General features: G+C 31.5%; 3 protein-coding genes across 3 annotated transcripts; 1 reads left to right on the top strand and 2 right to left on the bottom strand.

Annotated features, from left to right (window-relative positions):
* Window positions 1-15,087: 15,087 nt before the first annotated feature.
* LOC103499677 (glutamine--tRNA ligase-like) lies at window positions 15,088-32,533 on the bottom strand. The gene is made up of 24 exons (XM_008462720.3): window positions 32,107-32,533; window positions 28,604-28,834; window positions 28,308-28,358; window positions 27,623-27,694; window positions 27,374-27,473; window positions 27,156-27,251; window positions 26,132-26,193; window positions 25,882-25,983; window positions 25,687-25,782; window positions 25,280-25,432; window positions 25,118-25,173; window positions 24,828-24,918; window positions 24,654-24,740; window positions 24,249-24,446; window positions 24,071-24,169; window positions 23,155-23,286; window positions 22,932-23,068; window positions 22,720-22,819; window positions 22,541-22,636; window positions 21,963-22,063; window positions 21,767-21,872; window positions 21,581-21,670; window positions 21,351-21,480; window positions 15,088-15,371 (listed from the first exon to the last, which is right to left on the bottom strand). Exons 2-24 carry the CDS (start codon window positions 28,739-28,741, stop codon window positions 15,280-15,282), a joined length of 2,385 nt encoding a protein of 794 aa, XP_008460942.2. The 5' UTR covers window positions 28,742-28,834; window positions 32,107-32,533; the 3' UTR covers window positions 15,088-15,279.
* A 7,134-nt stretch (window positions 32,534-39,667) lies between these two features.
* Window positions 39,668-43,225, top strand: LOC103499678 (putative pectinesterase 11). The gene is made up of 4 exons (XM_008462721.3): window positions 39,668-39,849; window positions 41,851-42,199; window positions 42,486-42,721; window positions 42,862-43,225. Exons 1-4 carry the CDS (start codon window positions 39,698-39,700, stop codon window positions 43,031-43,033), a joined length of 909 nt encoding a protein of 302 aa, XP_008460943.3. The 5' UTR covers window positions 39,668-39,697; the 3' UTR covers window positions 43,034-43,225.
* Window positions 43,226-58,681: 15,456 nt separating this feature from the next.
* LOC127143838 (uncharacterized) lies at window positions 58,682-59,349 on the bottom strand. The gene is made up of 2 exons (XM_051079051.1): window positions 58,942-59,349; window positions 58,682-58,702 (listed from the first exon to the last, which is right to left on the bottom strand). Exons 1-2 carry the CDS (start codon window positions 59,347-59,349, stop codon window positions 58,682-58,684), a joined length of 429 nt encoding a protein of 142 aa, XP_050935008.1.
* Between the last annotated feature and the right edge of the window lie 12,740 nt (window positions 59,350-72,089).

Genomic DNA, 72,089 nt, shown 5'->3' with positions numbered 1-72,089 from the left:
AATTTACGAATAAAAAAAATAGCAAACTGTTAAATCATTTTGATTTATGATAAAACTAATTGACATCATAGTTTTTAAATTTTTTTTTTTTGCTCGAATTTACCCCTCCACGAATGACAATTGTTCATATACAAATACAGTATATTTGTTGAGATATTCGTGTATTTGTAAACACACTCACTTATGATAATTCTTAACTAAATCAAAAAAATATTATATTGTTCCAACAATCCTTAAAGATATGTCATTAGTTTCAATTTGCTATTTCTGTCAAAATTAACCGTAAAAAAATAGCAAAATATTAGATTGCAAATAGAAAAATAGCAAATCTAAAAAATATTTTGATTTATGGCAAAACCGCCTACTGAATATTTTTTTTCAAATTTTTCTGCCTGGGTATACCTCTTACAAGGGTAATTCCTCGCATACAAATATAGTGTATTTGTATAGATCAAAAAATCAAACAAAATATCACAGACGATGTATTTGTAAACACATTCACTTTTGGTAAATCTTAACTAAATCAAAAAATATTCTCTTGCTGCAAAAGATTTCACCAACATCCCCTAAAGATATAACTTTAGTTTCAACATCCCCTAATGATTAGGATTTAAATCAATTAATTTACAATTTTTTATATTTCATATTATTTATCAAAAATTAATTAAATAATACATATTAAAAAATTTTAATAACAATTTGAATCTAAAATTTATATCATCCCCTAAAATCGTCAATTTGAATTCAAATTTTACCTCGTATCCCTAAAATAGCACAAAAATAAATTCAACTATTTCGTATTTTTTATTCTTCAAACTATTTATCAAAAAATAGACATAAATAATACATAATACATATTTGATATTTATTAACCTTTTGAGTTTAGAAATATATATCTCACCTTAAAATAGTTAGTTTTAATCTCAATTTTTAACTTTATTTTTAAATCCAATTTTTACACTTTAATTTTAAATAGTTAGTTTGAATGTCTAAAATTATGCTAAAGATACTAAACTTAAATTTGAGTTAGATTATCATTCCTAAAATAATGCTAAAATAACAAACTTCATTTACAACATTTTCATCCCCAAACTTTGCTGATTTAACAATAATTTCGTAAATACTACATAATACGCAATTGTTATTTTGAATTCAAATTTTATACATTATCCCTAAAATGATGCAAATATATCTACAAGATTATGGAGTTTGTTATATTTTAAAAAATTTATTAATAATATTGGTAATTATTACAATTTCTTAAATGACCTTAAATATGCTTCAACGGCGTTTTTGCAATTAATTGAATCTTCTTCCTTTAAGTCTTTTAAATTAAATTAGAGAAAAGAAAAGAAACATGAAAAATAGCCGCAAGTTGAAAAAACACAGTAGAGAGAGTTTTTTCTAGCAAAAAAGAAGAGTGTGGTGTGACGATTTTCAGCGTTCCAACAGGAAGAGAGACGCTGGTCAATGGAGAGGAAGACGTTAGATATTTAGTCGTGGGTTTCGAGGCAGATAGAAGATGACGGTTTTGCGTTGTTTACGGCAACTTCGATGTTCGTTTCAACAGCTTAGCAACATGTTTAACAGCTGGTTTAACCATGGTTTTGGAGCCATCAGAGGAAGACGTTGGTCGTGGGTTTGCGACAGGTTCTAACGTTTTGACATCTATTGAAGTCGGGATTAGTCGACTTTCACAGGTTTAGCCGCAAGCAAGACGAAAATCCCAAAGTCTCTGGTCAGAGGAGCCGACAAGAAGAAAATCCAAGTATGAAGACTTTGAAAAGTCTGAAGGAGACGAGCTGGAAGCTTCAATAGTTTCTGCAACTTATGGAAATTTGATTTTGATGTGTTAATCATGTGTTAGGAGTTTGATTTTAATTATAAGGTATTTGTAGTTTCTCGAATAATTGTATTTATGATTTACTTTTTTCAATTAGGTAAAGACATTTAAGACATTATTGAAGTAATTAGTTTTCCATATTTTCTAATTTTACTATTTTATCAATTTAAATAAAAATTTGTTATTTATCCAAAGTAAACCTTCTATTTTTCTATTTTCTTCCCACCTCTTAACAATACTACCACCAATCTTAATATTATGTGAATCATTCTTTGGGTGAAAATGATGTTAGTAGTTGATATTTAAAAAAGAAAAAAGAAAAAAGAAAAAGACAGAAAAACCAAATAAGAAACTACAAATATAATTTTACGAGATGGAAAAATCACTCAATTTATTAGTCAAATAAATACAATCTTAATGGTGTAAATTGCTCCAAACTAAAATTAGAATTTTAAGTTGATCCAAATCATAATTTTAATTGATGTAACCATAATTTCTATTGAAGTACCCAAGATTTATTTGATAGTAGCACGTTAACAATAGTTATTTATTTTATTCGATTACAATAAATTAATAAAAATTGATTGATTCTTTGAAATACATAAATAATCTCACTTATAAGAATAGTGATTTTGGTAAAATTATTAATTAATAATTTTGGTAAAATTAAAAATCTCACTTATAATCTCACATATATAAAAATTAATGTGATGTTTTCATTTTTTTTTTTTAAATTGAGGTGTTTAGTAACGTTCCTTGTATCTTATTTTAAAAAAAGTAGAAACGTTTTCCATTTTATAAGGAATTATTGAAAAAAAAAAGTAGTTTCTTTCGTTCTATTTTTGAGTTTTTTTTTTCTTTTCTTTTTTCTCAATTTATTTATATATTTTTTACTCGATTTTTTTATTGGTTTTCTTTTTCTTTTTCTTTTTCTCAATTATTTTTATTGGTTTCTTTTTCCATTTTTCTCAAATATTTTTATTTGTTACCTTTTTCTTTTTCTCAATTATTTTTATTTTTACCTTTTCCTTTTTTCTCTATTGTTTTTATTGGTTTCCTATTTCCTCTCATCTCCATCATCTTCCCCAAATAATCATCATCTTCCTCTTTCTCTCATCGTCTTCCTCTACACACTATCTTCCTCTTTATCGGATCCATAGTTTTCACCTGACTCTTCCTCTTCATCGAACCCATAGTTTTCGTCTTCCTCTTTGTACGGATCTGAGACTTCGTTGTGGGTTTTTCTCTAAAGCATCATAGGTACTAGAGTTAAAATGTTAAATTTTGTTTTATTTCTTTCAATTTGAGGACATAATAACTTACTTTAAAATTAATATTACATTTTAGATATCATAAAATATTGAGGCTATTGAAATTGATGGATTAAAAAATGAGTCGACATCATCTAACAGAAATGGCCTGAGTGAGAGATGATATTGCCAGTCAAATTTGGCAACATTTGAAGGATGGATACAATTTTATGTTTATGTTATTATTTTCATTTCCGGAACTTCTTTGTATTAAATGAATAAACTTTTGATAATTTTATTTTTTATGTTAAATGGATGACATTTTTTGTTTAATGTTTAATTGAATTAGATGTGAATAAAAATAAAAAAAAAAATAAATCTTGAAGAAAATCAGGAAACAAGAAATAATTATCAAACACATTTTTTGTTTCGGTTTTTTTTTTTTCGGTTTCTTTTTTCAAGAAACAAGAAACCTTTTTTCAAGAAACAAGAAACAGAAACAGTCATCGAACACATTCCTATTTTTTATTCTAAAAAAAAAGAAACGGAGAACCAAAAACAGGGAACAAAAAACATGAAACGAGAACGTCACCAAACGGGACCATAGGGTTCTCGTTTTCTGTTTTATGTTCCTTGTTCCCTGTTTTTTCTTTTTTTAGAACAAGAAACAGAAATGTGTTTGATAATTGTTTATGTTTCTTGTTTCTGAAAAAAAAAACAAAAACAGAAGATGTGTTTGATAATTGTTTCTTGCTTCCTGATTTTCTTCAAGATTTATTTTTTATTTTATTCATGTTATTTTATTCACATCTAATTCAATTAAACATTAAACTAAGGAAAATATTAATAAATATAACAAACCAGTAAATATTACGGCCTATGTAACAAAGCCCATGAAGTTAGCCATTTTTTAAATATTCAACCTATGTTTTTCCGTCTTTCTTCTCTTCCAGGTTTGCCCTTCTTTCTTCTTCTCTTCGCTACGATTTCTTTCCATCGTCTTTTTTTTTTCAAACTGTTATTTGGTTCAAGATCGTGTATCAAATATAAAAGATATATTTTTTCTCAAACTTTTATTTGGTTGTTCAAGATTGTTTAGACTTCAAAGCTAAACAATCGTGTATAAAAAAATAGCGATCGTGTAAAAAAAATCTTGAATTAGCCAAATCTAAACGATCTTGTACTAAAGAATTTTGAAAAAATAAACGATTCTGTAATTAAACAAATTTAAACGATCGTGTAGCAAAAGAATTTTGAAAAGATTCGTTTAGCTAAATCTAAATGATTTTTTAATTTGGTATAGATCGTTTAGATTTGGCTACACAAATCTAAATGATCATATACCCAAATCTAAACGATCGTGTAACCAAATTAAACGATAAAATTGAAAAAATAAACCGTTTAGATTTGGCTATGCAAATCTAAGCGATGTGTATCAAACAATAGTTAAATCTAAATGATAGTGTACCAAATATATTACGTACATTGTTGACAACGTGGTTAACAGGGCACTTTTTGTATTTTCCATTGTGGTCTGTGGGCTTTTTCCATTTTCGGATTTATTCTATGTAGTGTAAATATTTTGTAACTATGTTATATTTTTTTTAAAAAAAACCCCTTAAACTAAAATATATGTCATCCCTTAAACATAAAAAAATAAAATTGTCGAAAGTTTATTCATTTAATACAAAGAAGTACCGATGCACAAATAAAAATAATAACATAAATATAAAATTGTATCTATCCTTCAAATTTTGCCTAGATTTGATTGGCAATATCATCTCTCAGTCGGGCCATTTCTCTTAGATGATGTCAACTCACTTCCTAATCCATCAATTTCAACAAGCTCATCAATATTTTGTAACATCTAGAATGTAATATTAATTTTGAAGAATTTTTTTTATGTCCTCAATATTTAGAATGGAAAAAAATAAAACAAAATTTAACCTTTAACTCTACTACCTATGATACTTTCAAGAAAAACATAAAAATAATTGAAAAAGAGGAAAAGGAAACCAATAAAAATAATTGAGAAAAATAAAAAAGAAACCAATAAAAATAATTGAGAAAAAGGAAAATAAAATCAATAAAAATAATTAAAAAAAAAGAAAACCAATAAAAATAGTTGAGAAAAAAAAAAGAAAACCAATAAATAATTGAGAAAAGGAAAAGAAATAAATAGAAATAAATTGAGGAAAGAAAAAAAAAAGAAAACCGATAGAAATAATTAAGAAATAGAATAGAAGAAATTAGATTTTTTTTTCCAATAATTCCTTATAAAATGGCAATGTTTCTATTTTTTTTTTTTTTTTGAACGAAAAACAAAGAATGTTACTAAACACATCCAGTTCTTAAAAAAATGAAAACTGAAACAGGAAACAAAGAATGAGAACGTTAACAAACGGGTCTCTATAGTGTCTTAATTTGTTTAAAAAATCAATTCACTAATAATCTACGGAAAAATTACAAAAATCACCCCATTGCTACACCAACCATAACTTTTAATTTGGGGTGACAAGAACAATAGAAAAATATAAGGTTTACTTTGGATAAATGGCAAATTTATTTTTAAATTGTCAAAATAGCAAAACAGTTAATTTCCACATAATAAATGGGACAACTATGTCTTAAATGCCCATACCTAATTTACAATATAGATTCATAAATACAATAGTAAGAAAAACCACAAATACCATGTAGTTAATACATATTATGCACTCCCTTCAATTTTCTAATTTTCCCCCCCAAAAAAAACGCATCTTCTGTAAAACATCACATCTTCTGCATGCAACCACTCCACTTCTCCAGGAAAACCTTTTTCCTTCCCTTTCCTTCTTATAGGCTTTCCACCCGCATTTGTTCTTCCGTTTTTAAAGGCTTTCTCTTCCATCGCTTTTCCAAGGTCGCTTTCTCTTCCGTTTATCCATCGTCGCTTTCTCTTCCATCGCTTTTCCACCATCACATCGTCGCTTTGCATGCCCTTCCTTTTTTAATCGGTTTGCACCACCCATTGTGCAAAAAAGTATCGATGAGTTGTTTCGTTTTCACGCTTCTATTCCTTCTTCAACCTTTGGATTTTTTCTCTGTTTTATGCATGTATCAGTAAAAAATACCAGGTTCACAAAATTTTCTTCAAATTTTCTCCGGTTCTAACATTCTTCAAATTTTCAAATGGCTTTCCACTCGCATTTGTTTATTCTTTACTAGTGTTCTTCTATTAGTACAAATTTTCAAATCGCTTTCCACCAGCATAGAAAGTCATGTTAAATTTATAGAAAGTCATGTTTGTATTTTATTTCCTTAATTTATGTTTCCTAAAATAAAGGGCATAAAATGTGAACAGATATGCCCTTTACTTTAGGAATATTACTTGGGATTTGTTGTGTGGTTATATATAAATATATATTGCCTTATCAATTTTTTTAAATTGTATAGAATATAAAGATGAAAAAGGGTAAGGGAGATATCAAAACAAGAAAAAGTGATCGGTTAAGAGCTGCGGGGATCACTGGTTCTAGAAAATCATTGGCAACTGGAATACAAAATCTGTCCAGTTCTTCTGAGGAGGTACAAATGCTTGTTTTTTGAAATTATACACAAGTTCTAGATGTTTATAGGTTTTTCTATGCATATCAGAGAACAGAAAATACAATGGGAAAAGGCTCCGGGAGCAAGCGGGAGAGTCCAGGAACTTCAAAAAAGAGGGTGAGGACTGAAACGAAAAAAGATGAGGTCAATGTCCAGAAGAAACAAATGATTAAAAGTTTGGTAAAGTGTAGATTTATTCTTCAATGACTTGTGGTCTGTTAGGTTTAAAAAAACTTTTATTTATATTGTCCGTGTTTAGGTTTCGAGGAGGCAAGTATTTTTTAGAGGGCAGGGTGAAGGAAAAAAAAAACAAAAAGAGGTTAAAGGAAAGATACAACAGTCAAACCTTTGTTATGAATGAATTATGTAGTATATAAATTCATTATAACTTTGACAAACAGGAAGATACTGAAAGCAAAAGTGAAAAGGAGGAAAAAATACAAGAAGATGAAGAAGTAGTAGAAGAAGATGAACAAGATGAAGAAGTAGAAGATGAAGAAAAACAAGATGAAGAAGAGGAAGGGGAGACTACCGTAGGTGAAGATTCGAATTCATCAAGGAGTGAAATACCAACGGATATTAAGAAAAGAAAAAAGGCTGCAGAAAAGGGAAAGAAAGTAAACAAATAATTTCCATTTGGTGTATGTTATTTTACGTACATACCTTAAATTTTGGTTTTATAAACTAGGTAAAGGCTATTAAAAAAGAAAAAAAGCAAGAGAAGATAGAAGGAGGAAGGGAAAGGCCCCAATGAAGCTGGAAAAATCCGAGGTATGTATTTCTGGTGTATGTGAGTCATTTAGATACTCTGTATTTGTAGTGTTGCAAATGTATTGTATGGTACTTCTCTTATATGTGTTTTGAATTTGTGGCTTCTGTATTTTGTATGTTTAGGGTACTTGGTTGTATGCGATGTAGTTAATTACACTGTATGTATAAATTGAGAATGAAAATTGTGAATGTGTTGTATGTTATCTTATGTTGACAGTGTATTCAATTATATATATTGATTGTGTTTTATGCTGACAGTGTATTTATCGGTTCAGTGTATATGAATTTCATTATGAGATATGTGTATATAGTGCATCCAATTAAACAATATTTTTTTTATTACGAATGTAAACCATGTTCTGTTACATTGAATGTATTCACGGTCTGAGATTAATTTGTGCTAGTTACAATATATCTTTAGTGTTAATCAATTAAATGTGATAGATATATGTGTGGTTACTGATAATTTTTTCAAATCAATGTTAGGACACGGTCTACTTAATGTTTTCTGAAAGGAGAAACAAGCCTTTAAAAATCAATCTACACATTAAGAGCACAGTAGTAGACAAAATTAAGGAAAATCTTGGAGATAGGCTGATTAATAGGTTTATGGAGGGCATATTTGGGCACATTTTAAACTTCTCCATAACAAACCAATCCTCCCAATTTTTGTTGCATCTTATTCAGCGAATGTGCAAACCCAAATCGACTAGTCAACTTCAATTTATAATAGGAGGAAGGGTTCTGAGGTTTGGATTGAGAGAATTTGCGCTTATAACTGGCCTAAAATGCCATGAGATTCCTGATATTAACCATGAGGATATAAAGGGTGGCGGGCGGCTAAAAGGGGTATATTTTGAAAATCTTAAAACTGTGACGAGGCAGTACTTGAATGTTATGTTAAAATAAGTACTGCTAGAACCGATGATAATAGGATAAAAATGGTCAAACTGTACTTTCTCGAGAGTTTCTTGATCCCTAAGCAAGAATGTCTAAGTGTCGAGTGGGATCATATCATTATGGTAGATGATGATGAAGTATTTGATGGGTACCCGTGGGGTAGAGTTGCTTTTGAACTCTTAGTAGACTTCATGAATAGGGTCGTTTGTAGCAAGGGGCAAACGGAGATTTCGATGGGGGGGGGGGTTATTTTTCTCATTCTTGCTTAGGCTTACGAGGTAATCCCAACATTAAGTACTCCGCCCAACTTCTTTACAACAAGGATTTCCAATGAAGTCCTCAGGATTATAAATTGGGCAGCTGACACACAACCCAAATGGAAGGACTTAAAACAAAAAGTCTTCGATTCGCCAACAGTATGTAAATCTCATAAATTGTAGTAGTTTATATATTCATAATAGTTTTTTTATAAAGTATTTTGTTCCATTTTGAAACAGCTTGAAGTGTCCCACATGCTCGCAACCTCAACTGAAGTGGGAATGCCATACTTTGCACCATTCATCAAGACAGAAAAAGACATACTCAGAGAAGCAGAAGATGAGCTTCGAAAGACCAAGAATTCTGACCACATAGCCCATGTTTCGGTGAATAGAGGCATGCCCTCTACAAGTGGGATTAATGTCCTGACGAAAATGGTAGAGAAGATTGAGAATAGCCAACAGAGGATGGAGACAAGTGTGGAAGGTATTCTTGAGTTTCTTAAATGTGTAGAGTTGAAAATGAATAATCAGTTTGAAGAACTAGGGTAGAAAATGAATGGAATAATAGAAGCAATAAGGAGCCAACAATGTAGTTCTTTGGGTGGCCAATACACCTATGAATTTATGGTAAGCATGTTGTGTAAACTTTAATAATCTGTGTGCATGTAACAGAATCTTAACAAATACAATGTATCTAGTTTGTATTTATCGCGCAGGGAGTAAGGGCGTTTAAAGAGCACCTTGACAAGGTGGAGGAGGATCAAGAAGAAGATGATGTTGAAGATTTGAACTTGGATTCAAGCAATCCAACAGTGCTTGGAAAAAGGGATGATGATGAAGACAAAGATGGAAAAGGGCTTATGGATGAAAGTCGACCAGAAAGTTCGAGAGGAAAAGATGATGGTCAATCTAAAGTGGAAAAATCAGAGACACCACCAACAGCTGGAGATAAAGATTCTTCGTTGTATAAGGTAAAGAAAAAAATTAAACTGTTGAAGATGTGTATAATACATATTATAGACTAATATATGTACATACTTGTAATAGGCCACAGAGGAAATAGATGAGGAGATAAACAGGCTGATACGGTCAATCGATAAAAGTGTTATATATGACGAGATTAAGAAAAAAGAGCACAAGAGAAGAACGGTATAGTTGTGGATGTGTGTATGTTTATTATACTAAATGACTATAGTTTAATGACTATAATATAAACTACATTGAATTTGTACATTTAACTGTGGTAGTAGGCTGACCATATTAGGAAGTGTGTGGCAATCGATGATATGCAAATTTTTTTGGGTTATCTACAAATTGCCACTGTTTTTTATAATGAATGATGGTAATTACACAGTATATGTTGATTACAGTGTTATTCTGGGTAATTGTCATTATGGATATCATTGAATATCATTTATCATTATGAATATCATTGAATTGGTTGCTGTGAGACATTTATCATTATGAATGTTAGTTAATGAATGGACATGTATAATATTGAATGAATATATGGCTATTGTATTTAAACAATTCAGATAACAATTAGAGTGTATCTGAAATGTGGCCTATAAGGATGTGAATGGTTGTAAGTGTGGTTTGACTACCTATTTCTTAGAAATATGTGAATTGTTGTATATGAATGGTATCTTTAACTAATACCTGAGGAATATTAAAGAATGCACATGGTCAGTGTTCATTGAATTCAATCCCAAGAATGTTGAAGAATGTGCAACCAGCATTTGGCAAAATTAAAGATAGACCACAGATGGCCAAGGTGTAACATATCTAGTATGAATCTGGGTTCAACATTCCGAAAATGGTAATAACATACTTAATATAGAGTATTGTTTGCCAATAACTTGTAGATTATAGGGAAAATGTCGAGTAATGATATGCTTTCAAATATGAAGGAAAATAGACCAGCAGCTAGGGTTATTCTAAAACATGTAAGCATATGTCATAATTTATACGAAATTTATAACTTGTTGTCCTATTAATGGACTTTCTTTTTTTTTAGCTGAACACCACAAAGAAAGGATTGGGAATGAAAAGATCAAATGCTAAAGAGTATAGAGAGGTTACACCAGTTTCAACGGGAATATGGATAGATGCTTTAAGAGGAAAAGTAGTTCCACCAAGGAAGGATAAAGAGAATTCATCCTCCGAATGGCCATCGTTTGATCTACATCTAAGTCAAGGTTCATATATTCATTTTAAGCTTCTTTGTTGGGGGTCTAGAATATATTGGAATATTCATTGTTTTATTGAATTACTTACATTAAATCTATAAGTTTTTTATTGAACTAAAATATTTGTTTTTAGATATACAAAACTTATCAATTCATGCTTATTTGATCATAATTAAGTAAGTTGAAATACATTGTATTTTGAACATAACTATAGTTGAATTTAAAACAGGTCAATACAATGTAATGTATTTAGTCAACATACCTAAGTCGTCAACATTCTAAGAAATACTTTGTATTTAAAGGAACAAAGGACCAATCTTATTTGAACGAATCATTCAACCCACTTGATAACAAAATACAACTACGAATATAGACAATTAAAAAGGAATTATAAACTAATTAGAACTTTAAATTATTAAACATGGAAATTACTAAATAGGTTCTTTACAAGACCTGCAATTGTGACCTTTTTTACCACACCTACTGCAACGTACGATGGCTTTTTTCTCTAAAAATGAAGTAAACCTCTTATTCTTTGGTCTTCCAGCTGGACGTTTAACCTGCGGTGGAAGTATTCCATCATTGCCACCTTGGTGCGTATTCCTAATTTAGTTTACACTGCCAATAGGAGCGTTCCCTTCTTGTACAGGCTTATCAAATTTGAGACATAGTAGAACTTATCAGTGTACAAATGGAGATTAAGATTCCTTGTGGACAATGCTATACATGCATGTGAACAAGGGATCAAATCAAGGTCCCATTGACGACATGAATATGTCCGATTTAAAATGTTGACGATAAATTGTTCCTTACGATGGTGGACTTCAATTCATGTTGGTCTACAGGATATATCTGTCAAAACAGTACAACAAATATTATTTACAAGCAAGCAAATACACATTTATTGCATTTATTGCATTTATTGAATATTAAATAACTTACATTCATTGAGTGACTTTTCCTTAAAGATTCTCGAATCATATCTTCTGCATATATTGAAAGTTCTGTGCGTTGGAAACTCCATTTGGTACGACGTTCGTAGAACCATTTTTGAACCAAACTACGAATTGATTCTAGAAGTCCAATTACAGGCAATTCTCGTTGTTCTTTCAAGGTAGAATTCATACTTTCAGAGATGTTGGTTGTAATAACCTGGTATCTTTTTCTCCTAAAAAATGTCCTAGCCCACCTGTGTCTTCCCATTGCTTCCTACTCATGCCTCATTGATGGAGATAGTTGTTCGAGTTGCCTCATGTAGTACTCAAATTCCAGTGGTGTATAAGCTCTGGCACATTTATTGATGAGTCCTCCATGGAAAGTGATTTATGGTTCTTTTTCAAGTTCTTCAACAAATGGAATGCACATGATCCATGTTCAGTTATTTCATAAACGACATTAAACTCATTTTCTATACTTTTGTGAGCATCGGACACAATTACCATTTTATTATATTCTCCAAAACGGCCTTAAGGTTTCGAAAAAACCATGTCCATGACAAATCATTCTCTGAATCAATGACAGCAAAAGCTAGTGGCAAAATTTAAGACTTCTCATCAATAGTACAAGCAAAGATGAGGGTACCAAGATATTTTTTCTTCATGGTTGCACCATCAATGGAAATAACTGGTACACAGTAGTTCTATGCATCAATTGAAGCAGTTGGTGCCAACTGACCTTCATCATCTGCTTCTTCCATCGTATATGTACCTAAAAACAGTCAAATAAAGTAGTCTAGAATTACATTGTATTTCTAGATTGATCGTGTGGTACTTGTTAAAATACAGAGTATTTGTGATTTGTATACCTATGTTGTTTCGGATTAATGCATCCGAAAAAGCAGACAGCATGGCACACGAGTCCTCTGGAGTACCCCTAATGGAACTCAAAGCAATTTCACGTCCTCTCCAAGCTTTATTATAGCTTACATTCACTCTGTGGTGAATCTTCATATAATTTATAACATCCGAAGGACGACATGGAACCTTGTCATTCATTTTAAATATTAATTTCGTACACTCAGATACAATCCAGGATGTTGCTTGTTTGTGATCATTCTTCACGACGTCAACAAAACACTAATTGTATTGGTAAATTTACGAACTATCCAAATATCACTTTTTTTTAATACCGAAGCATGTAGATACCAAGGGCAAGATGGATCTTTACATCTAATATCGAATGATGTACGATTTGACCTAACAGTAACTAATTCAAAACTATTATTCAAAGCGAGCATATAAATAGCTTTCTTCAAAACTGATTTTTGCCTAAACATTGATCCAACTCTAATGGATATACCAGTATGAGATGATTCAAATGCATTAAGGTCAATAATTACATTTTTCACTACGCGAGTCTTCAATTCTAGATAATTCACTACTCAAATATGGGGTATTTCCAATATCAGTAGCAGGTACAGCGTCAACGACAACAAGTATATCATTGTCGGGAAATTTCGATATGAGTAACATAATCCAGGACACATCCTTATCATCAACAATCCGAATGAGGTTCGAATTGTTGCAATCTTTCTAGTAAACGGTCAACCTAGAGATAGCAACTTCTAAATTTGAAAAAAGTCTACGTTGGATGCAATTTACAAATTTTTGAAACGAGGATGAAACTGGAACATATACATCAAGGAGGCGATAGTCAATATATCGGAAGGACTCAATCCATCTACAATCGAATACGGTCTTCACTAGTTGTAAAACCATAGAAAAAATTCAAAGAAAATACTCATATCGAATACAGTCTTCACTAGTAGATTGTATACAAGAGGGATGAATATTAAATTAAATTATTGTTTCATATATTATACGGGTATCTGTTTCATGTGTAGCAATCACGTTTTAATTTGATGTACTGGTCGGGTATTACGAAAATATGGTAGACTAGGGCGAAGAAATAAAATGTATATGGCATAATCTTATGAATCTAATGTTAGGAAGGCAATATTAGTTATTTTTCTAAAGTAATTTAGACAATAAAGATGTTAAAAATTTAAAAAGAATATCCTTTGCTCTGTTCTTCGTTGAAGTTTACGTTTTTACGATCATGAACGTTCCGGTTGATTGTCTTCCAGTGAATCTTCTATTTTCATTTCCCTTAATTCCGGTTGATTGGCAAAATTAAAGATAGACCACGTTGTATTAGGCATGATTTTAGGGAGGGTCGAGATTTGAATCTAAACTTAACTATTTGCATTATATTTGCCATAATTTTAGGGAATGGTTGGTATTTGAAATTTGAATCCTTTAAATGATTTTCGGTTACTTTTTTAATGTTTTTGTTAATAGTTAATTATTACATTATCTTTGTCATTATTTTATGACGTATTCATTTTCGAATGATACATTCCAAAATTTCAACAATGAAGATTTGAATCATTTTTTCGTTAATTTCTTGTTTTTTATGATAATAAATAATTACTGCATTATATAGTTTTGGATCTATACTAGTTCGAATATATAATTATTGCATTAAAAAATTAAATATTTAGGGTTATGGTTCATTAATTTGAAGGTAAAATGGAAATAATTAGAATATATTGAAACCAATTGAATATATTTAGGGATCTCTGAAAGAATAGTTAATAATTATCATAAGTGGGTGTGTTTACAAATACACTGTAATCGGACATTTGATATTTTATTTAATTTTTCAATTGATATTTTATTTAATTTTTCAATCTCATTAAATATACTGTATTTAAATCTAAGTAGTTTTCCCTGTTGAGGGACAATTTGGAACCAAAAATGTAGAAAACTATTTCACGCAGTTAGTTTTGCCATGAATAAATAAAAAAAATAGCAGTTTGCTATTTTCCTATTTTTCATTCTTATATTTACCATTTCCATGAATTCCTCTTTTAATTTCGTCAAACAGACCCTAAAACTTTGTTAAATGTTGCAAATTGCAATCAAACTCTTAAGTCAGATTTGGGAAGACTCACACGTGGACAATCAAACCCATTCCTATTAAGGCTTAGAAGCAAACAAACGAGAAGCAATAACCAAATTTCGCCCAAGAGTTTGATTGAAACTATTTAACAAATTTTGAGGGGCAAATTGATCAAATTCAAAATTTAGAGGTGTTAATTGTAACAAACCTCTTCATACTGTTTGTCCAATTTTTCCGTAATCTATTGATTTCAAACAATTCACTCAATTTTTTAGATCGTGTGTATTTTTTATTTCAATAATCACAATTGACAAATTACTCATATGTTATCTATAATTAATTGAACTAATATTTGTAATACATTGATGAAATTATATATCACATTTACGTAAAACCTATGGATTAATCTCATTAAATAAATAAGAATAACATTTGTTTATACAAAATTTGATAACATTCTTGTTGTGTATGAATCAAACAGCCATGTTGTACAATTGTTAAAGTGAAAATTTTACCAGCTAAAACACCTTTCTTTTCTTTCCCATCTTTTTCACGCCATTTTTTTCTTTTTCAACTTACTTGCTGCTCTTATAGCTATCTCTCAGTGTGACGGTCCGGTTGAATACGAGTTTCTCCGGAGTCGAGTCTTTATCAACTGCAAAATACCCTGGAAAAAAATGCAGAAAATAGATGGGTAAGCAAGCCAAAACAGAGGCAAAATTTTGAAAAATTAATAGACATCTTTCATAAGTAGAAGAGTCTCTTATACACAGACTATCTAAATGTTTCGTGCAAGTTTGAGAGTGGGTTTTTATGAGGCCCTAATCGCGTCCTAAGCATTGTACGTGATAAAGAGTTGTCGACTGAAAGTACTTGTTGTGATTTGACAAATTGAGACATTTCAATCAAGCATTGAGAAAGTTCTATGTGTTACCTAAGATTCCTTAAAAAAGTACTTGACGTCATTCCTTACGTATTAAGGGCAATTCTCAGTTCTGACACAATCGCTCATTGATGATCAAAGTTTTTGGACCACAGGAGCTATGTGGCAAAATGCGATTTGTTGAACCTCACTGCCGGGTAGAAGTAATCATTCCGACATGAAAAATCTCATCATAAAAGTCTATAAATAGAAAGTTTCAGTCAAGCTTTAAAGCTTAATCAAAACTTTCAGCTAAGTGAGGATCGGAGAATTTACGAGGCGTAGAGAAGACTATTCAAAGCTATCAATCATTCAAGGTTGAGGAGGAGTTGGCTAAGTGCTTAGACTAGAAAAGAACTTGATAATGCCATTTGATTTATAAATGTATGTGTTTTGAAAAGGATTATGATTTATGACTTGCAAGATGTTTTGGTACCCTATGCAATGAACAACTCATCCTTGTTGTGTGATCTGGTATGAGGAGCCTTACACTTGCTGTGTGATTTGGTGTAAGAATATCCTATACTTGTTTTGTGATCTTGCATAGGACAACACTCTGTATGTGTATTGTAAGTGATCATTATACTTGCTAATGAGTTGAGATTATTCCGCACAACAAAAATTTGGCAATGGGAGTGTATGAATGACATCTCAGTCAATTTTAGTACTTACATATTACCTTAAACTCTTCTACACGTTAATGAAGTATTCTCTTTCTTAAGTTTTCCAGATTTTATGTTCGATGCATTATGAGTTGGTCATTTGAATACGTTGCATGACTTATATTGGAATTGATCCATGCAGTATAACCCTTAGACAATGTAGCCTTCAGATGGAGTAAGAGTTCTTTGACTGAAGTCTTCCACGGAGTTAGTTAGTCTATGACATGCGTCAAAAAGAAAGAGTTGTAGAATTCCGCTTACTAGACATCCAACGAATTATATCGCGAAGAGATAGACGTTAAGTGTCTAGGCGGTCACACCTCACTTGGTCGCATGAAGAGACCTTGGGAGGGGGATGTGAAAGTTTTATACCGTTAAAATCACTTTTTTTTTCAAGAAAACAATACTTCAAAACACACATCTAACAACTCTAGATTAATTTAATATTTAATTTTACTCTTTTATTTTCATTTCATCACAGTTTTAACTCTTTTATAATCACCTCCATGTCTTTATCTAGAGGTCTCCACCTTTATATGTATAGGGAAAATGAAAAAAAAGGTAAATAATCAAAATTCTTCACTACAATAATACTTCATCCACGTAATTATCCAGAGGTCTCCACCATGTACAACTGTAAAATTCTAGTATAAATAAACATCTACACCACATTGGGAGGATAAGAAAAAATTCAGAGAAAACAAATTTGATATTACATCAAATTGGTATCAAAGCATCATCGGACTTGGGACTGATAGCCATAGCATACGCTGAGTCAGTAGAAAAAAAATGATGGAAAGTCGATTGAAGTTGAGATTGTGGGAAAATTCCACATCCAAAAACACTTCAGCACCTCAAGGAACTAATAAAGCGATTGTGGCAGAAAAGAATAAAGAACCAAAAAAGAAGGAAGAATAGAACAAAAAAGAGACAGCTGAAGCTAATAGAAGGTCCAAAAATCCCTATAATAGACATTTCTCAGTAACCTGCTATAGATGTGGACAAGTCGACCATCCCTCAAATTCCTGTCCTCAGCGTAAGACAGTGGTAGTAATAAATGCTAACGAGTATGTAAATCAAGGAAGTCATGAAGAAGAGGAAGAAGAATCAAAATTAATCGAGGCTGATTAAGGGTTTAGGGTTTAGGCTTCAGAAGATACTGATCACTCGAAAAGAAGAGCAGCAACCACAGAGGCATAGTTTATTTAAGACAAGATGCACGATTCAAGGAAAAATTTGCAATGTTATAATAAACAGTGGCAGCAGTGAAAACTTTGTTTCAAGAAAGTTAGTGACAGCCTTGAATCTTAAAAATGAAGCTCACCCCAACCCTTGTAAAATTGGTTGGATAAAGAAAGGAGGAGAAACTCAAATATCAGAAATATGTTCTATTCCATTATCCATTGGCAATAGTTATAAAGATCGTCTTCGAAATAGATGTATGCCATATACTCTTAGGAAGACCATGGCAGTATGATACTCGAGCCTTGCATAAGGGGAGAGAAAATACATATACCGGATGAATAAAAAGGTAATCCTCCAATCCTTGAAAAAGAACAAAGAAGGAATGAACAAGAAAAGCTCCAGCCCCTTCATAACAATCAGTGGAAAGAAGTTGATTAAAGAACGAGAAGGTGATATTCTGGGGCTCGTATTGACTAATCAAATCAGGGAAGAACAGATTGATGAAATCCCTAAGAGAGTGAAGGAGCTATTTGATGAATTTCCGGATATCATCAAAGAACCATTAGAATTGCCTCCCTTGAGAAACATTCAGCACAATATCGAACTAATACCAGAAGCTACACTGCCTAATCTGCCACATTTTAGAATGAGCTCAAAAGAATACGCTGTTTTACAGCAGAAATTGAAGAATTGCTGAAAAAAGAACATATCCAACCAAGCTTAAGCCCATGTGCAGTCCCTGCCTTACTAACACCAAAGAAAGATGGAAGTTGGAGGATGTGCACTGACAGCAGGACAATCAACAAAATCACAGTAAAATACAGGTTCCTTATTCCAAAAATAAATGATCTACTTGACCAACTTGGAGGAGCAGAGATTTTTTCTAAAATTGACCTAAAGAGTGGCTATCACCAGATCAGAATCAGGTCTGAAGATGAATGGAAGACAGCATTCAAAACAAATGAAGGCCTCTTTGAATGGCTTGTGATGCCATTTGGGCTCTCCAACGCTCCTATCACTTTCATGAGACTCATGATCCAAGTACTTCATCCTTTTCTTAATAAATTTGTCATTGTTTATTTTGATGATATCTTGGTTTTTAGCAGATGCCTAGAAGAGCATAATACAAATCTATACCAAGTGTTCGAAGTGTTGGCCAAAAATGAACTATACATCAACCTCAAGAAATGTACTTTTTGTGTAAAAGAAATAGCATTCTTGGGATTTATTATCAAGAAGAATCACATCCTCATGGATGAAAAGAAAGTCGAGGCAATTAGAAACTGACCAATACCGAAATCAATAAAAGAAGTACAAGCATTCCTAGGCTAGGCATCATTCTAGAGGAAGTTCATTTATAACTTCAGTACCATTGCCGCCCCAATTACAGACTGCCTAAAGAAGGGAGGCTTCCTATGAGAAAAGAAACAACAAGACAGCTTTGAAGCATCGAAGAAAAAGCTGAGTAATAAACCAATTCTAAAACTCCCCGACTTTACACAACTATTTGAAGTAGTTGTTGATGCCTCCGTGAGTGGCATTGGAGCTAGTCTTATCTCAATCAGGTCATCCCATTGAGTACTTCAGTGAAAAACTCAGCCAATCAAGACAGATGTGGAGCACTTATGAGCAAGAAATGTATGCTCTCATCTGAGCACTAAAACAATGGGAGCACTACCTCCTATCTAAAGAGTTCCTCCTATTGATAGATCACTTCTCCCTAAAATATCTCCAAGCACAGAAATCTATCAACAAGATGCACGCTAGATGGATTTCCTTTCTACAAAGATTCGATTTTGTTATCAAGCACAAAAGTGGGAAAGAAAACAAAGTAGTTGATGCACTGAGTAGAAAGCACTCCTTACTTTCTACACTATCATCCGAGATGATAGCATTCAAACATTTACCAGACCTATATGAAGATGATGCTGACTTCAGTAGAATTTGGTACAAATGCGTCCATCACCTCAAAGCTGAAGAGTTTCATATCATTGATGGATTTCTTTTCAAAGGAAAAAAACTGTGCATACCCCATATGTCCCTAAGAGAAACCCTACTAAAGGAAGCACACTCAGGAGGACTCGTTGATCACTTCGGGCAAGACAAGACACTTGAAATACTCTCCTCCAGATATTATTGGCCACAATTGCGAAAAGACAAATAATTTTGTGAAGCGATGCGCCATATACCAAACAGCTAAAGGGACTAGTACCAATGTTGGCCTATACAACCCTTTGCCAATTCCTATGTCTATATGGGAGGACTTATCAATAGATTTCGTACTGGGGTTACCTAAAACACAAAGAAAGAATGATTCTGTAATGGTAGTGGTAGACGAATTCAGCAAAATAGCCCATTTTCTACCCTGCAAAAAGACTAATGATGTTGTCTATATTGCTAATCTCTTTTTGCAAGAGATAATACGACTACATGGCATACCTAAATCTATTGTGTCAGATAGGGACGTGAAATTCTTAAGCCACTTTTGACGAATACTGTGTAAGAAACTAAAAACCACACTTAAATTCATTACTATAGCACACCCACAAACAGACGGTCAAACTAAAGTCACTAACAGAACCTTGGGGAATTTAATTCGTTGTCTAAGTGGTTCTAAGCCAAAACAGTGGGATCTAGCACTAGCTCAAGCTGAATTTGCATTCAATAACATGAAAAACAAATCAACCGGGAGATGCCCCTTTATAATTGTTTACACTAAAAGTCCTAGACTTACGTTTGATCTTGCCAATCTGCCATCCGATGCAGATATCACCATAGAAGCAGAAAATATGATAGAAAAAATACAAAGTCTGCACAAAGAAGTTCATGAACACCTACAGAATACTACTTTATCTTATAAACAAGATAAAGACAAGAAAAGAAGGGAAGTAAAGTTCAAAGAGGGAGATCTACTGATGATTCATCTGAAGAAGAACAGATTTCCAGCAAGGACGTATAATAAACTAAAACAAAGACAGCTTGGACCTTGTAAAGTACTAGCAAAATATGGTGATAATGCCTATAAAATTGAACTGCCCGACGACCTACATATCAGCCCTGTTTTTAACGTAGCAGACTTGAAGACCTACCACGCCCCAGATGAGTTCCAGCTTGCTGACTAGTTCAACTCTGGGACGAGTTGATTTTGGGTGGGGTGGATTTGATGTAACTAAATAGACTAACTAAATAAGCCATTTAGATAACTAACTAAAAGCTGTTAAAGTTGTTACAACTAAACAGTTACACAACTGTAAAATTCTAGTATAAATAAACATCTTTACCACATTGGGAAGATAAGAAAAAATTTAAGAGAAAACAAATTTGATATTACATAAGGTTGTATCAATTAAAACTCCTACCTAATAGTTGTATCAATTTAAGTCTAAAACTTTTACGAGTACAATCAGTTTACACCCTCTCAGAATATGTTTTAAAAATTTTTTCTTAAATGTATGTTCATTTTAACAAATCAGACAATTTAAGTAGATGCATGGACAATTTTCGAAAGAAATCCTGAGCAAGAGCATCAATCTATTTATAAAAGCTTAGAGATTCAATGATGTTTTCCTTCTTGTTAGTTCAATAAACTTTTTGGCTTAAGAGGAGTAGTGAGCAGGAGGTTTTAGTAGGTCTCAGACTCTCAAAACAATTCCGTTACCTCTGTAAGTCCTTTGGGTTTTCTCCAACTAGAGTTTCTTTAGTTGCTTTTGGCCTATATATTTTGTTTGATCTTTCTTTTGTTCTTTAATCATTCTTAACAGAATGCTCGCAAAAATTTAAAAAAAAAAAAATAAAAGAAGAGTAATGATAATAAAGGAAAAATAATAATTATTAAACTAAGGCATAAACCATACTCTGAGCAGCCAAAAAAACTTACCAAGCCTTTCAAATTGGAATGTGTCCCCAACAACAGCATTCCTAAGTTCTGGTACAGCATATGCACTTGGGATAACTACTTTAGAATGTGGGTTCAAATCAGCAAGCCAATCATCAAGTTCGGCAGGATTCTGATATGGCAAAAACCACAAATTATAAAACAAACTACAAAAAATGCATTGCAAACAAACACACGAATGGAGAAAAGCTAGGGCAATTCCAAAATCCAACCTCAGAAAGGAATAGTTTGTCAAACAATCTAACTTCCACATTGAGTGGATTAACACCTGGAGAAGGTTGTGCAACCCAATGTAGGACCCCCTGCAATAAAGTAAGCGAAAAACTCGATTATTGTAATGCAAGCTTTAAGAAGATCTAAAACTAGAGAGTAAAAAACTTAGGCCTAACAAAAGAAACCTTTGGCTTTGATTTCTTGGAAGCATCATATTCTGCACGAATCTCAAGTACTGTTTCATTATCATCAGCGAGAATAACATCTGTACATTTTATAGGGTATGCATATCTGTAAAGAAAGAAGACAATTATTGTTTTATGGCTTGCATTTGTATGCGAATATAATTAATGGCAAAAAAGAATTGCAATCATTAAATACCTCAAAAGTACAGACTTTCCAGGTGCAAGACCATAGTAATCTTTGGAATCTTTCAACCGGAAATCTGATTGTTCTATGTACACAATATTGGAAAAGGGAACCTAATGCATAAACAGGACAATTAGAAAGAAAACTGCTATACTCAGTTTCAGTAGTTAAAGCAATTCCAGAAGAGAATAAGATGGTGTACACAATATTATGGTATATCGATAAAATAGATATCACAGAGAGAAAGCAGACATCCTTTGAAAATGAAAAATAAAATTACAAAAAATCAAAATATTAATAAGATAGTGTAAATCATGTAATAAGGATCGTGCAACATATGCTGAATAAGGTTGAGATATTATCCACTACAAAAGAAATGGAGAAGTATAAGACATTGAGCGTAATTATTGATATGGTTCACATTTTAAGTTCACCATAATATGATTGATAAATGCTTCTTAACAAGCTGAATAATTGCCAATTTTGAAAATTGTTTGACAGTTGAAAAAATTCTTGGAGATCGTTTATGTACTTAGTATAAATCACCAACGCCAGACGCCTAACAAGTACAAAAAGAAAACCAAGTTTACCTTATAAAAGGCCGATGCCTCATCTGCCTGAGCTTCAGGCCATTTCTTGGCATCAAGATCCAATATTGATCCATTTTCTAAGTTTGTAATAACGACCTGGGGGAATGAAAATTTCATCTAACAACACAAAACAAAAGATATATAAGAAATCTAATAACAATCAAAGATGTTTTCTGTACCTTAAGCGGCTGCAAGACAACCATTGCTCGTGCAGCTGTTCTATTTAGTTCTTCTCTAATGTGATATTCAAGACGATCAAAGCGAATCAAAGAACAGTCACTGTAGTGAAAACATCAGATAGTTATTAAAACAGATAAATAAATTTAACATCACATGCAACGGACTTTACTTTGCATGCCTATATACTAGGCATCACACTAAAAGTTCCAACCTTCTAGTAATTCCCATTCCTCGAACAAAAGCATTAATGGCTGTTGATGTCACACCTCTGCGCCTAAGACCAGCAAGTGTCAGTAGGCGAGGATCATCCCAACCATCAACCCATTTTTCGGTCACCAGTCGATTTAACTGAAAATGGCACGTCATCAGTAAGATAGCAAAAGATCACATATCTAAGTTGTTCAAAGATGAGTTTAGAAACATGTCACACCCACCTTACGCTTAGACAACACGTTATTAGAAACATTGAGGCGAGAATATTCCCATACATATGGTTGGTAGAGATCCAGTGCATGCAATAACCAGTAATATGAAGCACGACGTGTTTCAAATTCCAAAGTGCACAGCTGAGAGAAGACATAGGGAAAAAGAATGAATGGAAATCACATTTGTGAGAGCCATAGTTAGAGATGTATGGCACGACGTGTTTCACATAACACAAAGTTGCAAATGCAAGAGTACCACCAGTTCGAGATGGTAGAAATCTCCCCACTAATATCTTTCATAGAGTTACAACACAAAACATAACATAATCTCAAAAAGGCAAGCTAACATAAATACATTGACCATAAACCAACCGGTAAAACCCAAAAGATAAGCGAAAGATACATAAAGAGTGTTAAAAGCGATAAAGTAAAGAAACACCGAGTGACGTGAAAACCCGAGTATCAAGAGAAAAACCACGATTTACTTTTCTTATTATTTTCTCATAATAACAAATGATACAATGGGGAAAATAAATAGAATACAGTTTGGGATAAAAAAAGGAAAGAATATTAGGTCAAATCTTCCCTTGGACCAAGCCCACTAAATCTAACAAAGAGTTTGGATGTAAATTCCCTGATCTACCTCTCCTAACATAATTTTCTTGAATATTCTTGTGACCTTGTTTAGATCATAGTCTCTAATTGGAGTGGCCAACTTAAATTCTTTTGTAACTACCACTTTCTTCATCAACTTAGTGGAAGGTTTTCATGTCATTTGTCTCTTGTTAGAAAGGGGACACCTTGTACCTGTGCCCGCTAGGTCAAGTTTTGGTTAAGTTCATAGTCGCTGGGTTAAGTTGAATGAGATGCTTGTCGTTTCTAATTTAAGAAAAAAATTGAAAGCATATCAAGGAAGTAAACATACCGAATGTGTTATATTTTCAAGAGAATCCACCGTGCAGTGTGCATAATCATAACTTGGATAAATACACCACTTGTCTCCAGCATGAGGATGAGGAGTAAACTGGATGTGAAAGTTGCAACAAAGAGCATCAGTGTCTAGCGTTCAGATGTGCGTGTAAGCAAGCTAAGAACAGTCTCACCTTAATACGATATGCAATGAGGTCATACATATTAAAATTATCACTCTGCATGTCTTGCTTCATCCTAAGAGTTGCCTTGCCTTCGTCAATCAGACCTTGCTTCATTTCTTCAAACAATTTCAATGACTCGGCTACAGGCCTATCCCTCCAGGGACTATTCATCTTTTTCTCTCTATATTCTTTTATTTCGTCAGGAGTCTAAAACCAATAATTGAAAATGTACTTATGTCAAACAGATTGATGTTATCGTGGATCACAAAAACACTGACACAAACATAAAAGTTAACTGATCAACACTGATAATTATCATCATTGAGGCCTCACAAATGATATCTAAAAAGGAAACGAACACTCCTATAGCAATTCAAGTGCAACAAAAAAACAATACACAGTTGGCAAAATGACCTGGTGATCAACGTAAGCGTGACCTCTACGTATGAGCTCCACAGCTAATTCATACAGATCTTGGAAGTAATCACTAGCATAAGTAATCTGGAATGGAAACAAACAAAAACAAAAATGATATCAATATAAAAACAGATAAAATACATAATTGACCAAAGTGGACTAAAGTTACACCTTGAAAGGTTCCCATCCCATCCACCTGACAATTTCTTCTATATGATCAATATATTCCTTCTTCTCAGCTTCCGGATTTGTGTCATCATACCTACAAGCACACATTTTGGAACAGCAGCAAAAATAAAGTTGTCAAATATGTTGTTTGAACTACAATGTTGATAAGCAATGGTCAGAAATTGTTGAACACAAAAAAGATTTAAGGTAGAAGAATGAATCAATGATAAGCATAGTTACAAAGAAAAATGATAAACGAAGATTGTTACACAATGCAAGAAAATAAATTTAACCTCAAATAACAGCCTCCACCTCGCTCTTTTGCAAGGCCAAAATCCACAAACATTGCCTGATTGATCATAATGATAATAACAAACGGAGGAAAATTTCTGGTGAAAGACTGAAGACAACAATCGATAAAAGGTTAAAACATAAAAAAGAATAGCCAATACTACCTTGGCATGACCAATGTGGAGATAACCATTTGGTTCAGGAGGAAAGCGAGTCAAAACTTTTCCCCCTGTTGCTTTTAGGTGCTTTTCAAGCAGCTCCTTGGTGTTGGAACATCTTAGTATAGTTCCATTACTGAAAAACACTTCAGTATGAACCTGTCAATGTACAAAAGAAAACTCGTGTTAAAAACGGAAGCAGTTGACAGGAAATCCTTCATGATTATATTTACTAATTCAGTTCATGCAAACTCTTCGGAATGGAGAGATTAGAACAGCTGACGACTTTTTCTAAATTCAAAGAGAAGCGTATGTAGAATTATTTATAAAAGAAGATCTGTGATACATTATAGGAAACTAAGCATCTTTTAGCAAATACGTTATAGGAAACGGACACAGTTGACAGCAAATACCTTATAATTATCCTCTGGCTGAGGGAATATTAAATATGGGTTAAGATCTTCCTCTGATGGAAGTTGTTCTGGTGAAACAATAGCAGCAGTTTTATCCTGCACGAGAGACAAGGTTAAAAACAGAAAATAAGGTACAAAAGAACTAGTCATCACAAAAAGAGATCAGGAACTACACAGTATAGAAGAGGTGCTCACCTCTACTTTAGCAGGCTTCTCCTTTTTCTTTTTTGCTATTTTTTCATTATCTGCTGCAGTCCTTTCACCGAGTAATTCAAACAATTTGGAGTCAATAAATTGCTGTCAGCATAAGGTAAACGGTTAGAGGAAAACAACGTTAGAGAAAACTAAAAAATAACTTTTAAAAAAAAAAGATAAACTGAATGACCCAATCATATGAAATTCCAGAATGAACTACTAAAACAATGTTTTCATAATGTAGAAGCACCTTGACAATCTTTGGATCAGCCCAAGGATGCTTCTTCCGTACCTGCCCAAACAAGTCACCCACTACAACCAAAAGAAATAGGTAAAAATAATTGACCTAACTTGAAGAAATTTGTAAGTAAGAAGTATCTATATGCAAGCAACGAAATGGAACTTCCTATCCTCAATAAAACAAACAGCATATGAATCCCAACTGGCATGCAATCTGCATTTACACACCGCTGCGGAGTGCAGAGACGAACCATAGAATCTACGTTCAATTTTTCTCCTATAATGGATTTGTCATCCCTGAACCTTACTTTTTCAATTTCCACCCCATACATAAGTGTGCTTACTACTTACTAAGATAAATATTAAATAATTTCATGGAACACCTAGCCTACAAATTTGACATTAAAAACTCAGGTGGGGTATTCAATATCCTAAGTAGCTACCAGAGCATAAATCTACAACAGACTCATATCTTTGAACATTGGGCTAACTTATGGTGGTTCAATTGTCATTTATGCCATTGTCACAGGTCCACCTCTAAGGGAACTAGATCTATGCCAGTATATGCCTTTTGATAAAAGCATCAGACAAGAAATAATAATAGAGTAATAGAATAATTACATAAATGATAAGAAAAGTGAAGGAAACCCTTAGTTACAAGTTACGACTAAGCAATGCCCACACCCAACCTTGTCCCTGGCACCATCATCTTCTTCCCAGAATAGAAACTCATTTCTTCAAAATATGCCTTGGTGGATTGTATTTAATGTATTTGTGTTAAATTTATACGTATCGAAAAAACCTTTAAGAAAAATGACGTATTTGTATCTTAGTTTTTCATAAATTGACGTATTGTCGTATCCTATTGTATCCATTCTGAATTTGTATAGAATGCACCCACCCAAAGAAAGATAAAGGTGTAACGGCTTAACTAAATACATATCTTCTAATAGAAGATTAAAATACCAAACAATAATGAAAATTAATCTCAGAGGTCACAGACTTCAAATCTCAACTACAAGAAAAGTACTAACCATTTGTTCGATAACGTTGCTCCAGAATTTCATTTTTATGTTCTTCAAAAACCTCAGTCACAGTCTGCTTAATTTCTTCAACGGAAACTTCTACACCTGCATAAGCATATAATATAATCAAGGTATTAACGTATAGAATAAAACTACAGAGAGAAACCAATAATAAGTGTGCACTCCGACTAAAGGATCAAACCAAATGACAAGTATTATTATCATACCAACACCACATGCATCTTCAAATTCATTTAATTTAATATCTTCTTGGCCAGCAGCAGAAAAAAATGAAAATGCCGCTTCTAATTGAGCTGGCATCTTTACCTGCAAAGTAACACAAGATTTTAAAAGATCATGGATTGTTGAATGATTACAATTATCTAGCAACCTAAACAAGAAGTTCAAGTAATGACACAAAAAAATGTATTTCAAGGATGTTGGAAATGGTTGTTTCTTTAAGAACATCTGAAAACCTTATTTGAGGTAATATATTTCAGCAATATTGGTCGATGAACAAGAGCATTTGTTGGATACTTCGTCGCAACCTGAATAGAAATGCAACACCAAGCTATTAAATAGTTCAGAGAAGATTGTCTCCTTTAGAAGAGAATAAGAAAATGAAACGGTGGATGCTTGTACAAAAGTATGTAGATAAGTAATGTAACAATTGAACAAATTAAGTATTTGTTAGGATTCTTCACTTGAAAAACAGAAAATTCCCAACAAGACAAGGCAGAGGCAGCACTCTGCTATACTATATTGATAATAGAAATCAAAATGTATCACAAACTTGTACCAACAGTCCAGAAAACAGTAAACAACAAGAATAATAATAACCAGCTCCTTTGAGAAGGCTGGAAACTTCTCCTACAAAGGCTATGGAAGCTTTCACCTAAAAAGAAAACATAAAACCTAAAAACAGCAATCCCCAAAAAACTTTCTATAAATATCCAATACCCACAATGGGCCCTCAGTGTTGTTTTCTTTCTCTCTGCTCCCTGAATTACCATCAGCACTGTCAATTCCCTTTTCTGCCCCTTCTCTTATATGCATGCAATATTGGGGGTCTAACAGTATTATCCAAGAAAATCCATCCAGCTGATAATCCCCTCAATTGAACGAGTAAAGGAAAACTTAAAAGTAGTAAGATAATCTTACAGTATATAAGAGATTTCCAACAGCCCTGTTGCATCCATCGAGCACACCAGCCTGAAAATAAAGAACAAAGGGCGATGAAAGACAATCTTTCATTAATTTTTGCATCCTCAAAGCTTCATTAAGTCAAATCAGGATAACAAATAGCAGAATTGTTAAGTTAAAGAAAAACAATAAATCTCTCTCATTTAATGACCACCAGACATTACATATCGGCTTCTTTTCTTTCTTTCCTTTCCTTTCCTTATTATTTCATTTTTTAATTAAGAGTGATAAAGACGTGAGAAAAGTGAGAATACCTCGTGAATAACAGCATTGAGATTGGCGGTAACCTTGTTGTTGGCAACGGTGTTTCGTGCAGTGCGCTCATCCAATCCGATTCTCAGAAACTGCTCCAGTAACTTATCCTTGTCAATAGTCTCATTCTTCGCCGTCATTTTCACTTGAGAGAGAGGGAATGTAACGGGAGGTCAAGGGATTCAGAATGGAGTCTGGAAAAGGGAGGAGAATGGAGATACTGGAGAAAACCCCTAACAAAACCAAGTAGAATCAAAAGGAATCAGTGAGCAATGGGTGGAAGATTTTGCCGTTGGATTCCAACTTTAGTACAAGGTTTTACTTTGACCTAGTGGATAGAAAATGGCAGTCCATGCAAGTTGCAAGACAAAATCATACGCCTTTAAGCAATCCTTTTTTAAGAAAAAAAACATTTATATTAAATTAAAATTAAAATTAAAAATAAATAAATAAGTTTCCTCATGCTAACTCCTTCGAGTTTGAGCAATGTCAACCCCGGACCAGTTTTACTCAAGGTCAGAACACTATCTACAGTGCTCAACATTCACCCCTAGATCATTTTTACCCAAGATGTAACATCCCCAAATTTTCACACTAAACTAAGGAAGATCACCAAAATTACCATAATCATTAACCAACTATGATGCTCCAAAAAGATTTGGCAGTTTCACGGCATAACGATGAAAATGATCCATTTGTGCTATCGCCTGATAGCTAATACCCAGTACCCAGAAGACCAAAAATTCCACCAATGACTATCAATACAATCTAAATCTACCTAAAATTCAACAGAAAAAACATTTCCAGAATCTAAAGGGAACTTCTAACAAAAACATTGTCAGAAAACCAACAATACCTAAAAATGAAGGAAGATTCAACTTTCATCCTCTAAAACCACTCCAAACCTCCAAAAAAGTTTATAAACTCTCAATACGAAAAATTTAAGATTAAATGCCAGTCCTACACTCTAGCTCTAAATCAAGGGGAAAACAATAAGGAATTAAACAATAACAAGAAGTTCACAATACGAGGCTCAACTACCAAATAAAAGGCAACTGGATTAAACACATCCAGAACAACTACAAAAGAACTAGATTTTAGTTATGGTTTTCCTCTTCTCGTACCTCCACTCCAGCATCACTAGGACCATCAAACTAAACATCACCTACAAAATCTGTTGGTGGATCAATACAAACCATGCCTACTAAGTTACTCACACCTGAAGAGCCATCGACCAACATACAAGGTGCCTAACGTGCTATCACAACATTTAACAATTAACATGTTTACTAAACATGGAAAATACAAAAAAACCATAACATGTTAGCACATTAATCAACACATTGTAAGTATGCAAATTGCACGCTCAATTTTCTTTTTTAAACGGAAACAAGCCTCTTTATCATTCACTCTACCTCCAAATCCAACTCTCATTGAAACTTTATGAGACTAATACCTTCGAGACATGTTGATCCCTAACCGTACTCAAGATCTCATTGTTCTTTACAGTGCTCAGTGTTCAACTCTTAGCCGTGCCTAAGCCCTTGAACTGTGACTATACTCAAGGTTTTAATGACTTGCAACATATTGCAGACCTCCTAAGACTAATTCCTTCCTGAAACATCGACCCCCTACCATACTTAGGATTAGGGGTGTTTAAAGTACCCACAAAAATCAATCCAATCAAAATAAACCAATCGAACAAATGTCAGTTGGTCGACTTAAGGGGAGAGTTGATCAGTGTCAATTTCATAAAGTTCAAAATCATTGGCCAACCAAAGTAACAATACTAACAAATTCGACGGATCGATTGTCCGTCACTTAAAGAAGAAAAAAGCTAGCTTTTCACATCCTCGTTAATGAGGATAATTTTTAGAGAACCATGGGCACACCCATGGTTTTGACCATAACTTTCTCAAAACCACATACCATTTTCAAAAAAAAAATAAATGATGCCTTTCTTTCTCCATCCACGATTCCCAATTTCCCATTCTCAGCTATTCCCTTCTCTCTCTTCTTTCCTCTTCTTAATTGTCTTCCCTTCTCCCACTTCCTCCGACTATCCCCAGCACCATGAATGAGTCTCTCTCCTAAATTTTAGTCTCCATTTTTCTTTTTTCTTCTCCCTAGGTTTTTTCTTCTTTTCTGACTTTTTGGTAGATCTTCATTTCTTCTTGATTTTAAGTAGTTCAATCCTTTCTTTTTTCTTTTTTCTTTCTTTTTTTTCTTCTAAGTTATATCATTTCGATTTTTTATTTTTATCTTCATTTCTTCTCGCATTCTATTTTTTTCGTTTTGTTCATTAGAAGCACAAAACCAAACAAAATTGTCTACTCTCTCCACCTAAAGTCTTAAAAAAAACAAAAGGATATTTAAAAAAATTGAGAAAATTGACCCGACTCCAAAAACCAACCCGTCAATGTTCTCTATAGCACTCAGCACTTCAACACTCAGTCATACCTAAGGCCTCAAATTAAGCATCCAACCGTACTCAAGGTCTTGATGCTCTTTATTTCCAATGGTGACTTCGATATTCACCCAACTTTCCTTTAATTATAACACATAACCCTTAGACCTTTGCTCACACAATCTAACCAAAATGCATGAATGCCATAGAATTACCTCCGAGTCCTACTTTATGTCAGACCCATAAACATAATCAAATGCTCACATCATAAACACATGTCTAACCAAGTATTCTCAACACATTACATGTCGTATACCAAGATACAAGAAACAACACACACCCAACATAAGCATTGGCTTAACTTTGATCACAATTTCTCAACATGCTAATCAATCCAGAGCTACAATAGTGCAAAAATAACAATTTCTTAAATCGTAAGTACCAAATGTAGTATACAGCAAGCACATAACATGCAAAAAATATAACAAATAAGCACATCAAGTAAGACCCCACTTACTTGTCGTGCTTCTAAAATAATTCCAAGACTTCCTATACAACGACAATGAGATTCTAGATGCCAAACCTAGTCTGAGAATCCTAATCATCAAACTACAGTGACGCTCAAGGGAGAATTTCCTACCTTCAAAACGAACTTAAGACTTAATTCACTCAGAATTAGCTCCAAACTACAAAAGAGGCCCCAAGAGTTATACAATAATTTACAGAATTTATAATGTGTTCGAAAAAGTTCAAATAGGGGTTTGACGCCTAAATCGTTCATAAAACAAATTGGTTCTTGAAAGAGACAAATAAGTTTTCAAATGGGTTCGAACGAGTTTAAATGTCGCTGGAAAATGGTTCGAATCAGGTTCGATATCAGTCCAATGCTACAACAGATAAGTTTTAAAGGTTGGAAAGCTAAGCTAAGCACTCACCTAAAGGAGTTTAGAGTGCAATTACCTACAGAATTTTGCCAAAAGAAAATTCAAATGTTTGCTGGTTGAAATTCGAGCAAGCCTAAACTGACAACTTTGACGTCACTAGGAAGTAGTAACGCTAAGCAGAGGTAAAATGGATCGGGTTGAAGCCAAAACTTACCAAAATCGCGTGGCTTTCTCGGAAGTGAGTCTTTGGTGCTGGTTTAGACTTTCTGCCGTCGCTTCTATGTTGCTCGTCGTCGGAAGAGTCGCCGGAGATTGAAATAGTCGCTTGCACGTCGTAGTGGCAAAGAGAGAACGCAGAAGACCGTGGGTTTTCCGCCGTTGTCGCGTTGTCACCCCCGGAGGTGCTCACGTCGTGGGCGCTGGCGCTGCTGTCCGTGTGGTTTCGCCGGAGAATATAGGATGTAGGTGGCGCGCTGTTTAACGAGAAAGAAATGGAGAGGGAAAAAAATGTGAGTTAGGGTTTTATTTTTACTCAACTTTAGTGGAAAATTTTCACAAATTAACCCTATGAGGTCATTTTTCCCCTCTCTCTTCCACGAAACCTTCTACCATTATCTTCGATGCATCAATCATCAACATTCCATCAAAACTTGTAATTTCAACTAACCTTCTATCAACAACATTGAATGATCTTGAATTGTATCAATTATAGGACAAGGAAAGTCGTTCTCAAACATTGAATTTTATTTTCATTCTTTACTCTTAACGTTCTTCTTCAATTGTTCTCTCTCAAAGTTTTAGATGAATTCTTTTTATCCATCACTTTTATAATTGCTCGGATCGATCTTCAAACCCAAACGAGATGGGATTTGTAAGTTTTTGTATTTGAAGGTTTTCTTATAACATCACTCATTGTGTAATACAATTTGCCCAATCACTTAGATTTTCGTGCATCTCGTTTACTTTAATCTAAAACTCTTATCAATTGCTTAATGTAAGATTGGAAGACCGCATAATATCAATGGTCATGCGTCAAATGTTTATACGATTTGGTAGTGAATGGGACTTGTCCTTCAAAAACTATGTGGGCGTAGGACAAAAGAATTGAAGGTCAATAATGATATTACTTGTGATGAACTTGTGACTACTCTGCACAAAAAACTAAACATCAATTCTGATATGTTTGATATATATATATCACGTCTTGTCATAATCTAACTGTGTCAGCTCCTCTAGTTAATATAATTGATGATGAATACCTCAACTTTTTCTAAAATGTACTGAAGCATCCAAAATGTTATTGGTTGTATTAGTGATATTGAAAGAAAATGATAGGATTGATACAAATTATATGTACTAGCAATGCAATCAACTGATTCCAAATATTCCATCACATGATATTTCCTTTATATCTTTATTGTATGATAACATTGCGTCGTGTAACTTGGATGACGGTAGGAATGAATCTTGGGGTGGTTATAATGTTAAAGAGCTTTTCGATCCACAGTTTGATGGAAATGAATATAGTTGACCACAAACATCTCCATCTAATATTATTCATGTCCCGACCCCACCTATTCATATCCCAGCAATGGAGATGCCTTTCGTAGAAATTAAATCCACTATGCCAATAATGTCAAAGATCATGCCAACATATAGCAATGGACCAAAGTTGGTTTAATTAAACATTTTCATCTGCTCAATGGTTAGTTTTTTCTTACTCACGATGCCTTTTCATAGAAATTTGATCCACTATGCAAAGACCATGTCAATGTTTAACAATGGACCAAAGCTAGTTTTGTTAAACATTTTTCATCTGCTCACCGGTTAGTTTTTTCTTAATCATGATATGAATTTTTTGGACTAGGCACGAAACGATAGCAAGGAAATATTTTCCTCAGATATAGTCATCTGAGCAAGCTAGAAGCAGAAAAATAGATTGTTCAGTTAGTTAATGAATCCTAGATGTTAAACAATCAATCAACTATATACATAAACAATCGGTGAATTGAAAGCTAAACGATAAGTTAATATAGCTTAATGATCTTTTAACCTAAACTAAACGGTCGGCAAAATAAAGGTAAATGATCGTTCAATACATGTTTCTTAGTCGTTTAGCATGAATTGGGTGATCGTTTATTCTAAGTTAAGAAATCGTTAGAAAAAAAAAAGATAAGCCAACCATAAGCCATTTCATTAAGATGAACACAGTGAAACAACATGAATTCAAGGGAAGATGAAAATACCTTTGAAGATTCATCTTAAGAATGGAGGTGAAAAAGTATAGTTCAGATGGCAGACGAGTAGTGAAGAAAAAGATGATGAGCGTTAAGAGAAAATTAAGCAAAGAGAGAAAAAAAATTTAGAAAAAAAGTAAGCGAATGAGATAAAATATTTGGGATTTAGCTGTATTTTAAATCACAAGGGCAAAAAAGATATTTCACAAATTCTTTAGACGTTTAGCGTGTCTTAATAAACGAAAGTCCTACGTGATATGACAATTGTCAATAAATAATCCCTCACAATATTTAACTAAACGATCGTCGACGTTTAGGGTTGCTAAGTAAGTATTAGTCAAACACCCAATGAATTTTATGCGATCACATAGCATTTAATGATTGATCATGTAGTTTTATGTGATCAAAAATACATTTTTAAATAATATAAACTTTTAAATTATTTATTAATCACCCAATTACTAAAATTTTAAATGTCTATGAATTTTCAAATGTTAACAAATCTAAATGAGTATGACTTTTCCTTTTGTTGTTATTGAAGGAACAATAATTCATAAAGATAAAGAATATTGAATACTAAGGTATAAGAATAGCATTTAACTCGTAAAAGATCACTCATTGACAAGTTTATAGGAATGGGTCGGTCATGAAAAAGTTTTTGCTTTCTAGGTTAGTTTGTAAAAATTTTCACTTTGGCCCCATAATGAAATATGTTTAAGCTAAGTTATATATATACATATATATATGCTAACCTTGACAAGAATTGTTGAAACAACTTTATTGTGCACGTATGTTGTTTCTCAGCTCTCGACTCCCCTAGTCCTTGCTTCCTCGATTTCAATCTAGTTATTTATGTCTCTTATATAGTACAAAAGGGGAGAATAAAAAGAAAGAACCTAAGAACAAAGAGCAAGAACTAGTTGAAAGAGAAAATAATAGACGAGAGAAATGAGAAAACCTAAACCTTAAGAAGCACAATTAACGAGATTAAGATTTCAACTTGTTGTACGATATTCAATTTTAATAATTTAACGTTGCTATAACGTAAACATAAGATCAAAAGAACATACTTAACAATTAGGTCAAATCTTGTTTCAATTTTTTAAAATGGGTTATCTACACACCCCATTAAAAATTAATATTCATTATAAAAGGAAGATGAGCAAATTAAAGATTAAAATGAAATAAAAAGTTAAAATATCTCTTTGATTCTTAAATTTTGAGGTTTGTTCAATTTCAATGCAGTACTTTCAACTATATATCCAATTTTAATCCATATATGACGTTTAATAAATCTTAATTTTAATCCATTTAAGTTAAATTATTATATTGTAATTGACCAAATAATAATAATAATAATAATTGTTATTCAAAAAGTTAAATTTCAAAATTTATAGAAAAAATGTTAATGAGTAACAAGATTTTAAAAAATAATAACTATTTACTATTAGTAGAAACTATATTTAGATTTATTGAAAATACAATAATTAAAGTTGAACAAATTGAAGTTATCTGGATAGGAGATCGTACTTGTATGATCTAATGTAGATCATATTTGGCTAAATTTGAAATCAAATCGACTTTGTTTCCGAACCCCAAACTTCTTCATCACTAATGAATACATATTATATGCAAGTTAAGCCTACGATCACTTCGACCAAATTATTTGCTCACTATAGGTTAAAATTTATAATATTTGTTAATAACGCTTAGCCATGTAATTTAATCTCCTACTTATTTTGCAAAAGACTTGTCAATGTCTCTTCCCCTCCCTTCAATCAAGATTTGACCTTCCATGTTGTTAGACTATAAATCTTCAATTCTTTCTTACTATTTTTATTGTCCTTTGATTACATGTGTTTTGTTAACATTCTACTATGAATTCATACTACAAAAACAACATTGTTTGACGTTTTTTTTTTCCAGTCAAGTATTTGTTTATATGACGTATTTGAATATATTAAGTAATCCAATGTCAAAAATAAAAGAATTATTTTTTACCGAGTATAAACGTCAAGGTGAAATTTACTTGGCACGTTATAGATGTCAAGTATATGAGATCAATTGACTTGTTTTATATGTCAAGTAAGTTACAGTCTTGATATTAGTTGTTGCTCAAGAACATTTATTTAACCTTGAGTATAGTTATTACCTATCAAATTGAAGTTCTTTACACTAATTATCTAACAACTTGGGTAATACTTGACATGTTTTGCGTGCAAAACCTTTTTTTTAAAAAAAAAAAAAAGAAAATTTATACAATTTGAAATACCTATATAATTATATTGCATCTATTTTGAAGTTAAACAATGACACACAACATGACCAACACATAAGTAAAGCTAGCCTTTAAGGTTTCCATCAATCTTGCTAAACAACACATATTAGTTGAACTACTTAAGTTCCTTGAACCAACCCAAATTTATACTAAAAAATAGAGAGGATATCTTAAATCACACCTATTGACCAAAAAACTTAACAATGTGGGTAAAGATAAATTTAATATAATATCTAACAACATAATATATATCTTAATTAGTTCGATTTGTTTTACCCATGGTTAATAATGTTAATTACTACCAAAACTATGTCGACAATTTAGGGAAAGGTATTTATATATATGTGTGTGTAGAGATCCTAATGGCTGGAATATAAACGAAGGTGTAGGTTAGAATTTGATTCATAATATTTACATCTCTTGAAAATGAAAAGTTTAAGTATAACAATAATAAAATATTTAAATTTTCAATGTGAATATACGTAATGTTTTAATAATATAATAACAATGAAGAATATATAATATAGTATTATATTATATAGTTGATGAATAGAAGTAGATTTGAAATAACGTAATGAATTTAGAATTTAGAATTTAGAATTTGAGAGGTCAACTAATTAATAATGTAAAGCCAAAAAATTATGGTGTACGCAGCTGTGTTTTATTCAAAGGTTTGAAGTTCTGGGAATATATATATATATATATATATATATATATATATATATATATATATATAATGTATTTCTGTTGCTTCAAGAAATCACTGCCTCTTTATCTATTTCTTTTGCTTCATTCCATCCTATTCAATACCATCTTTATTTATTTATTTATTTATTATTTTACGTTTTATGATTTGCTTCATTCTTTCGTACATTTTGTTAGGTTAAGTTCAATCCGTCGTTTTTCTAAAAGGTTGAAGTTTCAAATTGTTGTACCGACAAAAAAAAGTCTTAATAGATTCTATGTTTAAAAGAATAAAAAAATAATTAATTAAAACTCGTTTGACCAAAATCGTAATTATTTAGGTTTTGAAAATGATGTCTACTTCTTTTTTTCAAATTTATTACCATGACTTTCATTTTTTTTTTATGTTAAGAAAAGTTTGAGTTCTAGTCAAATTCCGAAAACATAAAACGAGTTTTTAAAAAGTTATGTTTTCCTTTTTATGAGTTCAAAACTTTACTTAGTTTTTGGAAGGTTTTTTTTTAATAATGTTATTTTAGAAATTATTGTTAAAAATGGAGTAGGAGTGAAACAATTGACAAAAATAGAGTAGAGAAATGGACGGGGAAAAAGTATAATTTCTATTCTTTTCTCTTTCTATTTTTAATATTTAAAATTTTCCTTATTAAATTATAGAAATATTCTAATTTTGAATTTAAGAGATTTTGTTAATAATTAAACTTTTAAACAAATTTTTAAATTCATAATTAAGATTTTTAGAAAGAAAATAATCAAATATTTTAATTTAATAATTAAGGAATGATATTTTTAGGAATGAAATATTTTTAGAAGGTTGAAATTTATTAATAGTATATTTTTAAGAGGTTGAGATTTATTAATGGTGATTATGTATAAAGAAAAAAAAATAAGTGTGAATGGAGAACAACTCTGGAAGTTGTGGACAAGGTCCACGACTTCAATGGACACGTCAGCGAAGTCGTGGACCCCGTCTACGACTTTGCCTAGTCGTGGATTTTCGTAGTCTATTTTTATCAATTGTTTCACTCCTACCCCATTTTTGACAATAATTTTTAAAATAACATTATTAAAAAAAAACATTCTAGTTTTTGAAAACATTGATAGAAAGGAAATAACAAAACAAAAATTTTAGAAATGGAAGATGTGTTTATAGGCTTAATTTTAAAAAAAAAGTTACCAAACGAGCCTTTAGTTTTTGGTTTTTAATTACAAAAGAAAGAAAAATTTATAAATACCAATCCTACCTTTAAACTTTTGTTTGTTTGTTTTGCTATTTACATTTGTTGATATTTGACTAAGTATTCAAACTTGAGAAAACCAGATATATAGTAAAAAAATCAAGAGAGAAAGAAACCAAAATTTCAAAATTAACGTAAAACTAACCAACAAGTTAAATGTTATGAATAATAATATAGGAGCTTAAATGTTATCAACCAAGACCATAACCATTATATGCAATCCCAAGGTTTTTACCAAACCAAAATTTTAATGTTACAAATCAAGACCATATTTAACTAATAATCAAAGGAGGAAACTTGTTTTCTTTGCAATCCTACCATATATATTTATAAGGTCTTCAAAACCTAGCTTAAAAATATTTTGTTATCCAACACAAGTCATAATTTGTTAGCACGTATTTCGAAGCTAAACTATAGCAAATATCTTTCTTGAACTTTACCATTTGTTCTAAAAAAAACATATCCTTACACTTTCCAAACTTGCAATGCAATATTACCACTCAACTTTTATAGTACATATAACAAAATTACCTCATTTCTTTTCATTTTTTTTTCTAAATATACATACTGATATCACAAAACTACGATGGAGTATGTCGAAAGTTAAAACTCATGAGAATTTTTGAAACATTTGTTTTAGTTAAGGGAGTGATTGTTGGAAAAAACAAACAATAAAAACGGAAAACATAAAATCTAAAACATCAAACTTAAAATGTATCTAATTATGACAATACTTTGAAACGAGAAATATAAGTTCCCTTTGTAAATGTTTGAAGTTCATTCTTATTAGACAAAGCATTGCACTTTTAAAATTTTGTCAAAAACCAAATGCATGCACTAATATTATTCAATATCTTTTGAAAGGCCAATTAAATACCTATATTTTTTTTTTAACCAAATAAGCAAAGTTGAACTGTATTTCTTATAATTTAGGCTACATAATATATATATATATATATATATATATATATATGTATGTATGTATGTATGTATGTATGTATGTATGTATGTATGTATGTATGTATGTATGTATGTATGTATGTATGTATGTATGTATGTATGTATGTATGTATGTATGTATGTATGTATGTATGTATGTATGTATGTATGTATGTATGTATGTATGTATGTATGTATGTATGTATGTATGTATGTATGTATGTATGTATGAGGAAGCTTTTATTCCTTGCAACCCAATGGAGGTCAGGAGTAAGGAAAATCTCCTCACATGGGTACACATGGGGATTTAGCCTCTAAACCAAGCTACCACAAAGTTGTTATATGTTATATATATAGATGTGTGTGTTAAATGTTATATGTTATGAAATTAAATATACTGGAATAATAATAATGAATGGTCCTAGAGATAAGAGAACAGCAAGGCTGATAAGAGTGGATGGATCAGGAAATGGAGACTTCAAGAAAATTCAACAAGCAATTGATTCTGTTCCTTCTCAAAACAATGAACTCGTTTTCATTTGGGTTAAGCCTGGAACTTACAGGTAATTATTATTATTAATTCCCTTCATTTTTATTGCTTTCTTTTCTCATTTTCATTTTGGTTATTTATAATGTCACTCTTCTTCTTCTTCTTTCTTTTTGCTTTTTCTCTCAATTTCTTCGATCTACTTGTAATACGATTATATTATTTGCACTATTTAAGATCATATCGAACTCGAGAATTAGTCGAAATAAAGCACAGTTCAACCAACGTATTAAAACTTGTTATATGATTGTATGGTTAAGAAAATTTAGTTTTAGTTTTAAAACTGGATTGTCGTTATTTTAACTTTTGAAGTTTTGAATTTGTTAGTATTTTTGGTTCTTTATGTTTTAGGGTTTTTTTTGTTACACTTAATTTTTTGTTATATTTGTTGTTGTCGTCATTGTCAACGTTTGCGTAGCCTCTTTTTCTTCATTTCTTTAGGTTTATATATATATTTTTAAAAACAAACCTCTCTTGCTTCAATGATTGAAACAATGGAGGCGACTAATTTTTTTTCCAATTAAACATGAAGAAAAAAATTAGAGAGAAAAGGAGAAGATGATAAAATAAAAATAATAAAAAAAGATGAGAGAAGGAAGAAGGATCAGAGAGTTAAAAAGAACAATTGTTTTCTAATAAAATTTATTATAATTTTAAATATATTTTTTTAAAAAAATATGATGAATGAATAGATTTTTTATTAGTTCTAAAAAATTAATTATATTTTATAAATATCTTATTTCATTTTACTATATTCAAAAACCGTTTTATAATTAAAAAGATTACAAGGTGAAGTAATGTTATAATTAAAAACGGTAAATGGAAAGAAAAGGAGAAGATGATAAAAAGAAAAGAAATAGATGAGAGGAGGAAGAAGGATCATAGAGTGAAAAAAATAAATTTTCTTTAATTTTTTGAAAAATAAAATTTATTATAGAATTTTAAATAGTTCTTTTTCCGAATGAATAAGTTTTTTTATTAGTGTCTAATAATTGGTAGACTCTAAAATTTGGTTAAATTTTGGAAATATTTTAACTTATTTTGGTATATTAAAAAACATTTTTTTTAAAACAAAAAGATTACAAGCGAATAATGATCGAAATATGTAAAAAGAACAAATCTCGGTCTAACTTGTAAGAAATAATGTTATAATTGATCAAATATTGAAACCGTAAGATATTGTAATGATCACACTTAAACTATCCACATAAACTTTTTGGTCAAGACTCAACAAAAACTTTGTTAATCTCATTATTGTATTATGGTTTTGATTTTATTTGAGTTAGAAAGGTAATTCCAAATCCCAATTGTTCAATTATCTTTTATTTCAACAATCTTGTAGTTCATAGGTTGCTTGTGTGTATTTCACAATAATTATAGAATTTGACTCTACAATGTTCTATCATAACTTTCTCTCATTATTAATTATTCTCCAAACCCTAATACCACAAATTGATTTTTTTAAAATTAAGCCTATAAAATACGAACACGTCCTACTTACTCTCTAAATTTCTTCATTTGATTATCTACTTTCACCAATATTTAAAAAAAAAAATAAAAAATTTGAAAACAAAAAAAAGTACTTTTTAAAAATTTACTTTTATTTTTGGATTTGGTTAAGAACTAAACTCTTACTTAGTAAATATGTAAACCATAACAAGAAGATGTGAAAAAAATAGATTTAATTTTCAAAAAATTCAAAATGAGATGGTTACCGAATTAAATTACATGACCTAAATTAACCGCACTTGAATAATTTTGCTATTAACATGAACTAAAATATTTATAAATAATAAAAAAAAATTAAAATCTATTGATAGACACTAATAGTATATGTGTCTATCTGTTTCTAATATCGATATATTCTGAAATTTTTGTTATATTAATAAATATTTACAGCAAATTCTATCGTTCCAAAGAATTTTATTTTTAAAAAATATATGTGATAGTTTTAGTTAGAAAGCAATGGCAACATAATTTTCTTTTTTGGGGCGTGTTGATAATAAATATTGAGTAGAGAGAAAATAGTGGTTCCGGAGGACAAGCCATACATAACAATAAGCGGCAGCAAGGCCTCCGATACAATCATCACATGGAACCAAGGAAGAGATTTACTTCAATCTCCGGTCGTATCTATCTTTGCTTCGGACTTTGTCGGTCGTTTTCTGACCATCAAAAACACCTTTGGCACCTCCGGCATTGCGGTGGCTCTAAGGGTTTCCGCCGATAGAGCCGCCTTTTACGGCTGCCGGATCATCTCCTTTCAAGATACCCTTTTGGACGACTCTGGAAGACATTACTTCAATAATTGTTACATCGAAGGAGCCACCGATTTCATTTGCGGAAACGCCGCTTCTCTCTATGAGGTCTTTTTTCCATCACTAAGTCTATTAGTAAATATTTTGATTAAAAAGCAATTTAATTTTTAATTTAAGTTATACGTCCTTTAAATACATTTTTCATACATATTTAAAATTAATTTAGATAAAAGTGAGTTTGATTAACTATTTTAAAATCACTTTCAAACCTTTCTTTAGAAAACTGCATTTTAAAGATAAAAGTTTCAATTGGATGATTTCATAAAAAGTATAGAGACATATTAGTTAAGTTAAGGAATATGTATGGAAGTTTTATTAGTTGTGGATTGTGTAGAGATGCCATTTGCATTCGACGTCGGATAGAGGTGGGGCGATGACAGCACAACATCGGAATACGGCGGAGGAAAACACAGGGTTCGTGTTCTTGGGAGGAAAAATAACAGGGAGTGGTTCCATGTTTCTTGGACGGCCATGGGGGGATTTCTCTAAAGTTGTGTTTGGCTACACTTACATGTCCAATGTTGTTGAACCTGAGGGTTGGAATGATTGGGGAGATCCAACCAAGCAAAGGTAATATAATATAATATATTACAATCCACCATAAAGAAACTCTACTGTAGTATGTGAAAAATTATTAAATTAAGAATCTCTAGTATACATACGAAGTGAAAAAATTATTAATTTTTGTGAAACCATGCACACGTACGCAGAACGGTGTCGTACGGGGAATACAAATGTTATGGGCCCGGAGCAAACAGAGCCAAAAGAGTGGTATGGTCACGTAGTTTGTCGACAGATGAGGCTACAAAACTCTTCACCAAAGACATCATTGGAGGTCGAGCTTGGCTTCGACCTGCACCATCTCATTTCAAAACGCACTAAACTCCATCCTCATGATTCTGCCACAACCAATATTCTCTACTTATTTTACTCCTGATTATACTCTCAATATACATTTTCTATCCATAAGATTGCGTTTTTGTGATCCTTGTTCAAAGTGATAGTCTACCCATATTTTGCTTTTATGGTTGTAATTTCACGCTATCAGCTATCTAAAATTTTTTCTTTCTTTCTAGTTTTATATCTTTTATGTTCATGGTATGTTACATTTTCACTGTTAAGTCAACATTTCTATTATATTGTAAAAATTTCATGGATTAGAACAATTTTATGTTACTAAATGTAAAATTGTAACGCGGCGTGGAGTGCGACGGGGCAAACACTCGAACGGAGAACGACGGCTCGAAAACGTAGGTACGAGGCGTTGTGGTGCTTGGCTTCGCGACGACGTGTTCCTCGTATGGCTGGGCTTCAGACGAGACAGAGAGACAACGATGACCGGCAGAGGTCAAGGTGTGTGGAAGCTAGGGTTACAACATGAGGAAGAAGAAAGGTCGAAGATAATGAATAGTGCACAGGAATCGAGGAGACTATTTAAATAATAATAATAATAATAATATTATTATTATTATTATTATTATTATATATTTTTCCTTTTCGGGAATAACAAATCAACTTCTTCTCTATCCTTATTAACACCAAACATTCACCTTTTACTATAATCTCCCATCACATCACTTTTCTCTTTCCAAAAATTACTATATATTATCTTTAATAATTATATTATCCATAACATAATTATTTCTCTTCCAAAAGTTAATTATATATATTTAATTATAATTAACCATAATCCTTACCTCTCCATCCAAAATCAAGTCCTAAATCAACACCAAAAATCTCAATTTCATAATTAGTTAAAAATTCATCTAAAAATATTTAATAAATTCTAACATCAATTATTCTCAACAAATATCTCAATCAACACCTAATAATTCCAACATAATTAAATTAAACCAAATCAAGATAATTAAATTTAAATTATCTTTTTTTTTTTCCGCGTTACATACTATTTTAAGAAACCCCACCCCAAATTATATTAAAAAGAAATCTTACCTCTATATTTAAAAAAAATATCTCTTTGCTTTTTCTTTCTTTTTTTTGGATGAGATACATCATTGTGTCTTTTAGGCTATTTATTATTATTGGATGGGACATGATTGTTCCAATGAAAGTGTCAATTGATAAGTTACATTATTTAATTTCATCCATCCATTATATATAAGAAAAAGAATTAGAGAGAGGTAACTATTTAATTAGTAATAAATTGTGAAAGTATTTCAAAACATGCATAAATGAAGTTAGAGAGAGATAAAAAAAAAAAAAAAGAGTTAAGAAGGTCAGACGAATTTGAAAGAAATGCTAAAATTGTGGTGACAACAAAAAGTCTCGAAAATAAGAAAATTGAAGCAAAATTTAGAAACATGAGACACATAAATTTTAAGATAAACAATTCTAAGCCATGTTTATTGAAAATTGTCTTTAAAGTAGGTCAAGTTATTCTATACACAAAAAAGTGCCTCAACTTTTTTTTTTCTTTTCGAATAATGGTTTGAAAAGTTTTAAAGAAAGAAAATTAAAGTCAATATTGTCCAACAAAAAAGGAGAATATATGAAAATACCAAAAATGAAAAGATTAAAGTTACTAGAGAGTGTGTCAAGCCACTTTTTGTTTAAAGTTTTATAGATGCCTAAGATATAATATATACGAGAGTAAGATCGTTGAAAAGTGATTATGATCTATATCTATGGTATATATAAAAGGATGAAAGTGAGAAACTTTTTGTTTTTAATCTTATCCTTCCTTTTAGTCCATTTTTTTGTTTTTTACTTTGATTTTATTGTAATTTGACTTTTAATTTTATTTTTTAATTCTAAATTAATTATTAATTACCGTCTCATTTCTCTCGACTATTCACATTCTCTTCTCATATTACTTATATATATATATATATATATATATATTCAACCTTTCAAATTCTTTTCTTTTTCTTATAACTTTATTTTTCAATTTGAAATTAATTATTGTCATTATTGTCTCATTTCTCTCAACTATTCATATTCTCTTTTATATTAAATCTTTTATATTTTTTTCGACCTTTCAAATTCTTTCTTTTCAAATCTTTGGGTATAAATATCTCTTTTTTTTTCTCATTCATGTTCACAAGTCACAACAAAATGTTATGGATGAAGAATAAATCAAATCATGTTTTTCTATTCTTTTTTTTTCTATATTTTTATATAGAAGTATGCAAGATTGTGTATATTCATTCATTTATAAGTTTCTTTTTAGTACACAATATAAGTTGGGAAAACTTGAACTACCGACTTCGTAGTTGATATTTACATATGTCTATGCTCTTTATGTTTAAATCATGTAATATTGAGAAAATTTTGTAGTGTAACAATGAGAATCTTGCTCATGTTTTTTTCTTCATTTAATTTTTTTATTAAAGCCATTTTATTAATGAAATGGTTGAGTGACTTATACTTTGATTTTGTTAAAACAATGTAACTATTGTTGGAATTTATTAAGTATACATAAAGGAAAATAAAATGTGTAAAACAAGGAATGTTAAAGTTTTTCTTTTTAATTCTTTTACCTACAAAATCATTAAAAAAAAAGTTATGATTTCATATTTACAATTTCATAATTTCAAAATAAATATGATTTTGGCGGATGTTTTATCCTTTCATTATAACTTTTTTTCTTAGTCTTTAATGGCAACTTGTGGTCATTTTCACATTCAACAATATAGAAGTTACTCACTTCAATAGCTTTTCATCTCTTTATTAAAAAAAATGTTTTGATTCCATAACCGATATTAGTTAATGCTATATGTTATTAGGACCATAATGTAACTTTTCCATCTTCCATGGCTGATATATATTACATAATGTTATATGTTATTACACTACTTAACAACCTTTCAATCTTCCACTTTATTTGGATATATATAAATTAAATGGTTAAGTTTGTAACATATAAGCTTAAGATGTTAAGATATGGAATTTGAATTGTGCAAACAAATCAAATTCAAAATACATTTGAAATATGACACAATTGTCTCTTTACTGAATAAATTTATTTTCCACTCATTACAATGTGAATATAAAAAGAATATAGATATAAAAATATTGGAATGATTATTCCAAGTTTATAAAATTAAGTTAAAACTATAATTTTTTCGGGTGTGATTTTCACGTGCATCTTACGCGTTATTTACTAGTTACATATAAAAGTTTCTATATGGAGAAATTTTTTTAGTCTATTTTATCCTTTCGATTATAAGTATTTTTGACAAGTTTATCGTTCAACTTCAATGCATGGATAATGAGTAAAATTTAACTATTTCTCTCCATTTCTTTAATCATTTCAATATTTGATTGAAAAATATTTATTATCCTAATAATTCCAACATAATTAAATTAAACCAAATTAAGATAATTAAATTTAAAATTATCTTTTTTTTATTATTATTTTTTTAGCGTTACATACTATTTTAAGAAACCCCACCCCAATTTATATTAAAAAGAAATCTTACCTCTATATTTAAAAAAAATATCTCTTTGCTTTTTCTTTCTTTTTTTTTGGATGAGATACATCATTGTGTCTTTTAGGCTATTTATTATTATTGGATGGGACATGATTGTTCCAATGAAAGTGTCAATTGATAAGTTACATTATTTAATTTCATCCATCCATTATATATAAGAAAAAGAATTAGAGAGAGGTAACTATTTAATTAGTAATAAATTGTGAAAGTATTTCAAGACATGCATAAATGAAGTTAGAGAAAGATAAAAAAAATTAAGAGAAAATGAGTTAAGAAGGTCAGACAAATTTGAAAGAAATGCTAAAATTATGGTGACAACAAAAAGTCTCAAAAATAAGAAAATTGAAACAAAATTTAGAAACATGAAACATAAAAATTTTAAATTCTAAACCATGTCTATTGAAAATTGTGTTTAAAGTAGGTCAAGTTATTCTATACACAATAAAGTGCCTCAACTTTTTTTTTCTTTTCAAATAATGGTTTGAAAAGTTTTAAAGAAAGAAAATTAAAGTAAATATTGTCCAACAAAAAAGGAGAATATATGAAAATACCAAAAATGAAAAGATTAAAGTTATGAGAGAGAGTGTCAAGCCACCTTTTTGTTTAAAGTTTTATAGATGCCTAAGATATAATATATAATATATACGAGAGATCGTTGAAGAGTGATTATGATCTATATCTATGGTATATATAAAAGGATGAAAGTGAATTTTTGTTTTTGTTTTCAATCTTATCTTTTCTTTTAGTCCATTTCTTTCTTTTTTTACTTTGATTTTATTGTAATTTGACTTTTAATTTTATTTTTTAATTCTAAATTAATTATTGTAATTATTTTCTCATTTCTCCCAACTATTCATATTCCCTTCTCATATTATTTTTTATATATATATATTTTTCTACATTTCAAATTCTTTCCTTTTTTCTTATAACTTTATTTTTCAATTTAAAATTAATTATTGTAATTATTGTCTCATTTCTCTCAACTATTCATATTCCCTTCTCATATTAACTCTTTTATATTTCTTTCGACCTTTCAAATTTTTTTTTTCAAATCTTTAGGTATAAATATCTCATTTTTTTTCTCATTCATGTTCAGAAGTCACAACAAAATGCTATGGGCGAAGAATAAATCAAATCTTGTTTTTTTTTTTTTTTTTTGCTGTCTATATTTTTATATAGAAGTATGCAAGCTTGTGTATATTCATTTATTTATAAGTTTCTTTTTAGTACACAATATAAGTTGGGAAAATTTGAACTACCAACTTCGTAGTTGATATTTACATATGTCTATGCTCTTTATGTTTAAATCATGTAATATTGAGAAAAAATTTTAGTGTAACAATGAGAATCTTGCTCATGTTTTTTTCTTCATTTAATTTTTTTTATTAAAGCCATTTTATTAATGAAATGGTTGAGTGACTTATACTTTGATTTTGTTAAAACAATGTAACTATTGTTGGAATTTATTAAGTATACATAAAGGAAAATAAAATGTGTAAAACAAGAAATATTAAAGTTTTTCTTTTTTATTTTTTTACCTACAAAATCATTAAAAAAAAGTTATGATTTCATATTTACAATTTCATAATTTCAAAAGAAATATGATTTGTGTGGATGTTTTATCCTTTCATTATAACTTTTTTTTTTCAGTCTTTAATGGCAACTTGTGGTCATTTTCACATCTAACAATATAGAAGTTACTCACTTCAATAGCTTTTCATCTCTTTATTAAAAAAAAAAAGTTTTGATTCCATAACTGATATTAGTTAATGCTATATGTTATTAGGACTATAATGTAACTTTTCCATCTTCCATGGCTGATATATATTACATAATGTTATATGCTATTACACTACTTAACAACCTTTCAATCTTCCACTTTATTTGGATATATATAGATTAAATGGTTAAGTTTGTAACATATAGGCTTAAGATGTTAAGAAATGGAATTTGAATTGTGCAAACAAATCAAATTCAAAGATACATTTGAAAGATGACACAATTGTCTCTTTACTGAATAAATTTATTTTCCACTCATTACAATGTGAATATAAAAAGAATATAGATATAAAAATATTGGAATGATTGTTCCAAGTTTATAAAGTTAAGTTAAAACTATAATTTTTTCGGGTGTGATTTTCACGTGCATCTTACGCGTTATTTACTAGTTACATATAAAAGCTTCTATATGGAGAAATTTTTTTAGTCTATTTTATCCTTTTGATTATAAGTACTTTTATTATCTATTTGATGACAATTTTATCGTTCAACTTCAATGCAATTCCTCTCCATTTCTTTAACTATTTCAATATTTGATTGAAAAATATTTATTATCCTAATTAACTTCATGGGTAGTGGAGGAATTTTTATAAGCATGATATAATTTTAAGGAAGCCTTTAAAATTCTCTAACCCACACATTCTACCAATTTATAGTATAAATGTATGGTATCCCCTTGCTTCGCAACAAATCATTGTCCAGTAGGAAGGGAAGCTGTGCAAGGAGACAAGAAAGATGAGAAGAGAAGATAACAATGAATCTAGAAAATCGCATCATCAATTAGGACGAAAGGAAAATACAAAATGACAAGATTTATTTCTTCAATGTTGGAGATCTATACAAATATCTTCTTTTATTTCTTTGTAAATATTATCTTATTTTCTATTTGTTTGAAACTATTTTTCTTTTTATTAATTTTTTTCTTCCATATTCTTTTCTATTATATTTTTCTTTTATTTTTCTAGCTAAAATGAGAAAGTAAAATGACACAAGAATGTATTTTTCATTGTCTTTTATCTTAATTTAGTATAACACTTTGTTATGCTTTTCTAGATAACACTCTAAAATTTCTAACATTTTTTCTTTTAAGAATGTGTTTTTAAATTTAAAAATTAGTATTATTGCAGATAATAAAAATTTAATATTAAGACATAAACACAAAACCAAATGAGTTGGAAATTGAAATGTGGTGAAGCTAAATTCAAACCAATGATTCTATATACACATTTTCAAATTTTTAGTTTAAATATATTATATGGTCTTTATATTCCGTTGTTAATATAGACGACTTATGAATATTTGTAACAAATATTCAAATTATAAAATAATAAAAGACAATTAACTATTTAATCTCATAAAAACCTAATTCTACATCAATTCTCCAACCGTCGTTGTTACCATGTTTCTATATATTACTTAAATCTCTTTTTCTTCTTTTTTTTTTTTTAACTTCTACTTCTTTCAGTAATCTTCAATAATATAATATAAATCATTCTATAATTTAGAGATATAATATTAATTTTTTTAAAAGGTAAATTAAATATTATCACATTTTGATTCAAAACTAAACTAAAAATAAAGAGACTAACAAAAAGAAAAAAATGTTTGTATCCAGTATTTTATAAAAATTAATTTTGAGACATCTCTATCATTAAATATAATTAACAATGAAATATTAGTTCTAAATAAAAGTAAAAAATGATGAGATGTAACTCTACATTAGGTAAAAATTTTATAAAAATATAATTATTAGTCAAACAATACTATAACTTATATTATTAATTTTATAAATATGTGAAAAAAACTAGGTCTAGTAGGTTTTTGTAAGACACATGTTAATTAAATTTTTAAATATATGGGAGAAATTAAACTTGATTCTTTTTGGATTTTCTAATTTCTTTATTTTATTCTATTCATATATTATATTTAGAATTTGTTTTAGATTTCCTAATTTCTTAATGTTATTTACTTTATTTTATTAATATTTGAAAAAACTCCTAAACTCAAATTCTGTTTTCCTCTTTTTTACAAAAAGGAAAAGAATATTCAAACGTTGGAATGTAAAAAGTTACTTTTCTTCCGCTAAAGGAGTTTAACTTTTACTTTAATCATAATTAATGTTGAAACTGAGTTTGGGAGTTTTTTTTCAAAAACAACCAAATTTACAAACTATTTATACGATATAAAATAAAACAACTGAAAAAATAAAATTTATTACCGTTAATTTTTCTATAAACTATAAATATTTTGTCAAATATTATATTTTTAACCATTTTCCTTTGGAATTTGTTTATGATTCAAAAGGTTGAGGTAACTTTCACCTTCAACCATTATAAAAGAGAGATTTTTTCAATATAATTTTCATCGATACATTTGGAAATAAGATCGTTGAAAATCAAAAATAATTTTGTTTAATCGTGTGCATGAGAATGTTATCAGAATTTTATATAACAAATTTGAAATTTTAGCGTGTATTTATTTGTTTTATGAAATTAATTTCATACCTATAATTTTAATATGTAGGAAAATTGTGTGGGTGAAAAATTAATAATAATAGAATATTTAAAGTGTTACACCATTTTTAATTTCCAAATCCGTTTTAATTAATTTCCTACATATAACTTTAATATGTAGAAAAAGGGGTTATTTGATTTTTTTTATCTCTCAAGTATTTTTTTACTTGACGCTTTTCAATTCATTAAATAATCCAGTATCGAGAATAAGAAAGGTTTACTTGACATGTTTTAAGCGTTAAGTAAAATTATACTTGATAGGTATAAACTGTCAAGTATATGCTACTACTTGACAGTTTTCATGCGTCAAGTAATCCAGTGTCAAAAATAAAGGAGATTTTTTTTTTGCAATTTTTACGGGGCAAGTAAAATTATACTTGACAGTTGTTCACACGAGATTTCCAAAGAAATTTGATTCGTGGAGTTGAACTTGTATTGATGCTGTATTTATATTGATTTGATGCGATGTGGTTCGATCTCTAGAATTTGATCCTCTGATTCTCTCTCGTCTGGATGCTTACGCTTGATTTGAGGAAGCGAAGCACGTGATGTTCTTGAAGTTGGAGTCTTGGAACAAAACTTGTATCTTCGAAAAAGCTTCAATTTTCGAGGGTGTTCTTGAAGTTGAAGATTTGGAAGAAAGCTTAGATCTTCAAAGGTGTTCTTGAAGTTGAAGATTTGGAAGAAAGCTTAGATCTTCAAAGGTGTTCTTGAAGTTGAAGACTTGGAAGAAAACTTGTATCTTCAAAGGAGCTTTAATCTTTGAGGGTGTTCTTGAAGTTGGAGTCTTGGAAAAAAGTTTGTATCTTCAAAGAACTTTGATCTTCGAGGTTGGTTGACTTCAGGAGTTGAGGAGACTTCTATCTCTTGAGAGAATCCCCTCTAGACCTTATGTAGTCAAAAATTTCCAACCCCACAAATGAAAGAACTCCTCTATTTATAGAGTTCCCTGGTGGGCTTTTATGGACTTGAGCCTGTTCTGGTCCATGGACCATACTCATGGGCTCAATCACATGGATTTGAGTCATATTTTTGAAGGAATGGAATTCTATAAACATGCAATTCTAATGTCATTTAATATATATATTCTCTAAGTAATGACATGCTCAATGCATTTTCATTTTCATCACACAATACAACAATTATATTAATGCAATGAAAATAAAAACATCCATCAATCAAACTATATAATAAAACGAGAAAAGATTATAAATTTAATCTTTTATTGATATCATTTTAATCCTAATAAAACGAGAAAAGATTAACCCTATTTCTAATCTCATTAGAAATATTATTCATTAAGGTCTAGGTGAATTAATTTTAAACTATTTAAAACTAATTGTGACCTTATGTTAGCATGCAACTCTTTATTATAGATTTTAATTCTAAATTCATAAACTTATAACACTTATAAGGAAAGAAAATAATTAAAATCTATAAACATGCAATTCTAATGTCATTTAATATATATATTCTCTAAGTAATGACATGCTCAATGCATTTTCATTTTCATCACACAATACAACAATTATATTAATGCAATGAAAATAAAAACATCCATCAATCAAACTATATAATACAACATGTTAAATTATAGGATGATGCATGGATATATTAATTATACATGCTATCATATAATATAACAATTATATTAAATATGATGCATGAGCATGCTTAGAAAATCATGCAACTAAAATACAACACTTATATTTAAGTATGATGCATGATAATTATAATCCTAAGGTGGGATTTTAAACTATATGACATACATTATGTATATAATTAGTTTAATAAAACATCACATGCAATAAAAGATTAAAAGCAAAATAGACCGAATTTGGCACTCCTAAAAAAATAATCAAATTAATATAATCAAATTATATTAATTTAATTAATTAAAACCAAAAAAAAATGAAAAACTGCACAATCTGGAACTCGAAGCCACGACCTCTTGCAACAGAAATGGACAACCAGCCACTGCACCAGGAAGCAATCCTCGATGTTTGAAAGACGCGCGTAAAGGATATATTTGTTTTGTTTTTTTTTTTTTTTTAATAACAAAATCTGCTGCAACTCTGTACAGATTTGAATCTGTACGAACTGGAAAAAAACTCCGTAACGCCTCCGAAAATCGTTCATCAACCCAGCAACACTTGCCTCGAACGACATGGACTTACAGACTCGATTACAGAATTAAAATGGCCAAAACAACAGCCCCTTACATCAATCAAATTAATGAAAAATAAAAAAAATTGTAATCTAAGGTGCCAAAATCGAAAACATCTATTTTGCAAACCCACATACAACAATGCAGAGAAAAAATACCCACCTTTTCTTTGAATTTTGTTTCAAAAAAAATTGAAAAAAAAACAATTGCACGATCTGGCTCTGATACCATTTGAAGGAATGGAATTCCTAAAACGAAAGCTTATGAACGCCCGTGCGAGTGAAATTCAATTTATGAAACCAATAAATTCAAAGAAAAATAATAAACATGCTTTTCATGGAAAAAGTGAAAATAAACTGACCTTTGTAGAACCAATTCAATTCTTCTTCCAAGCTTGGCACCACAAAATCTTCCTCGTTATTCTCCAAGTAAAGAATCACAGGGAGTTGTGGGCTTCTGTAATTTTGGTGAGGGAAGAAGCTTTTTGAGAGAATTTTCTTTTGTTGGGATACAGAGAGATCGTAAGATTGTTTTCGCTGTTTTTTAAAAAAAACTTTCTTTTTATTTTCTTTTAAAACAAATCTCAACAATGGAGGGGGAAGTTATCAAATAACTTCCCCATCCTTCCCACGTAGAATAACTCCCAAGGGAGTTATTCTATTCTATTTAAATATATTAATATATATATATATATATATATATATATTAATTAAATTAAATAAAATCAATATAAATTTAATTAATATATATTATATCTCATATAACATAAAATTAATATAAATTTAATTACAAATATATTATATCATATATAATATAACCAATGATTTAGATCTCTCATATAATCTATAGTTCTAATATGAATCGAATTCAATTTTAACCTATAGTTTATTTATGAATCTCATTCATATTATTATTATTATTTGAATCATATTCAAATATTAACTTCTCTCATAAAAAACTTTACATTATAATGTATCAAATAAATTATATTAATTGTATCATATACAATTTATTCCCTTTAATCAATTTGAACAATTCAAATTAAACCAAAATAAATTTGATTCTCATTTATCCTTATTGAGCTAACAAGGGGACCTTATGGACCTACAGATTGAAGCTCTAATGAAATGAGATTAATTAATTAAACTCTTTAATTAAATTTAATCTCTATTCATTAACTATTAGTCATTCCACTAAAGACTAATAGTTGCACTCTTCTAACTGTAGATATATTTTTGTGTCCATTAGATATAACCAATCAACAGTGCAATGACCCTTCACAAATTGCTCGTAAGTACAGCTAGGCCAAAAATTACCGTTTTGCCCCTGTAGTTACATCTAACTCCTTAAGTACCATTGATTCCTCTAATGAACAATAATTATAGTCCTACTATAACTGAACTCCTCTCAGGCCAAGAGAGGGTGTGGCGCCACATTGTTCAAGCCCTGAAATCAACCCTTAAGAGAGCAAATTCTCTACTTACTCCATCTATAGAGAAGGAGTAAATTCCTTCTTGTGTAGCTGCGTTCCCAGCTCCCCATTCAGACGAATCCCCAAAATGGTAGGCATATTGAGTCGGCTACATAGGCCACTCTCACCCATACAAATCAAAGGATCGCCTACATAGGCAGGAGTTCACAACTCACTCAAGATTCAGGTCAAGTCACCTATAGTCATCCTGGTGAAATGTAGTCTCAACTAGTAACGGTGTTAATAAGAGAGACTATTCATTTCATGGTCCGGTCTTATACAAACTCTTTGTATAGAATACCCCCGCTCTAATGTCTCGACATAAATGATTAGGATCAAATCATTTGTAGCACTTTAGAACAATTGTAACAACTACAAAGCAGACCGTATTCGTAGTGTCACCAGGATAAGGTATCCAGCCTTATCCATTTACTACAGACCATTTAGGTTATCACTTAAACATGATCCACTTGTATGTCTCTACATACATGTTTAGGTTACAGAAGATAACCTTGGATGTTAGTTTATTGGTTTTGTGAGTTAATGCAACTAAATATCAAATAAAATAAAACACTTTATTTTATTAGATAAATAAAAAGTTTGTATTATATATACAATTACAAACTACAAGACCACGAGATTTAGGGCATCAACCCCAACAATCTCCCACTTGTCCTAAAGCTAGTGGGGTGTACAAAATAAAAAATAAAATACTATAATAGTACACAAAACAAGAAACTAGGGCATACAATATGCACCCAGTAAATCTCCCACTTGCCCTAGGTTAAATGTGGCATGTCACGTAGACCCAGACTCTCTAGGTGACCCTCAAACACCTTAGCCGTGAGGGGCTTTGTAAACGGATCAGCAACATTGTGTGTCGAAGCTATCTGTGTGACGATCACGTCCCCTCGATGCACTATCTCTCGAATCAAGTGATACTTGCGCTCAATATGCTTTCCACGCTTGTGGCTTCTGGGCTCCCTAGAATTAGCCACAGCCCCACTATTATCACAGTAAAGAGTAATTGGCTTTGACATGTTTGGAACTACTTCCAAATCAATCAAGAAATTTCTAAGCCAAACAGCCTCTTTGGCAGCTTCACAAGCTGCAACGTACTCTGCCTCCATAGTGGAGTCAGCAATACATCCTTGCTTGATACTTCTCCAAACTACAGCTCCTCCGTTAAGAGTGAACACTGAACCTGAAGTAGATTTCCTAGAATCTCTATCAGTCTGAAAGTCAGAGTCTGTGTATCCTGTAAGAATCAAATCCTTAGAACCATACACAAGCGTGTAGTCCCTCGTTCTCCTAAGATACTTGAGGATAGTTTTAACGGCAGTCCAATGAGCTAATCCTGGATTAGATTGATATCTACTGACTATCCCCACCGCATAACAAATGTCAGGTCTAGTACATAACATCGCATACATCAAGCTGCCAACAGCTGATGCATAGGGGATATGTCTCATTTCCTCAACGTCTTGAGGTGTCTTAGGACACTGTTCCTTAGACAAAGTAACTCCATGCCTGAAAGGTAGTAAGCCTCTCTTGGAGTTTTGCATTGAATATTTAACAACTATTTTGTCAATATACGATGCTTGAGACAAAGCTAGCATTTTGTTCTTACGATCTCTAAAGATCTGAATACCCAGAACAAATTGTGCCTCTCCCAAATCTTTCATTTGAAATTGGGTTGCTAGCCATTGTTTGATGTCAGTTAGTAAACCTATATCATTCCCAATGAGTAGGATATCATCTACGTACAAAACTAAGAAAGCTACTGATTTGTTGATGATTCTTTTGTAGACACAAGAATCATCAACGATTTGATCAAATCCATAAGATTTTATTGCGGTATCAAATCTTATGTTCCAAGATCGAGAAGCTTGTTTTAATCCATAAATAGAACGATTAAGCTTGCAAATCTTTTGCTCTTGACCTGGAATTATGAATCCTTCTGGTTGTTGCATATAGATGGTCTCCTCAAGATTGCCATTCAAAAAGGCAGTCTTTACATCCATTTGCCAAATCTCATAGTCAAAATATGCAGCAATGGACAAAAGTATTCGAATAGACTTTAACATGGCAACAGGTGAGAAAGTCTCCTCATAGTCAACTCCCTCAACTTGGGTATAACCCTTTGCCACTAGTCTAGCTTTAAAAGTTTGTACCTTACCATCTGCACCTCTTTTTCTCTTGTAGATCCATTTACAACCTATAGGTTTTACCCCATCAGGTTGATCTACAAGATCCCAGACCGAATTGAAGTACATAGACTCCAATTCAAGATTCATAGCTTTGATCCATTCATCTTTATCCACATCCTCCATTGCCTTCTTAAAAGTCAATGGATCCTCAATGTCGCCATCAGATATGACAGTTAAGGTTTCAGTTAAACTCATATAACGAATAGGTAAGTTTGTAACCCTCCCACTTCGTCGGGGTTCCCTCAACGATTGAGGTTGATGTGTCCTAGTAGATGAACCGACATGAACAACTCTTGTTAATGCACTAGGCTCTTCAACAACTCTTGTTGAAGGTTCAGTAGTTTCTTTGGAAAGTTCATTTAATACTATCTTACTACGCGGTTTGTGCTCCCTTATGTGGTCCTCTTCTAAAAATGTAGCATTTGTCGATACAAACACTTTATTATCTTTAGGATCATAGAAGTAACCACCTCTAGTTCCTTTGGGGTAGCCTACAAATAAACATAATTTTGAACGAGGTTCCAATTTCTTAGGGTTATTCTCAAGCACGTGTGCTGGACAACCCCAAATTCTGAAATGACGTAAACTACCTTTACGACCATTCCATAATTTTAAAGGTGTTTCAGAAACACTTTTAGATGGAACACAATTCAAAATATAGACTGCAGTTTGCACTGCATAACCCCAAAACGAATTAGGTAAGTGAGCGTAACTCATCATAGACCGAACCATGTCCAACAAGGTTCGATTTCTCCTTTCTGATACACCATTCTGTTGAGGTGTACCAGGTGCTGAGAGTTGAGATACAATTCCACATTCCATCAAATAGTTTTGGAATTTCAAATCCATATACTCTCCACCTCGATCCGATCGAAATGTTTTAATAGTTTTACTTAATGCGTTTTCAACTTCAGCCTTGTATTCCTTGAACTTTTCAAGGGCTTCAGACTTATGTTGCATTAAATAAACATACCCATATCTTGAATAATCATCAGTAAAAGTGATGAAATATTCAAATCCTCCTCTTGCTTTAACATTCATAGGACCACATAGATCTGAATGTACAAGTTCTAGAGGTTCTTTGGCCCTATGACCTTTTCCAGTAAAAGGTCTTTTGGTCATCTTACCTTCAAGGCATGACTCACATACAGGTAAAGAATTTTCTTCTAACTCACTTAGAAGTCCATTCTTTACTAATCTCTCAATCCTATTGAGATTTATATGCCCTAATCTTAGGTGCCAAAGATGAGCATTTTCTTTTGGAGAAATTTTAAGTCTTTTATTTTGAGTTATTGCAGTTTTGAACATTTCAGTATTAAGAAGAGCTTTAGATGTTAATGATCTTAACACATAAAGATTATTTTCTAACTTTGCAGAACAAATCTCAACACCATTTTTGTAAATAAACACTTTATTTACATTAAAAGTTAACGAGTAAGATTGTTCTAGTAAGCACTTTACAGAAATCAAATTCCTTTTTAAATCAGGAACAACATATACATTTTCTAATAAAAGAAAAGATTTCTGTAAACAAAGTCGAAGCCCTCCCACTGCAATTGCTGAGACGACATGCCCAGTTCCAACTCGCATCGTCATCTCTCCAGTCTCCAACTGCCGCCAGGAACTAATTCCCTGAAATGAAGAACAAACATGATTAGTGGCACCTGAATCTATTATCCAGGCTGAATCATCATTTTCCACTAAACAAGTCTCTAGCACTAGTAAATCATATTTACCTTGTTTAGCCTTCTTCTTTTCTGCCAAGTACTTGGGACAGTTTCTCTTCCAATGTCCCTCTTGGTTGCAATGGAAACATATTCCCTTTGCAGCTTTGGCTTTCTTGGTCGTTTTAGCAGCAGCGAGGTTAGCTTTATTTCCTTGGCCACCCTTCTTCTTCTTCTTCCACTTCTTATTGCCAGATGAAGAAGGCATAGACTTAGTTCCTGAGGTCGAACCCCTATGGAACTTTCTTGTGGAAGTAGCAACATTTGCCTCTCCCTTCTGTCCCTTGATTTTCATCAGAGACTCAAAAGTCTGTAGCTCGTTGAGAAGGGTGGTAAGGGTATAAGCAATCTTATTCATAACAGCATTGCTTCTAAATTGCAGGAAACTCTCTGGCAGAGATTCCAAAATAAAGCTAACCTGACTGGCTTCATCGATGACAGCCCCATTCATTTCTGCCACGTTGAAATGAACCATCATATTGAGAACATGTTCTCGCACTGAGGCTCCCTCATTCATACGGGCATTATAAATGTATTTCAGAGCATCATGCTTGATCTGATAAGAGGCCTGACCAAACATCTCCTGCAAGGAGTCCATAATCTCACGAGCAGTGAGCATTGATTCATGTTTCTTGGCCAATACTTCAGATAAGCTTGCCAAGATGTATGCTCGGGCTTTTTCATTTGCCTTGGCCCAACGCTCATATGGTTCTCGAACAGTTCGAGTTGCATTAGCAGCTGGGACTTGAGGACACTCCTCAACTAGGACAAATCTAAGGTCATCGATGATTAGCACAGTGTTGATAGTATTTTTCCAAGATGCATAATTATTGCCATTAAGTTTATCAGCAGCCAGCATATTCAAAGTAGCACTCGTCATTATCAAATTACTGAAAACATTCAATTTATTTATATTAGTTATACTAGCATTTTCCATATAAAACCAATCAATTTAGCAAAATTTTAATCTATCCTAAGTGATATCTATTTTGCAATGATGCTTCAGTGAGGTAGGATAAAAATCTCCGTAAGGTGATTAATTATCCCTTCACTAAATTGAGACAATCTCAACTAAATATTACACTAGAATAACTCTTATTCCTATAATAGTTAGTCATCATTGTTTAGTCAAGAAATGATTAACTTACTTAAAAATTTCTTGTAAGTGTAACCTTTCATTTTAGATTCTAGAGTTCCGCCCCAATAAGTAATCCGTAGGGAAAAAAACCGATTGGAGCAAAAACTAAAGAAATCTTATCCATTTCTGGAGTTTGAGTAAAATCTAATGCAAACACCTTCCGTAGGGGAACACAAGCAAAGGTGCCTCAAGGCCAAGCATGAGAATTTACTTAAAACTAATGAAAGAGACCGCGGGATGTGTTGACACACATCCCTCTCCCACTTACTATAAACACTATCTCCATTCACCTTGTTATTGACTTACACAAACACCATCCGTAGGGGGACACAAGCAAAGGTGCCTCGAGGCCGAGCATAAGTCTCACGGTGTGAATGTTTAAGGAGAAACATGAAAAGAAAAATGAAGTATCATATACCTCATTTCCTCCCACTTAGTGTTTTACTTAAAAAAAAACAACTTAGAAAATACGGCTAATTATTTATCTAAGTCCATTGTTAAATTGGCCCAATATAACTCTTATATTGGATAGTTTAACAATATATGATTATTGTTCATCAAACACTTTGATAAATATAATCATGTATTGTATGCTTATAAAATGTTTGACTAATTCACCTTCCAGGTCAGTTCCCAGGTAGGGGTGTTCCGTTACCGTCAGCTTAAGTACCCCAGCCTAGACAGAACCTTCCTTAGACAAAGGTCCCTTATAGACAAATATTTTATAAATTTAATCTTTTATTGATATCATTTTAATCCTAATAAAACGAGAAAAGATTAACCCTATTTCTAATCTCATTAGAAATATTATTCATTAAGGTCTAGGTGAATTAATTTTAAACTATTTAAAACTAATTGTGACCTTATGTTAGCATGCAACTCTTTATTATAGATTTTAATTCTAAATTCATAAACTTATAACACTTATAAGGAAAGAAAATAATTAAAATCTATAAACATGCAATTCTAATGTCATTTAATATATATATTCTCTAAGTAATGACATGCTCAATGCATTTTCATTTTCATCACACAATACAACAATTATATTAATGCAATGAAAATAAAAACATCCATCAATCAAACTATATAATACAACATGTTAAATTATAGGATGATGCATGGATATATTAATTATACATGCTATCATATAATATAACAATTATATTAAATATGATGCATGAGCATGCTTAGAAAATCATGCAACTAAAATACAACACTTATATTTAAGTATGATGCATGATAATTATAATCCTAAGGTGGGATTTTAAACTATATGACATACATTATGTATATAATTAGTTTAATAAAACATCACATGCAATAAAAGATTAAAAGCAAAATAGACCGAATTTGGCACTCCTAAAAAAATAATCAAATTAATATAATCAAATTATATTAATTTAATTAATTAAAACCAAAAAAAAATGAAAAACTGCACAATCTGGAACTCGAAGCCACGACCTCTTGCAACAGAAATGGACAACCAGCCACTGCACCAGGAAGCAATCCTCGATGTTTGAAAGACGCGCGTAAAGGATATATTTGTTTTGTTTTTTTTTTTTTTTTAATAACAAAATCTGCTGCAACTCTGTACAGATTTGAATCTGTACGAACTGGAAAAAAACTCCGTAACGCCTCCGAAAATCGTTCATCAACCCAGCAACACTTGCCTCGAACGACATGGACTTACAGACTCGATTACAGAATTAAAATGGCCAAAACAACAGCCCCTTACATCAATCAAATTAATGAAAAATAAAAAAAATTGTAATCTAAGGTGCCAAAATCGAAAACATCTATTTTGCAAACCCACATACAACAATGCAGAGAAAAAATACCCACCTTTTCTTTGAATTTTGTTTCAAAAAAAATTGAAAAAAAAACAATTGCACGATCTGGCTCTGATACCATTTGAAGGAATGGAATTCCTAAAACGAAAGCTTATGAACGCCCGTGCGAGTGAAATTCAATTTATGAAACCAATAAATTCAAAGAAAAATAATAAACATGCTTTTCATGGAAAAAGTGAAAATAAACTGACCTTTGTAGAACCAATTCAATTCTTCTTCCAAGCTTGGCACCACAAAATCTTCCTCGTTATTCTCCAAGTAAAGAATCACAGGGAGTTGTGGGCTTCTGTAATTTTGGTGAGGGAAGAAGCTTTTTGAGAGAATTTTCTTTTGTTGGGATACAGAGAGATCGTAAGATTGTTTTCGCTGTTTTTTAAAAAAAACTTTCTTTTTATTTTCTTTTAAAACAAATCTCAACAATGGAGGGGGAAGTTATCAAATAACTTCCCCATCCTTCCCACGTAGAATAACTCCCAAGGGAGTTATTCTATTCTATTTAAATATATTAATATATATATATATATATATATATTAATTAAATTAAATAAAATCAATATAAATTTAATTAATATATATTATATCTCATATAACATAAAATTAATATAAATTTAATTACAAATATATTATATCATATATAATATAACCAATGATTTAGATCTCTCATATAATCTATAGTTCTAATATGAATCGAATTCAATTTTAACCTATAGTTTATTTATGAATCTCATTCATATTATTATTATTATTTGAATCATATTCAAATATTAACTTCTCTCATAAAAAACTTTACATTATAATGTATCAAATAAATTATATTAATTGTATCATATACAATTTATTCCCTTTAATCAATTTGAACAATTCAAATTAAACCAAAATAAATTTGATTCTCATTTATCCTTATTGAGCTAACAAGGGGACCTTATGGACCTACAGATTGAAGCTCTAATGAAATGAGATTAATTAATTAAACTCTTTAATTAAATTTAATCTCTATTCATTAACTATTAGTCATTCCACTAAAGACTAATAGTTGCACTCTTCTAACTGTAGATATATTTTTGTGTCCATTAGATATAACCAATCAACAGTGCAATGACCCTTCACAAATTGCTCGTAAGTACAGCTAGGCCAAAAATTACCGTTTTGCCCCTGTAGTTACATCTAACTCCTTAAGTACCATTGATTCCTCTAATGAACAATAATTATAGTCCTACTATAACTGAACTCCTCTCAGGCCAAGAGAGGGTGTGGCGCCACATTGTTCAAGCCCTGAAATCAACCCTTAAGAGAGCAAATTCTCTACTTACTCCATCTATAGAGAAGGAGTAAATTCCTTCTTGTGTAGCTGCGTTCCCAGCTCCCCATTCAGACGAATCCCCAAAATGGTAGGCATATTGAGTCGGCTACATAGGCCACTCTCACCCATACAAATCAAAGGATCGCCTACATAGGCAGGAGTTCACAACTCACTCAAGATTCAGGTCAAGTCACCTATAGTCATCCTGGTGAAATGTAGTCTCAACTAGTAACGGTGTTAATAAGAGAGACTATTCATTTCATGGTCCGGTCTTATACAAACTCTTTGTATAGAATACCCCCGCTCTAATGTCTCGACATAAATGATTAGGATCAAATCATTTGTAGCACTTTAGAACAATTGTAACAACTACAAAGCAGACCGTATTCGTAGTGTCACCAGGATAAGGTATCCAGCCTTATCCATTTACTACAGACCATTTAGGTTATCACTTAAACATGATCCACTTGTATGTCTCTACATACATGTTTAGGTTACAGAAGATAACCTTGGATGTTAGTTTATTGGTTTTGTGAGTTAATGCAACTAAATATCAAATAAAATAAAACACTTTATTTTATTAGATAAATAAAAAGTTTGTATTATATATACAATTACAAACTACAAGACCACGAGATTTAGGGCATCAACCCCAACAATTTTATGTTAGGCTAAATTAAGCTTATTTTTTGACTCAATTGAATTTTAGCCTAACTGAATAATATTTAATTGAACCAAAATAATTAATTTGACCAAATTGTCATAATAAAGACACGTGACATCATTAGAATTGTCCAATTTGTCTTTAAATTTAATTTGGGACACATGTCAATTTTTAGTTAATCCCAAATATAATTATTTTAGTAAATGATGTGGCAATTTGTGATTGGTTCCAAAATTTCTTATTCAACAACAGTTTATGCACATCAAGTATATAAGGTTTGTTGACATTTTCTACATGTCAAGAATTTGTTTACTCTTGACACGCTTTGTATATCAAGGTTTTTTTTTTTCAAATGAAAAATCATATATTTTAAAATATCCATATAATTTATGTTGCACTTGTTTTGAAGTCCAACAACGACGACATAAGTAAAGCAATGCACAAATACGCTAAACTACACATTAATGGAACAATTAAATCAACTCAAACTTTTCATCAAAGAACTAACTATATTTTAACAAATTGCATATATCAATGAACCATATAGTTGGTCATTACGTGCTTAACAAAATATCCCAACTTTTCCATCGATGTCTAATATAAACAAAATATGTGTAGCCTAAAAGGTGTACCATATCAAAACTTTTCTTTCGCCTATATTTAGTATATCAGTAAAATATATTAACAAAACCTGTGTATCTAACCCAAAATATAATCACCATAATCACATGTGACCATCCAAAAAATCAACAAGCTTCATTGAGAGTATATTAACTGTGTATGAAGAATATCGTGTGTATTAAATACGTATTAAGTAGAGATAACGAAGAGGTAGGTCGAGGATGTCATTCCCCATTCCCGTCCCCACTTCCCATTTCATTTCCCATCCCCTTGAAATTCTCCACGGGGATTGGGGGAGACACTTCCCCGAGAGAATTTTCCTTGTTATATATATATATATATATATATATATATATATATAATCAATAAATTTAAATCACTAATGTTGGAAAATTTTAATTAAATAATTAACTCTATAACTAAATTGTTTATTAAAGTTAGATTTTACTGACAATTTGAATTTATAAAATAAATTACTCAAATTTTGGCGTAAAAACTAATTATATTTTTTAGTTTAAAAGAAATAAATATAAATCAAATTATTCACATATATAATCTAAACTTAAATATTCAATTTAGACATATTTATTATCTTAACAAATAAACGATAAATTTTTTTAAATGTAAATAAAAGATAAAATTTTTTAAATGTAAAGAAACCATGACCTGGCAATTTTTTTAAAAATATTCAAGGTTTGTCCTTCCTTTACATCGTCTTTCTTCTCTTTCTCTCATTTTTATCTTTTTTATCTGCAATTTTTTAAAATATTTTATTTTGCCCTTCCTTCCTTTTTTTTTTTTGCAATTTTTCTTTTCCTTTCCATCATCCTTTTTCTTCTTCTCCAATTTTTTTTTTATTTTTTTCAAACTGTTATTTGGTTGTTTAAGATTATGTGCCAAATATAAAATATCGTGAAAAAAATCGTTGGAATATTGGATAGCCCAATCTAAACGATGGTGTTTAAAAATAGCCAAATCTAAAGGTGAACTAATATTTTTTTTTAAATCGTTTAAATTTGGGTAGCGATCAAATCTAAACAAATAGTAATAAAAAAATTAAAAAAAAATCGTTGAGATTTGGCTACGTACCAAAATTTAAACAATCCAATTTAAACAATGGTGTACCAAATTTAAATGATTGTCTACAAAAAAATCTTGAAAAAAATCGTTTAGATTTGGTTACCCAAATTTAAATGATTAAATCTAAACCATCGTGTAACAAAGAATAACCAAATGTAAACGATCGTTTTGGAAAGAATAGCTATAACGATCGTTTACCAAATATATTACCCCGCTGGGTGACAATTAATCGTGGGGCATGTTTAGTATTTCTCATTGTGGGCCTATGAGCTTATTCCGTTTTCGAAGTTATTATATTTTTTTAAAAGACCTCTATATATAATGTAAAATTTATATAATAATAACAACAACATAAGATTAAATAATTATAGTAAATAAATAAATTGATACTAGCTGGAGTGGTGGCGAGGAATGAGAATTTTGTTCCACTTCCTCCCTCATTCCCCACCTCATTTGGGGAGGGCCTCATCCCCGTTGGGAATTGGAACATCTTAAGTATCAGGTGCGTAACAGGTGTATGATCCATACTTTTTTTTGACATTTCATGGGCGGGATCTTTTTTTTTTTGCCATTTTTTTGAAAACGTAATAAGTCTAGACTATGAGCCTAATTTTTAAAAGAGTTGACAAGAATAATGGAAAAATATGAGGTTCGCTTTGTATAAATGACAAATTTATTTTTAAATTGATAAAATAGCAAAACAGAAAAATTTGGAAAAAAAATTGCTGAGCAATGTCTTAAATGCCCATACTTAAGTCACAAACTTGAATCTTAAATACAATTGTTCAATAAACACAAAATACACTGTAATTAAATGAAAATTCTAATTTCCATTCAAAAACCAAAAAATAACACAAATCACCATCAAAGCTCCACATAAGCTTTGCAACAGTTTCACATCTCCTTCAAATCATGCAGGCATTCAAAAGTTTCCGCATATTTCACGTTTTGAAACCCTAGAAAATTTTGAAAGATCTTCACGATTTTGAACACTATATTTTCCATTCCTTAACTTCTCTTCCACGTTGGTTCCACCGAAAAGGATTCTTGTAGAACGACTTCAAAATCACCTTCAAAACCTTCAAGTTCTTCATACGTTCCTTACCTTCGTCTGATTCAAAATATTCCATTGGTTGCAGAAAGGCTTCGTCCCCTTCAAAATCTTTGTTGTTCTTCATTTTACAAGAAATCGAGGTTCTCCCAATGCAAAAAAGGCGTCGAAAGAACAAACGTTAGAAAATACATATAATCCTGATGCTACTTTTTACACGTCGGGCGAATGACCTTTTTCTGACGGCATGATAGAAACGTCGAGAAAGAGGACAACATTTTAGACATCTGGGTCTAGGTCGTCGGGGATAATAACTTATCTCGACACGGCATGCATGTGTCAGGAACTATCAATTAGAAATTTTTGAACATTAATTATGTTAAATAGATATTCCCGAGGCATCCTGCATGGTATCAGAGACTTCGTCGGGAGTAAGGGGAGCTCCCGATGCTATTTTTGGTGCATCGAGTAGTAATACGAGATCCTGACGCCATAAGTTATTCGTCGAGAACGACATCGAGAGTAAGGAGATCTCTCGACGTTTTCGTGTTGCATCGGAAAATCTCCTTACTCTCAACGTCGTTCTCGATTAAGGAATAGATCTTGGTTTTTGAAATGAGAATTTTGAATGTGGGTTGAAAGGGAGGGGGTATTTGAGAAATTGATTTGAAGAATTGAAATTTTGAATGTGTGGGTTGAATTTGAAGAGGGGGAATGGAGTTTAATTGAATATTTGAAGGGAATGGATTGAAAATTAGAGGGGGGGGGGGTTGAGTTCAAATTTTGAAGGAGGAGGGTTGAATTTCAATTTTGAAGTGGAGAGGAAGTTGAATTGAAATTTTGAAGGAGGGTTGAATTGAAATTTTGTGGGGAGGGTTGAATTGAAAATTTGAAGGGGGAAGGTTGAATTGCAATTTTGAAGGGGGGTTGAATTAAAATTTTGAGGGATTAGGGTTGAAAATTTGAGGTGGGAGGGGGGCAATGGCTATTATTGTGTTATAAATTCTGTAATATGTGTTAAGATTTGTTTTGGCTATCCTACAGTTATGGTAGCCTTTAGTTCAATTCTAATAGTTTATTTTTTAGTAGTTTTGAATAACTTTGTTGTTGATTTGGTATGACTATCGTACAGTTATGGTAACTTTTTTTGTTTTGAATTTGTTTGTATTTCTACGGGTTTGAAGAGGTAATAATAGGATAGCTTGTAAGGTAGCATTATTGGAAGGGGTGAGTATGATGTGAAGATTGAAATTCTTTGTGGTTAATAATTAGGTTGGTTATTCTGCAGTTATTGTAGCCTCTATAGTTTGAAGTTAGTTTTAATGAAAATTTTGAGAGATTATATATTTAGGGGAGTAAGTTTAGGATGTGAGAGGGAGGAATATGTATCTAATCAAACCTATTTATGTTTTAGGGACTTAAATGATGGACAAATGGTTGGATGAAACTTAGAATTAAGTTTTCTCTTCAGTATAGAGAGGGAGTGACCCAATTCTTAGAATTTTCCAAGTTTCACGTTGATGCCTACGGACGAATAAGGTGTCCATGCAAGAGATGTATGAACTTAAATTGAAACTCACTGGAGGATGTGGAACGACATCTATTGACTATTGGAATATCCCCCAACTGCACAGAATGAGTATATCATGGAGAGTCATTAAGCTTTATACAGAAAATTTTGAGGAAGAAACTAGGTGTATCATATGCGTCATGTCACTGACGACTTTATCAACGATGTGGATGAACACTTGTCACATGCAAGCGGAACAAGCGACGACGACAAATTATAATGACGAACCACGTACCCATATATTTACATAGTTTATATATTTTAATTCTAGCTATATGTTGGTATTTACTTATTGAATGTTTGTTTTCTATGTCCACATGTACTATGTCGTCATTCTCATGCACTAATTTCCTCGAGACAAATGCTATATTCCTTGAGTTTGCAGACGATTTAGATAACCTTGCGGGAGGTCGTCGTCGGTGGGTGACAATTCGAGTAAGTCTAATAATGGTATACATTTAACTTAGGATTATTTCAAGTTTTTTTAACATTATATGTTCTTATAATTTATTGAGCAAGGTTGTCTTCTCAACCATTTGCGACTCCGACTCCTAGAAGACGTGTGTAGTCTCGACACTTAGAGTTGAGCGTTATGTTGCAGCCAATGGGCAGATTTCGATGATGATCACCCCTGGTACAGAAAAACCTATTTCCCCACACGTTGTTCGCTTCAGTCAGGCGATAGGCATGTGTGTACGAAAGATATTCGTCTGCTGCCTTAAGTGGGCAGACATAGGTAGAGAATACATCGAGGTTGTCAAAGTTGACCTCCAGGTAAGTCCACTACACATTTATGATTTCATTTGAAACATATTTAAGTTAACCAAGCTAATGTGTTGTTTTTGTAATGTGTAGTGGTTTTTTGTGCTTAATTTCAATGATCAAGCAATGAATAGGTTTGTCGAGCATCAGATGCTCAACACCTTTAAAGAGTTTTGGGACGACTGTCACAAGCACTTCAAAAAGTACAATAACCACACCTATTGGTGGGACGTGATGAGGATTGACATTTTCTTTGTGACCAATACATAAGTCGTGCATTCTAGGTGAGCAACTGAACCCTTTGTCATGGTTAATTATGATCTCAACTTTTAATATGTATAAGAAATAAATAATATAATTTTTTTCATGTAGGAGCAATCATGGACAAACAAGACTGCTAGACGGAAGCAACCTTACAATCATAGCAACAGATCAAAGTCGTTTCTACAACAACAGCACGAGCTCGCTGAGCAAAGAGAGAAGTTGGACAGTGAATTTTTTCACAAGTTTAGCTTCAGACATCTTTTCTCCTAAAGCATCTGACTTATTTGCAATGTGCAGTACCCGAACATTGAATTCAACAATTGTCTCTTCTTCTGTCATTTGCAGGAATTCAAACCGAGAGGTTAGAATCTGCAGTCGAGATATCTTCACCTTCGAGGTTCCTTTATATGCAACTTTGAAGATATCCTAGGCTTCTTTGGCTAATTTACATGTGTTGATCAATTTGAATACATTTTGATCTGCGACATTAAAGAGTGCATTTAATGCTCGAGAATTTCCAACAGCAGCCTCATCCTCAGCACTTGACCAAATAAGTTCTGATTTTCGAGTCACTTTGCTAGCTTCATCTGTTTCAATAGGAGGCTTCGATCTAACAAGAACGACCATCCAACACTTGATTTCCAGAGATATAAGAAATGCAGTCATTTGCGCTTTTCGATATCTATAATTTGCTTCATCTAACACTGGTGGTCCAGTGGTTGAGTTTCCTTCACGTATTATGTCCATGAGGTAGATGATCTTCACGCACCTGCTCTGGTACCAATTAAGAAATGAAGGGTTCTTAGTTATAACTGATAATTATACGCACAGTTACTAGCAATAAACTCAATTAAAGGAACAAATAAAAAAACAGCTAACACAATAGAGTTTGGTAACCCAGTATGATGACTCATCATCTATATCTGGGTGGCCTTAGACCCAGGATAGAAGATCATATATATTGCTCATAGAGTAATTGTTGAATACACAGTTATAACTGGAGATAAAACACTTTACTCATTAATCAATGTGTTGACCTAGAACTGACTCATCAAAACTTAATATGTAAAAACATAATAATCATAACTAAAGAAGGAATATCTCCCCTTCAATCCCAGACTTCTATAAATGTATTTAACTCAATCCCTTATCGATTTGTTCTATCTTCTATATTTTTCTAACGACCCAACTCCTTATACTGAGCCGAAGTCATTACTAAATGTAAAACACATGATTTAAGCCATAAAGTTTAGTTAAAACGAATTAAACTTCAGAATTTTATTTATAAAATCAAATCAGGGTAATATGAAAAATGTAAATAAATATAAAAATCCTACTCGGGCCCTGTCTACTTTTAAAGAAATGAAATAGTAAATAAGAAAGAAAATAAAACTCAAGTACTAAATGTCTAAAACGGGGTGTAAGCGGAAGCAGAAATCCCTATGGCTTGCCACGGTCACTTTTGGTCGCTCGCCAGCTTGCCTTTACCCCTACCTCGGCTTCTACCTGAAAAACATGACATGGAGAGAGTGAGTATAAAATACTCAGTAAGGGACCCACTACTAGTCCCACTAGGTGCCTGTTAACTTCATATTAGAGTCTTGAAACTGGTACCCAAAAACTGGCACGTCCTCAAACACGTGCAACATGCACCCCCGTAAGGACAAGCTGGTCCTTGGTAATTCCCAAGGGAATACCTAAGACGCTCGGGCTGTGAGCGGTCCCGTCGGATCACTCACGTCATGTCTATGTCAATGTCAATGTCAGACTGGTAATCCCGTCAGACTACGCAGTCATAAGTGGGAGCGACCACGTCGGGTCTCTCCACCATGTCTGTGTCATAAAGGTGGTGATCCCGAAGGACACCCATGTGGGTACGATTCTAATAAGAAGCTAACATACACCCTAACCATAGCATACACATACATAGCATCATCATGTAATCATATCACATCTCATCACCACAACCAAACATAAAAGTCATAATCAGCTGTCAACACATTAACCGAGTCATCATAACAAGTCATAATCAGCCGTCAACACATTAACCATGTCATCATAATAACCACATCATCAGTCACAGCATGCTCTCATTAATTACATGTGTTATACAGTCTTGTCCTTAACATGCATAACTAGAGGTGTACGTGGTCTCATGGTTCTAATCACAGAGCTAGTAGTAGGAATCTCTTACCTGGAGATTTGCTCGACGAGTCCTAACAACAAGAAAAAAGATGTGCTTTCCAAGCAGTGGGGCCCTAAATGGTTAGAAACAACAATTAAAACCTAACCTTCAAGGAAAAAGAGTCCAAGAGTCGTTTGAAGCAACTTACCCAAAATCAAGGTTGCAATAATTCCTTTAAGTCGAGGAATCCCACGCTCCAACTCCAATTGGTCCAACCGACCCTTTCAGAAAAATAATTTAATTTAATCCAAAATTAAATTATTTAATACCAAAATTACTCTTCGTCGGGTATGCCAAAAACCCAACTAACTTACCAAAACCTTACCAAGGACACGCGAGGAAGGACCAAAAACTAGGTGGCTCCAAAAAGCTTGGCGGCTTGGCTGGAAAAGCAGAAACCGAATAATTTAAACCCCTGATAACTCCACCTTCTCTCTCCTTCTCCAAATCTCATCAAATCCCCCCTTTTTCTCTCCCTTAAAAAAATAATTCTTTCTTTCTTTTCCCTAATTAAATCCTCACCTCTCTCTCCTTAACCAACCAACCTTAATCTTTAACAACAAAACTTCACCAATTTATTTCCAAATAAAACAATTAAAATTCAACCAAAATAAAAACTCCAAACCTTAATTAATCATAACAAGCTGATGGAAACAACCTTGAGAAAGAATCCTAACCAATTCCATAAATCTACGTAATCACCAACAATATTTTTATGTATTTAATCTAAAGTGATAAAAGACAAAATAAAGGAAGTAGGACCATTTACTAATAAAAGTTATAGAAACAAAATAAAATATAATGAGTAAAAAGAAGAAAAGCAAACTTAAGTAGGATAGAATATCAATTAATATTTGTAAATAAAGGTTGAAGAAAGTTTATTTACATCGACAAAAAATGAAACTATTTACAAAATATAGCAAAATTTTCAGATGGATTATAAATAGTTGGATAAATTTTGTTATATTTTGTAAATAATTTAAAGATTTTGCTATTTTTAAAAAAGGTCCCTAATCTTTAATATTCTAAACATTTTATCTCTGGAATAATAGCAGGTTAGAATGTGAGACTTTGAAAAAGTAACTTATTTTAATTAAATAATGAAAAAGCATACATCAATTTAAAAAAAAAA

Source organism: Cucumis melo, chromosome 11, assembly GCF_025177605.1.
Source record: "Cucumis melo cultivar AY chromosome 11, USDA_Cmelo_AY_1.0, whole genome shotgun sequence".
Lineage (NCBI taxonomy): Eukaryota > Viridiplantae > Streptophyta > Magnoliopsida > Cucurbitales > Cucurbitaceae > Cucumis > Cucumis melo.
Note: the sequence above shows the minus strand (reverse complement) of the source record. Positions and strands in the feature narration are given on the sequence as shown.

Excerpts from the sequence above, each read along its gene's own strand:
- LOC103499677 (XM_008462720.3), bottom strand. The coding sequence starts at position 28,741 with ATGACGGCGAAGAATGAGACTATTGACAAGGATAAGTTACTGGAGCAG. Across the intron at positions 26,194-27,155 it reads GCAACGTTATCGAACAAATG|TGGGTGACTTGTTTGGGCAG; the intron begins GTTAGTACTTTT and ends TTTTGGTTGTAG. Across the intron at positions 24,919-25,117 it reads GGTGGAGGCTGTTATTTGAG|GTATGATGACACAAATCCGG; the intron begins GTTAAATTTATT and ends GTGTGCTTGTAG.
- LOC103499678 (XM_008462721.3), top strand. The coding sequence starts at position 39,698 with ATGAATGGTCCTAGAGATAAGAGAACAGCAAGGCTGATAAGAGTGGAT. Across the intron at positions 42,200-42,485 it reads ACGCCGCTTCTCTCTATGAG|AGATGCCATTTGCATTCGAC; the intron begins GTCTTTTTTCCA and ends TGGATTGTGTAG. Across the intron at positions 42,722-42,861 it reads GGAGATCCAACCAAGCAAAG|AACGGTGTCGTACGGGGAAT; the intron begins GTAATATAATAT and ends ACACGTACGCAG.
- LOC127143838 (XM_051079051.1), bottom strand. The coding sequence starts at position 59,349 with ATGACGAGTGCTACTTTGAATATGCTGGCTGCTGATAAACTTAATGGC. Across the intron at positions 58,703-58,941 it reads AACATGTTCTCAATATGATG|GGGTTCGACCTCAGGAACTA; the intron begins GTTCATTTCAAC and ends AAAGTTCCATAG.